Below are 68025 nucleotides of genomic sequence, written 5' to 3' on the forward strand. Positions count from 1 at the left end.
GCTGCGGGTGAGGCTTAGGTTTCAGGATCATTGTTGGAGCTAGTGTTAGGGTTAGGCTCCCGGTGAGGCTTCGGGTTGAGATTGGGGTACCAATACGTGTTAGGGGGCGTGTGAGTTGCAGGGCGTGGTTTACAGTTAGGGTAGGCCTCAGGGTTCAGGTTGCGGGTGAGGCTTAGGGTTCAGAATAATGGTTGAAGCTAGGGTTATGGTTAGGCTCCCGGTGAGGCTTAGGGTCGCGATTGGGGTACGGATACCTGTTAGTGTGCGTGTGCGTTGCGTGGCGCAGGTTATTGTTATGGTAGGCCTCAGGTTTCAGGCTGCGGTGAGGCTTAGGGTTCAGGGTCATGGTTGGAGCTAGGGTTAGATTTAGGCTCCCGGTGAGGCTTACGGTCGAGATTGGGGTATGGATACGTGTTAGGGGGCGTGTGCATTGCAGGGCGCGGCTTATAGATAGGGTAGGCCTCAGGGATCAGTCTTCCTGTTAGGCTTAGGATTCAGGGTCAGGGTTGGAGCTAGGGTTAGGGTTAGGCTCCCGGTGAGGCCTAGGTTCGAGATTGGGGTACTGATACCTGTACCGGGTCGTGTGAGTTGCATGGCGTGGCTTATCGTGAGAGTAGGCCTTAGGGTTCAGGCTGAGGATGAGGCTTAGTTTTCAGGGTCAGCGTTGGAGCTCGGGTTACGGTTAGCCTCCTGGTGATACCTAGGGTCGAGATTGGGGTATGCATACGGGTTAGGGGGTGTATTCCTTGCAGAGCCCAGCTTATCATTAGGGTAGGCCTCAGGGTACAGACGGCGGGTGAGGCTTAGGTTTCAGGGTGAGGGTTGGAGCTAGGGTTAAGGTTCGGCTCCCGCTGAGGCCTAGGTTCGAGATTGGGGTACGGAAACGTGTTAGGGGGCGTGTGCGTTGCAGGGCGCGGCGTATCGTTACAATACACCTCAGGGTTTAGGCTTCGGGTGAGGCTTTGTGTTCAGGGTCAGGGTTGGAGGTAGGGTTAGGATTAGGCTCCCAGTGAGGCCTAGGGTCGATATTAGGGTATGGCGACGTGTTAGGGTGCGTGTGCATTGCACGGCGCTGCGTATCGTTAGGGTAGGCCTCAGGGCTCACGCTGCGGGTGAGGCTTATGGGTCAGGGTCAGCGTTGGAGTTAGGGTTAGGGTTAGGCTCCCGGTGAGGCTTTGGTTCGAGTTTGGGGTACGGATACGTGTTACGGGGCGTGTGCGTTGAAGGGCGTGGCTTATCGTTAGGGTAGGCCTCAGGGTTGAGTCTGTGGGTGAGGCTTAGTTTAAACGGTCAGGGTTTTAGGTAAGATTAGGGTTAGGCTCCCAGTGAGGTTTAGAGTCAAGATTGGGGAACGGATACGTGTTACGGGGCGTGTGTGTTGCAGTGTGCGGCTGACCGTTAGGGTAGACCGCAGCGTTCAGGCTGCGGGTGAGGCTTAGGGTTCAGGGTCATGGTTGAAGCTAGTGTTAGGGTTAGGCTCCCGGTGAGGCTTCGGATCGACATTGGGGTACGGATACGTGTTAGGGGGCGTGTGCGTTGCAGGGCGTGACTTATCTTTAGGGTAGGCCTCAGGGTTCAGGCTGCCGGTGAGGCTTAGTGTTCAGGGTCCGGGTTGGACCTAGGGTTCCGGTTAGGCTCCCGGTGAGTCCTAGGTTCGAGATTGGGGTATGGATACGTGTTAGGGGACGTGTACATTGCAGGGCGTTGCTTATCGTTAGAGTAGGACTCAGGGTTCAGGTTGCGGATCAGGCTTAGTTTTCAGGGTCAGGGTTGGAGCTCGGGTTAGGGTTAGGCTCCCGGTTAGGCCTAGGGTCCAATTTGGGGTACGGATACGTGTTAGGGGTCGTATTCCTTGCATATCGCGGTTTATCATTAGGGTAGGCCTCAGGATTCAGACGGAGGGTGAGGCTTAGGATTCAGGGTCAGGGTTGGAGCTAGTGTTACGGTTAGGCTCCCGGTGAGGCTTCGGATCGAGATTGGGGTACGGATACGTGTTATGGGCCGTGTGCGTTGCAGGGCGCAGCTTATCGTTAGGGTACGCCTCAAGGTTCACACTGCAGGTGAGGCTTAGTGTTTAGGGTCAGGGTTGGAGCTAGGGTTAGGGTTAGGCTCCCGGTTAGGGGTAGGGTCGAGATTGGGGTAAGTATACGTGTTAGTGGGCATGTGCGTTGCAGGGCGCGGCTTATCGTTAGGGTAGGCCTCAAGGTTCAGGCTGCAGTTGAGGCTTAGGTTTCAGGGTCAGGGTTCGAGCTAGGGCTAGGGTTAGGGTCCCGGTGAAGCTTCGGGACGAGATTCGGGTATGGATACGTGTTAGGGTGCGTTTGCGTTGCAGGGCGCGGTTTATCGTTAGGGTAGGCCTCAGGGATCAGGCTTCGGCTGATGCTTAGTGTTCAGGGTCATGGTTGGAGGTAAGGTTAGGTTTAATCTCCCAGTGAGGCCTAGGGTTGAGATTGGGGTACGGATTCGTGTTAGGGGGCGTGTGCGTTGCACGGCGCAGCTTATCGTTAGTGTTGGCCTCAATGTTCATGCTGCGGGTGAGGCTTAGGATTCACGGTCTGAGTTGGAGCTAGGGTTAGGGTTTGGCTCTCGCACAGGCCTAGGGTCTAAATTGGGTTACGGATACGTGTTAGGGGGCATGTGCATTGCAGGGCGTGGCTTATCGTTAGGGTAGGGTTCTGGGTTCAGTCTGCAGGTGAGGCTTAGGGTTCAGGGTCAGGGTTGGAGCTAGGGTTAGGGTTCAGCTCCCGGTGACGCTTATGGTCGAGATTGGGGTACGCAGACATGTTATGGGGCCTGTGATTTGCATGGCGTGGTTTATCGTTGGGGGAGTCCTCAGGGATCAGTCTGCAGGTGAGGCTTAGGGTTCAGGATCAGGGTTGGAGCTAGGGTTATTGTTCGGCTCCCGGTGAGACCTAGGGTCGAGATTGTGGTATGGATACGTGTTAGGGGGCGTGTGCGTTGCAGGGCGTGGCTTATCGTTATAGTAGGCCTCAGGGTTCAGGCTTCGGGTGAGGCTTAGGGTTCAGGGTCAGGGTTGTAGCTACGGTTAGGATTAGGCTCCCGGTGAGGGCTGGGTCGAGATAAGGGTATGGATATGTGTTCGGGGCGTGTGCGTTGCACCGCGCTGTTTATCATTAGGGTAGGCCTCACGGTTCAGGCTGCGGGTGAGGCTTAGTGTTCACGGTCAGGGTTGGAGCTAGGGTAAGGGTTAGGCTCCCGGTGAGGCTTCGGGTCGAGATTGGGGTACGGATACGTGTTAGGGGGCGTGTGTGTTGCAGTGCGCAGCTGATCATTAGGGTAGGCCTCAGGGTTCATGCTGCGGGGTAGGCTTAGTGTTAAGGACAGGGCTGGATCTAGGGTTAGGGTTAGGCTCCCGGTGAGGCTTCGGGTCGAGATTGGGGTACGGATACGTGTTTGGGCGCGTGTGCGTTGAGGGGCGCGGGTTAACATTAGGGTAGACCTCAGGGTTCACGCTGAGGGTGAGGCTTAGTGTTCAGGGTTATCTTTGGAGCTAGGGTTAGGCTTAGACACCCGGGGAGGCCTAGGGTGGAGATTGTGTTACGGATACATGTTAGGGGGCGTTTGCTTTGCAGGGCGCGACTTATCCTTAGGGTAGGCCTCAGGGTTCAGGCTGCGGGTGAGGCTTCGGGTTCAGGGTCATGGTTGGAGGTAGGGTTAGATTTACGCTCCCGGTGAGGCTTACGGTCGAGATTGGGGTACGGATACGTGTTAGGGGGCGTGTGCATTGCAGGGCGCGGCTTATAGTTAGGGTAGGCCTCAGGGATCAGTCTTCCGGTTAGGCTAAGGGTTCAGGGTCAGGGTTGGATCTAGGGTAAGGGTTCGGCTCCCGCTGAGGCCTAGGTTCGAGATTGGGGTACGGAAACGTGTTAGGGGAGGTGTGCGTTGCAGGGCGCGGCTTATCGTTATAATACGCCTCAGGGTTCAGGCTTTGGGTGAGGCTTTGTGTTCAGGGTCAGGGTTGGAGCTAGGGTTAGGATTAGGCTCCCGGTGAGGCCTAGGGTCGAGATTAGGGTACGGGGACGTGTTAGGGGGCGTGTACGTTGCACCGCGCTGCTTATCATTAGGGTAAGCCTCAGGGCTCACGCTGCGTGCGAGGCTTATGTGTCAGGGTCAGTGTTGGAGTTAGGGTTATGGTTAGGCTCCCGGTGAGGCTTCGGTTCGAGTTTGGGGTACGGATACGTGTGAGGGGGCGTGTGCGTGGAAGGGCGTGGCTTATCGTTACGGTAAGACTCCGGGTTCAGTTTGCGGATGAGGCTTAGGTTTCAGGGTCAGGGTTGGAGCTCGGGTTAGGGTTAGGCTCCCGGTGAGGCCTAGGGTCGAGTTTGGGGTACGGATACGTGTTAGGGGGCGTGTGCATTGCAGAGCGCGGCTTATCGTTAGGCTAGGCCTCAGGGTTCAGACTGCGGGTGAGGCTTCGGGTTCAGGGTCAGGGTTGGAGCTAGGGTTAGGGTTAGGCTCCCGCTGAGGTCTAGGTTCGAGATTGGGGTACGGATACGTGTTAGGGGTCGTGTGCGTTGCAGGGCACGACTTATCGTTATTGTAGTCCTCAGGGTTGAGGCTGTGGGTGAGGCTTAGGTTAAATGGTCAGGGTTTTAGGTAGGATTGGGGTTAGGCTCCCAGTGAGGTTTAGGGTCAAGATTGAGGAACGGATACGTGTTAGGGGGCGTGGGTGTTGCAGTGTGCGGCTGATCGTTAGGGTAGACCTCAGGGTTCAGGCTGAGGGTGAGGCTTAGGTTTCAGAGTCATGGTTGGATCTCGTGTTAGGGTTAGGCTCCCGGTGAGGCTTCGGATCGACATTGGGGTACGGATATGTGTTAAGCGGCGTGTGCGTTGCAGGGCGTGACTTATCGTTAGGGTAGTCTTCAGGTTTGAAGCTGTGGGTGAGGCTTAGTTTAAAGGGTCAGGGTTTTAGCTAGGGTTAGGATAAGGCACCCAGTGAGGTTTTGGGTCGAGATTGGGGAACGGATACGTGTTAGGGGGCGTGGGGGTTGCAGTGCACGGCTGATCGTTAGGGTAGGCCTCCGTGTTCAGGCTGCGGGTGAGGCTTAGGTTTCAGGATCATTGTTGGAGCTAGTGTTAGGGTTAGGCTCCCGGTGAGGCTTCGGGTTGAGATTGGGGTACCAATACGTGTTAGGGGGCGTGTGAGTTGCAGGGCGTGGTTTACAGTTAGGGTAGGCCTCAGGGTTCAGGCTGCGGGTGAGGCTTAGGGTTCAGAATAATGGTTGAAGCTAGGGTTATGGTTAGGCTCCCGGTGAGGCTTAGGGTCGCGATTGGGGTACGGATACCTGTTAGTGTGCGTGTGCGTTGCGTGGCGCAGGTTATTGTTATGGTAGGCCTCAGGTTTCAGGCTGCGGTGAGGCTTAGGGTTCAGGGTCATGGTTGGAGCTAGGGTTAGATTTAGGCTCCCGGTGAGGCTTACGGTCGAGATTGGGGTATGGATACGTGTTAGGGGGCGTGTGCATTGCAGGGCGCGGCTTATAGATAGGGTAGGCCTCAGGGATCAGTCTTCCTGTTAGGCTTAGGATTCAGGGTCAGGGTTGGAGCTAGGGTTAGGGTTAGGCTCCCGGTGAGGCCTAGGTTCGAGATTGGGGTACTGATACCTGTACCGGGTCGTGTGAGTTGCATGGCGTGGCTTATCGTGAGAGTAGGCCTTAGGGTTCAGGCTGAGGATGAGGCTTAGTTTTCAGGGTCAGCGTTGGAGCTCGGGTTACGGTTAGCCTCCTGGTGATACCTAGGGTCGAGATTGGGGTATGCATACGGGTTAGGGGGTGTATTCCTTGCAGAGCCCAGCTTATCATTAGGGTAGGCCTCAGGGTACAGACGGCGGGTGAGGCTTAGGTTTCAGGGTGAGGGTTGGAGCTAGGGTTAAGGTTCGGCTCCCGCTGAGGCCTAGGTTCGAGATTGGGGTACGGAAACGTGTTAGGGGGCGTGTGCGTTGCAGGGCGCGGCGTATCGTTACAATACACCTCAGGGTTTAGGCTTCGGGTGAGGCTTTGTGTTCAGGGTCAGGGTTGGAGGTAGGGTTAGGATTAGGCTCCCAGTGAGGCCTAGGGTCGATATTAGGGTATGGCGACGTGTTAGGGTGCGTGTGCATTGCACGGCGCTGCGTATCGTTAGGGTAGGCCTCAGGGCTCACGCTGCGGGTGAGGCTTATGGGTCAGGGTCAGCGTTGGAGTTAGGGTTAGGGTTAGGCTCCCGGTGAGGCTTTGGTTCGAGTTTGGGGTACGGATACGTGTTACGGGGCGTGTGCGTTGAAGGGCGTGGCTTATCGTTAGGGTAGGCCTCAGGGTTGAGTCTGTGGGTGAGGCTTAGTTTAAACGGTCAGGGTTTTAGGTAAGATTAGGGTTAGGCTCCCAGTGAGGTTTAGAGTCAAGATTGGGGAACGGATACGTGTTACGGGGCGTGTGTGTTGCAGTGTGCGGCTGACCGTTAGGGTAGACCGCAGCGTTCAGGCTGCGGGTGAGGCTTAGGGTTCAGGGTCATGGTTGAAGCTAGTGTTAGGGTTAGGCTCCCGGTGAGGCTTCGGATCGACATTGGGGTACGGATACGTGTTAGGGGGCGTGTGCGTTGCAGGGCGTGACTTATCGTTAGGGTAGGCCTCAGGGTTCAGGCTGCCGGTGAGGCTTAGTGTTCAGGGTCCGGGTTGGACCTAGGGTTCCGGTTAGGCTCCCGGTGAGTCCTAGGTTCGAGATTGGGGTATGGATACGTGTTAGGGGACGTGTACATTGCAGGGCGTTGCTTATCGTTAGAGTAGGACTCAGGGTTCAGGTTGCGGATCAGGCTTAGTTTTCAGGGTCAGGGTTGGAGCTCGGGTTAGGGTTAGGCTCCCGGTTAGGCCTAGGGTCCAATTTGGGGTACGGATACGTGTTAGGGGTCGTATTCCTTGCATATCGCGGTTTATCATTAGGGTAGGCCTCAGGATTCAGACGGAGGGTGAGGCTTAGGATTCAGGGTCAGGGTTGGAGCTAGTGTTACGGTTAGGCTCCCGGTGAGGCTTCGGATCGAGATTGGGGTACGGATACGTGTTATGGGCCGTGTGCGTTGCAGGGCGCAGCTTATCGTTAGGGTACGCCTCAAGGTTCACACTGCAGGTGAGGCTTAGTGTTTAGGGTCAGGGTTGGAGCTAGGGTTAGGGTTAGGCTCCCGGTTAGGGGTAGGGTCGAGATTGGGGTAAGTATACGTGTTAGTGGGCATGTGCGTTGCAGGGCGCGGCTTATCGTTAGGGTAGGCCTCAAGGTTCAGGCTGCAGTTGAGGCTTAGGTTTCAGGGTCAGGGTTCGAGCTAGGGCTAGGGTTAGGGTCCCGGTGAAGCTTCGGGACGAGATTCGGGTATGGATACGTGTTAGGGTGCGTTTGCGTTGCAGGGCGCGGTTTATCGTTAGGGTAGGCCTCAGGGATCAGGCTTCGGCTGATGCTTAGTGTTCAGGGTCATGGTTGGAGGTAAGGTTAGGTTTAATCTCCCAGTGAGGCCTAGGGTTGAGATTGGGGTACGGATTCGTGTTAGGGGGCGTGTGCGTTGCACGGCGCAGCTTATCGTTAGTGTTGGCCTCAATGTTCATGCTGCGGGTGAGGCTTAGGATTCACGGTCTGAGTTGGAGCTAGGGTTAGGGTTTGGCTCTCGCACAGGCCTAGGGTCTAAATTGGGTTACGGATACGTGTTAGGGGGCATGTGCATTGCAGGGCGTGGCTTATCGTTAGGGTAGGGTTCTGGGTTCAGTCTGCAGGTGAGGCTTAGGGTTCAGGGTCAGGGTTGGAGCTAGGGTTAGGGTTCAGCTCCCGGTGACGCTTATGGTCGAGATTGGGGTACGCAGACATGTTATGGGGCCTGTGATTTGCATGGCGTGGTTTATCGTTGGGGGAGTCCTCAGGGATCAGTCTGCAGGTGAGGCTTAGGGTTCAGGATCAGGGTTGGAGCTAGGGTTATTGTTCGGCTCCCGGTGAGACCTAGGGTCGAGATTGTGGTATGGATACGTGTTAGGGGGCGTGTGCGTTGCAGGGCGTGGCTTATCGTTATAGTAGGCCTCAGGGTTCAGGCTTCGGGTGAGGCTTAGGGTTCAGGGTCAGGGTTGTAGCTACGGTTAGGATTAGGCTCCCGGTGAGGGCTGGGTCGAGATAAGGGTATGGATATGTGTTCGGGGCGTGTGCGTTGCACCGCGCTGTTTATCATTAGGGTAGGCCTCACGGTTCAGGCTGCGGGTGAGGCTTAGTGTTCACGGTCAGGGTTGGAGCTAGGGTAAGGGTTAGGCTCCCGGTGAGGCTTCGGGTCGAGATTGGGGTACGGATACGTGTTAGGGGGCGTGTGTGTTGCAGTGCGCAGCTGATCATTAGGGTAGGCCTCAGGGTTCATGCTGCGGGGTAGGCTTAGTGTTAAGGACAGGGCTGGATCTAGGGTTAGGGTTAGGCTCCCGGTGAGGCTTCGGGTCGAGATTGGGGTACGGATACGTGTTTGGGCGCGTGTGCGTTGAGGGGCGCGGGTTAACATTAGGGTAGACCTCAGGGTTCACGCTGAGGGTGAGGCTTAGTGTTCAGGGTTATTTTTGGAGCTAGAGTTAGGCTTAGACACCCGGGGAGGCCTAGGGTGGAGATTGTGTTATGGATACATGTTAGGGGGCGTTTGCTTTGCAGGGCGCGACTTATCCTTAGGGTAGGCCTCAGGGTTCAGGCTGCGGGTGAGGCTTCGGGTTCAGGGTCATGGTTGGAGGTAGGGTTAGATTTACGCTCCCGGTGAGGCTTACGGTCAAGATTGGGGTACGGATACGTGTTAGGGGGTATGTGCATTGCAGGGCGCGGCTTATAGTTTGGGTAGGCCTCAGGGATCAGTCTTCCGGTTAGGCTAAGGGTTCAGGGTCAGGGTTGGATCTAGGGTAAGGGTTCGGTTCCCGCTGAGGCCTAGGTTCGAGATTGGGGTACGGAAACGTGTTAGGGGAGGTGTGCGTTGCAGGGCGCGGCTTATCGTTATAATACGCCTCAGGGTTCAGGCTTTGGGTGAGGCTTTGTGTTCAGGGTCAGGGTTGGAGCTAGGGTTAGGATTAGGCTCCCGGTGAGGCCTAGGGTCGAGATTAGGGTACGGGGACGTGTTAGGGGGCGTGTACGTTGCACCGCGCTGCTTATCATTAGGGTAAGCCTCAGGGCTCACGCTGCGTGCGAGGCTTATGTGTCAGGGTCAGTGTTGGAGTTAGGGTTATGGTTAGGCTCCCGGTGAGGCTTCGGTTCGAGTTTGGGGTACGGATACGTGTTAGGGGGCGTGTGCGTGGAAGGGCGTGGCTTATCGTTACGGTAAGACTCCGGGTTCAGTTTGCGGATGAGGCTTAGGTTTCAGGGTCAGGGTTGGAGCTCGGGTTAGGGTTAGGCTCCCGGTGAGGCCTAGGGTCGAGTTTGGGGTACGGATACGTGTTAGGGGGCGTGTGCATTGCAGAGCGCGGCTTATCGTTAGGCTAGGCCTCAGTGTTCAGACTGCGGGTGAGGCTTCGGGTTCAGGGTCATGGTTGGAGCTAGGGTTAGGGTTAGGCTCCCGCTGAGGTCTAGGTTCGAGATTGGGGTACGGATACGTGTTAGGGGTCGTGTGCGTTGCAGGGCACGACTTATCGTTATTGTAGTCCTCAGGGTTGAGGCTGTGGGTGAGGCTTAGGTTAAATGGTCAGGGTTTTAGGTAGGATTGGGGTTAGGCTCCCAGTGAGGTTTAGGGTCAAGATTGAGGAACGGATACGTGTTAGGGGGCGTGGGTGTTGCAGTGTGCGGCTGATCGTTAGGGTAGACCTCAGGGTTCAGGCTGAGGGTGAGGCTTAGGTTTCAGAGTCATGGTTGGATCTCGTGTTAGGGTTAGGCTCCCGGTGAGGCTTCGGATCGACATTGGGGTACGGATACGTGTTAAGGGGCGTGTGCGTTGCAGGGCGTGACTTATCGTTAGGGTAGTCTTCAGGTTTGAAGCTGTGGGTGAGGCTTAGTTTAAAGGGTCAGGGTTTTAGCTAGGGTTAGGATAAGGCACCCAGTGGGGTTTTGGGTCGAGATTGGGGAACGGATACGTGTTAGGGGGCGTGGGGGTTGCAGTGCACGGCTGATCGTTAGGGTAGGCCTCCGTGTTCAGGCTGCGGGTGAGGCTTAGGTTTCAGGGTCATTGTTGGAGCTAGTGTTAGGGTTAGGCTCCCGGTGAGGCTTCGGGTTGAGATTGGGGTACCAATACGTGTTAGGGGGCGTGTGAGTTGCAGGGCGTGGTTTACAGTTAGGGTAGGCCTCAGGGTTCAGGCTGCGGGTGAGGCTTAGGGTTCAGAATAATGGTTGAAGCTAGGGTTATGGTTAGGCTCCCGGTGAGGCTTAGGGTCGCGATTGGGGTACGGATACCTGTTAGTGTGCGTGTGCGTTGCGTGGCGCAGGTTATTGTTATGGTAGGCCTCAGGTTTCAGGCTGCGGTGAGGCTTAGGGTTCAGGGTCATGGTTGGAGCTAGGGTTAGATTTAGGCTCCCGGTGAGGCTTACGGTCGAGATTGGGGTATGGATACGTGTTAGGGGGCGTGTGCATTGCAGGGCGCGGCTTATAGATAGGGTAGGCCTCAGGGATCAGTCTTCCTGTTAGGCTTAGGATTCAGGGTCAGGGTTGGAGCTAGGGTTAGGGTTAGGCTCCCGGTGAGGCCTAGGTTCGAGATTGGGGTACTGATACCTGTACCGGGTCGTGTGAGTTGCATGGCGTGGCTTATCGTGAGAGTAGGCCTTAGGGTTCAGGCTGAGGATGAGGCTTAGTTTTCAGGGTCAGCGTTGGAGCTCGGGTTACGGTTAGCCTCCTGGTGATACCTAGGGTCGAGATTGGGGTATGCATACGGGTTAGGGGGTGTATTCCTTGCAGAGCCCAGCTTATCATTAGGGTAGGCCTCAGGGTACAGACGGCGGGTGAGGCTTAGGTTTCAGGGTGAGGGTTGGAGCTAGGGTTAAGGTTCGGCTCCCGCTGAGGCCTAGGTTCGAGATTGGGGTACGGAAACGTGTTAGGGGGCGTGTGCGTTGCAGGGCGCGGCGTATCGTTACAATACACCTCAGGGTTTAGGCTTTGGGTGAGGCTTTGTGTTCAGGGTCAGGGTTGGAGGTAGGGTTAGGATTAGGCTCCCAGTGAGGCCTAGGGTCGATATTAGGGTATGGCGACGTGTTAGGGTGCGTGTGCATTGCACGGCGCTGCGTATCGTTAGGGTAGGCCTCAGGGCTCACGCTGCGGGTGAGGCTTATGGGTCAGGGTCAGCGTTGGAGTTAGGGTTAGGGTTAGGCTCCCGGTGAGGCTTTGGTTCGAGTTTGGGGTACGGATACGTGTTACGGGGCGTGTGCGTTGAAGGGCGTGGCTTATCGTTAGGGTAGGCCTCAGGGTTGAGGCTGTGGGTGAGGCTTAGTTTAAACGGTCAGGGTTTTAGGTAAGATTAGGGTTAGGCTCCCAGTGAGGTTTAGAGTCAAGATTGGGGAACGGATACGTGTTACGGGGCGTGTGTGTTGCAGTGTGCGGCTGACCGTTAGGGTAGACTGCAGCGTTCAGGCTGCGGGTGAGGCTTAGGGTTCAGGGTCATGGTTGAAGCTAGTGTTAGGGTTAGGCTCCCGGTGAGGCTTCGGATCGACATTGGGGTACGGATACGTGTTAGGGGGCGTGTGCGTTGCAGGGCGTGACTTATCGTTAGGGTAGGCCTCAGGGTTCAGGCTGCCGGTGAGGCTTAGTGTTCAGGGTCCGGGTTGGACCTAGGGTTCCGGTTAGGCTCCCGGTGAGTCCTAGGTTCGAGATTGGGGTATGGATACGTGTTAGGGGACGTGTACATTGCAGGGCGTTGCTTATCGTTAGAGTAGGACTCAGGGTTCAGGTTGCGGATCAGGCTTAATTTTCAGGGTCAGGGTTGGAGCTCGGGTTAGGGTTAGGCTCCCGGTTAGGCCTAGGGTCCAATTTGGGGTACGGATACGTGTTAGGGGTCGTATTCCTTGCATATCGCGGTTTATCATTAGGGTAGGCCTCAGGATTCAGACGGAGGGTGAGGCTTAGGATTCAGGGTCAGGGTTGGAGCTAGTGTTACGGTTAGGCTCCCGGTGAGGCTTCGGATCGAGATTGGGGTACGGATACGTGTTATGGGCCGTGTGCGTTGCAGGGCGCAGCTTATCGTTAGGGTACGCCTCAAGGTTCACACTGCAGGTGAGGCTTAGTGTTTAGGGTCAGGGTTGGAGCTAGGGTTAGGGTTAGGCTCCCGGTTAGGGGTAGGGTCGAGATTGGGGTAAGTATACGTGTTAGTGGGCATGTGCGTTGCAGGGCGCGGCTTATCGTTAGGGTAGGCCTCAAGGTTCAGGCTGCAGTTGAGGCTTAGGTTTCAGGGTCAGGGTTCGAGCTAGGGCTAGGGTTAGGGTCCCGGTGAAGCTTCGGGACGAGATTCGGGTATGGATACGTGTTAGGGTGCGTTTGCGTTGCAGGGCGCGGTTTATCATTAGGGTAGGCCTCAGGGATCAGGCTTCGGCTGATGCTTAGTGTTCAGGGTCATGGTTGGAGGTAAGGTTAGGTTTAATCTCCCAGTGAGGCCTAGGGTTGAGATTGGGGTACGGATTCGTGTTAGGGGGCGTGTGCGTTGCACGGCGCAGCTTATCGTTAGTGTTGGCCTCAATGTTCATGCTGCGGGTGAGGCTTAGGATTCACGGTCTGAGTTGGAGCTAGGGTTAGGGTTTGGCTCTCGCACAGGCCTAGGGTCTAAATTGGGTTACGGATACGTGTTTAGGGGCATGTGCATTGCAGGGCGTGGCTTATCGTTAGGGTAGGGCTCTGGATTCAGTCTGCAGGTGAGGCTTAGGGTTCAGGGTCAGGGTTGGAGCTAGGGTTAGGGTTCAGCTCCCGGTGACGCTTATGGTCGAGATTGGGGTACGCAGACATGTTATGGGGCCTGTGATTTGCATGGCGTGGTTTATCGTTGGGGGAGTCCTCAGGGATCAGTCTGCAGGTGAGGCTTAGGGTTCAGGATCAGGGTTGGAGCTAGGGTTATTGTTCGGCTCCCGGTGAGACCTAGGGTCGAGATTGTGGTATGGATACGTGTTAGGGGGCGTGTGCGTTGCAGGGCGTGGCTTATCGTTATAGTAGGCCTCAGGGTTCAGGCTTCGGGTGAGGCTTAGGGTTCAGGGTCAGGGTTGTAGCTACGGTTAGGATTAGGCTCCCGGTGAGGGCTGGGTCGAGATAAGGGTATGGATATGTGTTCGGGGCGTGTGCGTTGCACCGCGCTGTTTATCATTAGGGTAGGCCTCACGGTTCAGGCTGCGGGTGAGGCTTAGTGTTCACGGTCAGGGTTGGAGCTAGGGTAAGGGTTAGGCTCCCGGTGAGGCTTCGGGTCGAGATTGGGGTATGGATACGTGTTAGGGGGCGTGTGTGTTGCAGTGCGCAGCTGATCATTAGGGTAGGCCTCAGGGTTCATGCTGCGCGGTAGGCTTAGTGTTAAGGACAGGGCTGGATCTAGGGTTAGGGTTAGGCTCCCGGTGAGGCTTCGGGTCGAGATTGGGGTACGGATACGTGTTTGGGCGCGTGTGCGTTGAGGGGCGCGGGTTAACATTAGGGTAGACCTCAGGGTTCACGCTGAGGGTGAGGCTTAGTGTTCAGGGTTATTTTTGGAGCTAGGGTTAGGCTTAGACACCCGGGGAGGCCTAGGGTGGAGATTGTGTTACGGATACATGTTAGGGGGCGTTTGCTTTGCAGGGCGCGACTTATCCTTAGGGTAGGCCTCAGGGTTCAGGCTGCGGGTGAGGCTTCGGGTTCAGGGTCATGGTTGGAGGTAGGGTTAGATTTACGCTCCCGGTGAGGCTTACGGTCGAGATTTGGGTACGGATACGTGTTAGGGGGTGTGTGCATTGCAGGGCGCGGCTTATAGTTAGGGTAGGCCTCAGGGATCAGTCTTCCGGTTAGGCTAAGGGTTCAGGGTCAGGGTTGGATCTAGGGTAAGGGTTCGGCTCCCGCTGAGGCCTAGGTTCGAGATTGGGGTACGGAAACGTGTTAGGGGAGGTGTGCGTTGCAGGGCGCGGCTTATCGTTATAATACGCCTCAGGGTTCAGGCTTTGGGTGAGGCTTTGTGTTCAGGGTCAGGGTTGGAGCTAGGGTTAGGATTAGGCTCCCGGTGAGGCCTAGGGTCGAGATTAGGGTACGGGGATGTGTTAGGGGGCGTGTACGTTGCACCGCGCTGCTTATCATTAGGGTAAGCCTCAGGGCTCACGCTGCGTGCGAGGCTTATGTGTCAGGGTCAGTGTTGGAGTTAGGGTTATGTTTAGGCTCCCGGTGAGGCTTCGGTTCGAGTTTGGGGTACGGATACGTGTGAGGGGGCGTGTGCGTGGAAGGGCGTGGCTTATCGTTACGGTAAGACTCCGGGTTCAGTTTGCGGATGAGGCTTAGGTTTCAGGGTCAGGGTTGGAGCTCGGGTTAGGGTTAGGCTCCCGGTGAGGCCTAGGGTCGAGTTTGGGGTACGGATACGTGTTAGGGGGCGTGTGCATTGCAGAGCGCGGCTTATCGTTAGGCTAGGCCTCAGGGTTCAGACTGCGGGTGAGGCTTCGGGTTCAGGGTCAGGGTTGGAGCTAGGGTTAGGGTTAGGCTCCCGCTGAGGTCTAGGTTCGAGATTGGGGTACGGATACGTGTTAGGGGTCGTGTGCGTTGCAGGGCACGACTTATCGTTATTGTAGTCCTCAGGGTTGAGGCTGTGGGTGAGGCTTAGGTTAAATGGTCAGGGTTTTAGGTAGGATTGGGGTTAGGCTCCTAGTGAGGTTTAGGGTCAAGATTGAGGAACGGATACGTGTTAGGGGGCGTGGGTGTTGCAGTGTGCGGCTGATCGTTAGGGTAGACCTCAGGGTTCAGGCTGAGGGTGAGGCTTAGGTTTCAGAGTCATGGTTGGATCTCGTGTTAGGGTTAGGCTCCCGGTGAGGCTTCGGATCGACATTGGGGTACGGATACGTGTTAAGGGGCGTGTGCGTTGCAGGGCGTGACTTATCGTTAGGGTAGTCTTCAGGTTTGAAGCTGTGGGTGAGGCTTAGTTTAAAGGGTCAGGGTTTTAGCTAGGGTTAGGATAAGGCACCCAGTGAGGTTTTGGGTCGAGATTGGGGAACGGATACGTGTTAGGGGGCGTGGGGGTTGCAGTGCACGGCTGATCGTTAGGGTAGGCCTCCGTGTTCAGGCTGCGGGTGAGGCTTAGGTTTCAGGGTCATTGTTGGAGCTAGTGTTAGGGTTAGGCTCCCGGTGAGGCTTCGGGTTGAGATTGGGGTACCAATACGTGTTAGGGGGCGTGTGAGTTGCAGGGCGTGGTTTACAGTTAGGGTAGGCCTCAGGGTTCAGGCTGCGGGTGAGGCTTAGGGTTCAGAATAATGGTTGAAGCTAGGGTTATGGTTAGGCTCCCGGTGAGGCTTAGGGTCGCGATTGGGGTACGGATACCTGTTAGTGTGCGTGTGCGTTGCGTGGCGCAGGTTATTGTTATGGTAGGCCTCAGGTTTCAGGCTGCGGTGAGGCTTAGGGTTCAGGGTCATGGTTGGAGCTAGGGTTAGATTTAGGCTCCCGGTGAGGCTTACGGTCGAGATTGGGGTATGGATACGTGTTAGGGGGCATGTGCATTGCAGGGCGCGGCTTATAGATAGGGTAGGCCTCAGGGATCAGTCTTCCTGTTAGGCTTAGGATTCAGGGTCAGGGTTGGAGCTAGGGTTAGGGTTAGGCTCCCGGTGAGGCCTAGGTTCGAGATTGGGGTACTGATACCTGTACCGGGTCGTGTGAGTTGCATGGCGTGGCTTATCGTGAGAGTAGGCCTTAGGGTTCAGGCTGAGGATGAGGCTTAGTTTTCAGGGTCAGCGTTGGAGCTCGGGTTACGGTTAGCCTCCTGGTGATACCTAGGGTCGAGATTGGGGTATGCATACGGGTTAGGGGGTGTATTCCTTGCAGAGCCCAGCTTATCATTAGGGTAGGCCTCAGGGTACAGACGGCGGGTGAGGCTTAGGTTTCAGGGTGAGGGTGGGAGCTAGGGTTAAGGTTCGGCTCCCGCTGAGGCCTAGGTTCGAGATTGGGGTACGGAAACGAGTTAGGGGGCGTGTGCGTTGCAGGGCGCGGCGTATCGTTACAATACACCTCAGGGTTTAGGCTTTGGGTGAGGCTTTGTGTTCAGGGTCAGGGTTGGAGGTAGGGTTAGGATTAGGCTCCCAGTGAGGCCTAGGGTCGATATTAGGGTATGGCGACGTGTTAGGGTGCGTGTGCATTGGACGGCGCTGCGTATCGTTAGGGTAGGCCTCAGGGCTCACGCTGCGGGTGAGGCTTATGGGTCAGGGTCAGCGTTGGAATTAGGGTTAGGGTTAGGCTCCCGGTGAGGCTTTGGTTCGAGTTTGGGGTACGGATACGTGTTACGGGGCGTGTGCGTTGAAGGGCGTGGCTTATCGTTAGGGTAGGCCTCAGGGTTGAGGCTGTGGGTGAGGCTTAGTTTAAACGGTCAGGGTTTTAGGTAAGATTAGGGTTAGGCTCCCAGTGAGGTTTAGAGTCAAGATTGGGGAACGGATACGTGTTACGGGGCGTGGGTGTTGCAGTGTGCGGCTGACCGTTAGGGTAGACCGCAGGGTTCAGGCTGCGGGTGAGGCTTAGGGTTCAGGGTCATGGTTGAAGCTAGTGTTAGGGTTAGGCTCCCGGTGAGGCTTCGGATCGACATTGGGGTACGGATACGTGTTAGGGGGAGTGTGTGTTGCAGTGCGCAGCTGATCATTAGGGTAGGCCTCAGGGTTCATGCTTCGGGGTAGGCTTAGTGTTAAGGACAGGGCTGGATCTAGGGTTAGGGTTAGGCTCCGGGTGAGGCCTAGTGTCGAGATTAGGGTACGGGGACGTGTTAGGGGGCGTGTACATTGCACCGCGCTGCTTATCATTAGGGTAAGCCTCAGGGCTCACGCTGCGTGCGAGGCTTATGTGTCAGGGTCAGTGTTGGAGTTAGGGTTATGGTTAGGCTCCCGGTGAGGCTTCGGTTCGAGTTTGGGGTACGGATACGTGTTAGGGGGCGTGTGCGTGGAAGGGCGTGGCTTACCGTTACGGTAAGACTCCGGGTTCAGTTTGCGGATGAGGCTTAGGTTTCAGGGTCAGGGTTGGAGCTCGGGTTAGGGTTAGGCTCCCGGTGAGGCCTAGGGTCGAGTTTGGGGTACGGATACGTGTTAGGGGGCGTGTGCATTGCAGAGCGCGGCTTATCGTTAGGCTAGGCCTCAGGGTTCAGACTGCGGGTGAGGCTTCGGGTTCAGGGTCAGGGTTGGAGCTAGGGTTAGGGTTAGGCTCCCGCTGAGGTCTAGGTTCGAGATTGGGGTACGGATACGTGTTAGGGGTCGTGTGCGTTGCAGGGCACGACTTATCGTTATTGTAGTCCTCAGGGTTGAGGCTGTGGGTGAGGCTTAGGTTAAATGGTCAGGGTTTTAGGTAGGATTGGGGTTAGGCTCCTAGTGAGGTTTAGGGTCAAGATTGAGGAACGGATACGTGTTAGGGGGCGTGGGTGTTGCAGTGTGCGGCTGATCGTTAGGGTAGACCTCAGGGTTCAGGCTGAGGGTGAGGCTTAGGTTTCAGAGTCATGGTTGGATCTCGTGTTAGGGTTAGGCTCCCGGTGAGGCTTCGGATCGACATTGGGGTACGGATACGTGTTAAGGGGCGTGTGCGTTGCAGGGCGTGACTTATCGTTAGGGTAGTCTTCAGGTTTGAAGCTGTGGGTGAGGCTTAGTTTAAAGGGTCAGGGTTTTAGCTAGGGTTAGGATAAGGCACCCAGTGAGGTTTTGGGTCGAGATTGGGGAACGGATACGTGTTAGGGGGCGTGGGGGTTGCAGTGCACGGCTGATCGTTAGGGTAGGCCTCCGTGTTCAGGCTGCGGGTGAGGCTTAGGTTTCAGGGTCATTGTTGGAGCTAGTGTTAGGGTTAGGCTCCCGGTGAGGCTTCGGGTTGAGATTGGGGTACCAATACGTGTTAGGGGGCGTGTGAGTTGCAGGCGTGGTTTACAGTTAGGGTAGGCCTCAGGGTTCAGGCTGCAGGTGAGGCTTAGGGTTCAGAATAATGGTTGAAGCTAGGGTTATGGTTAGGCTCCCGGTGAGGCTTAGGGTCGCGATTGGGGTACGGATACCTGTTAGTGTGCGTGTGCGTTGCGTGGCGCAGGTTATTGTTATGGTAGGCCTCAGGTTTCAGGCTGCGGTGAGGCTTAGGGTTCAGGGTCATGGTTGGAGCTAGGGTTAGATTTAGGCTCCCGGTGAGGCTTACGGTCGAGATTGGGGTATGGATACGTGTTAGGGGGCGTGTGCATTGCAGGGCGCGGCTTATAGATAGGGTAGGCCTCAGGGATCAGTCTTCCTGTTAGGCTTAGGATTCAGGGTCAGGGTTGGAGCTAGGGTTAGGGTTAGGCTCCCGGTGAGGCCTAGGTTCGAGATTGGGGTACTGATACCTGTACCGGGTCGTGTGAGTTGCATGGCGTGGCTTATCGTGAGAGTAGGCCTTAGGGTTCAGGCTGAGGATGAGGCTTAGTTTTCAGGGTCAGCGTTGGAGCTCGGGTTACGGTTAGCCTCCTGGTGATACCTAGGGTCGAGATTGGGGTATGCATACGGGTTAGGGGGTGTATTCCTTGCAGAGCCCAGCTTATCATTAGGGTAGGCCTCAGGGTACAGACGGCGGGTGAGGCTTAGGTTTCAGGGTGAGGGTTGGAGCTAGGGTTAAGGTTCGGCTCCCGCTGAGGCCTAGGTTCGAGATTGGGGTACGGAAAAGAGTTAGGGGGCGTGTGCGTTGCAGGGCGCGGCGTATCGTTACAATACACCTCAGGGTTTAGGCTTTGGGTGAGGCTTTGTGTTCAGGGTCAGGGTTGGAGGTAGGGTTAGGATTAGGCTCCCAGTGAGGCCTAGGGTCGATATTAGGGTATGGCGACGTGTTAGGGTGCGTGTGCATTGCACGGCGCTGCGTATCGTTAGGGTAGGCCTCAGGGCTCACGCTGCGGGTGAGGCTTATGGGTCAGGGTCAGCGTTGGAGTTAGGGTTAGGGTTAGGCGCCCGGTGAGGCTTTGGTTCGAGTTTGGGGTACGGATACGTGTTACGGGGCGTGTGCGTTGAAGGGCGTGGCTTATCGTTAGGGTAGGCCTCAGGGTTGAGGCTGTGGGTGAGGCTTAGTTTAAACGGTCAGGGTTTTAGGTAAGATTAGGGTTAGGCTCCCAGTGAGGTTTAGAGTCAAGATTGGGGAACGGATACGTGTTACGGGGCGTGGGTGTTGCAGTGTGCGGCTGACCGTTAGGGTAGACCGCAGGGTTCAGGCTGCGGGTGAGGCTTAGGGTTCAGGGTCATGGTTGAAGCTAGTGTTAGGGTTAGGCTCCCGGTGAGGCTTCGGATCGACATTGGGGTACGGATACGTGTTAGGGGGAGTGTGTGTTGCAGTGCGCAGCTGATCATTAGGGTAGGCCTCAGGGTTCATGCTGCGGGGTAGGCTTAGTGTTAAGGACAGGGCTGGATCTAGGGTTAGGGTTAGGCTCCGGGTGAGGCCTAGGGTCGAGATTAGGGTACGGGGACGTGTTAGGGGGCGTGTACATTGCACCGCGCTGCTTATCATTAGGGTAAGCCTCAGGGCTCACGCTGCGTGCGAGGCTTATGTGTCAGGGTCAGTGTTGGAGTTAGGGTTATGGTTAGGCTCCCGGTGAGGCTTCGGTTCGAGTTTGGGGTACGGATACGTGTTAGGGGGCGTGTGCGTGGAAGGGCGTGGCTTATCGTTACGGTAAGACTCCGGGTTCAGTTTGCGGATGAGGCTTAGGTTTCAGGGTCAGGGTTGGAGCTCGGGTTAGGGTTAGGCTCCCGGTGAGGCCTAGGGTCGAGTTTGGGGTACGGATACGTGTTAGGGGGCGTGTGCATTGCAGAGCGCGGCTTATCGTTAGGCTAGGCCTCAGGGTTCAGACTGCGGGTGAGGCTTCGGGTTCAGGGTCAGGGTTGGAGCTAGGGTTAGGGTTAGGCTCCCGCTGAGGTCTAGGTTCGAGATTGGGGTACGGATACGTGTTAGGGGTCGTGTGCGTTGCAGGGCACGACTTATCGTTATTGTAGTCCTCAGGGTTGAGGCTGTGGGTGAGGCTTAGGTTAAATGGTCAGGGTTTTAGGTAGGATTGGGGTTAGGCTCCTAGTGAGGTTTAGGGTCAAGATTGAGGAACGGATACGTGTTAGGGGGCGTGGGTGTTGCAGTGTGCGGCTGATCGTTAGGGTAGACCTCAGGGTTCAGGCTGAGGGTGAGGCTTAGGTTTCAGAGTCATGGTTGGATCTCGTGTTAGGGTTAGGCTCCCGGTGAGGCTTCGGATCGACATTGGGGTACGGATACGTGTTAAGGGGCGTGTGCGTTGCAGGGCGTGACTTATCGTTAGGGTAGTCTTCAGGTTTGAAGCTGTGGGTGAGGCTTAGTTTAAAGGGTCAGGGTTTTAGCTAGGGTTAGGATAAGGCACCCAGTGAGGTTTTGGGTCGAGATTGGGGAACGGATACGTGTTAGGGGGCGTGGGGGTTGCAGTGCACAGCTGATCGTTAGGGTAGGCCTCCGTGTTCAGGCTGCGGGTGAGGCTTAGGTTTCAGGGTCATTGTTGGAGCTAGTGTTAGGGTTAGGCTCCCGGTGAGGCTTCGGGTTGAGATTGGGGTACCAATACGTGTTAGGGGGCGTGTGAGTTGCAGGGCGTGGTTTACAGTTAGGGTAGGCCTCAGGGTTCAGGCTGCGGGTGAGGCTTAGGGTTCAGAATAATGGTTGAAGCTAGGGTTATGGTTAGGCTCCCGGTGAGGCTTAGGGTCGCGATTGGGGTACGGATACCTGTTAGTGTGCGTGTGCGTTGCGTGGCGCAGGTTATTGTTATGGTAGGCCTCAGGTTTCAGGCTGCGGTGAGGCTTAGGGTTCAGGGTCATGGTTGGAGCTAGGGTTAGATTTAGGCTCCCGGTGAGGCTTACGGTCGAGATTGGGGTATGGATACGTGTTAGGGGGCGTGTGCATTGCAGGGCGCGGCTTATAGATAGGGTAGGCCTCAGGGATCAGTCTTCCTGTTAGGCTTAGGATTCAGGGTCAGGGTTGGAGCTAGGGTTAGGGTTAGGCTCCCGGTGAGGCCTAGGTTCGAGATTGGGGTACTGATACCTGTACCGGGTCGTGTGAGTTGCATGGCGTGGCTTATCGTGAGAGTAGGCCTTAGGGTTCAGGCTGAGGATGAGGCTTAGTTTTCAGGGTCAGCGTTGGAGCTCGGGTTACGGTTAGCCTCCTGGTGATACGTAGGGTCGAGATTGGGGTATGCATACGGGTTAGGGGGTGTATTCCTTGCAGAGCCCAGCTTATCATTAGGGTAGGCCTCAGGGTACAGACGGCGGGTGAGGCTTAGGTTTCAGGGTGAGGGTTGGAGCTAGGGTTAAGGTTCGGCTCCCGCTGAGGCCTAGGTTCGAGATTGGGGTACGGAAACGTGTTAGGGGGCGTGTGCGTTGCAGGGCGTGGCGTATCGTTACAATACACCTCAGGGTTTAGGCTTTGGGTGAGGCTTTGTGTTCAGGGTCAGGGTTGGAGGTAGGGTTAGGATTAGGCTCCCAGTGAGGCCTAGGGTCGATATTAGGGTATGGCGACGTGTTAGGGTGCATGTGCATTGCACGGCGCTGCGTATCGTTAGGGTAGGCCTCAGGGCTCACGCTGCGGGTGAGGCTTATGGGTCAGGGTCAGCGTTGGAGTTAGGGTTAGGGTTCGGCGCCCGGTGAGGCTTTGGTTCGAGTTTGGGGTACGGATACGTGTTACGGGGCGTGTGCGTTGAAGGGCGTGGCTTATCGTTAGGGTAGGCCTCAGGGTTGAGGCTGTGGGTGAGGCTTAGTTTAAACGGTCAGGGTTTTAGGTAAGATTAGGGTTAGGCTCCCAGTGAGGTTTAGAGTCAAGATTGGGGAACGGATACGTGTTACGGGGCGTGGGTGTTGCAGTGTGCGGCTGACCGTTAGGGTAGACCGAAGGGTTCAGGCTGTGGGTGAGGCTTAGGGTTCAGGGTCATGGTTGAAGCTAGTGTTAGGGTTAGGCTCCCGGTGAGGCTTCGGATCGACATTGGGGTACGGATACGTGTTAGGGGGAGTGTGTGTTGCAGTGCGCAGCTGATCATTAGGGTAGGCCTCAGGGTTCATGCTGCGGGGTAGGCTTAGTGTTAAGGACAGGGCTGGATCTAGGGTTAGGGTTAGGCTCCGGGTGAGGCCTAGGGTCGAGATTAGGGTACGGGGACGTGTTAGGGGGCGTGTACGTTGCACCGCGCTGCTTATCATTAGGGTAAGCCTCAGGGCTCACGCTGCGTGCGAGGCTTATGTGTCAGGGTCAGTGTTGGAGTTAGGGTTATGGTTAGGCTCCCGGTGAGGCTTCGGTTCGAGTTTGGGGTACGGATACGTGTTAGGGGGCGTGTGCTTGGAAGGGCGTGGCTTATCGTTACGGTAAGATTCCGGGTTCAGTTTGCGGATGAGGCTTAGGTTTCAGGGTCAGGGTTGGAGCTCGGGTTAGGGTTAGGCTCCCGGTGAGGCCTAGGGTCGAGTTTGGGGTACGGATACGTGTTAGGGGGCGTGTGCATTGCAGAGCGCGGCTTATCGTTAGGCTAGGCCTCAGGGTTCAGACTGCGGGTGAGGCTTCAGGTTCAGGGTCAGGGTTGGAGCTCGGGTTAGGGTTAGGCTCCCGGTTAGGCCTAGGGTCCAATTTGGGGTACGGATACGTGTTAGGGGTCGTATTCCTTGCATATCGCGGTTTATCATTAGGGTAGGCCTCAGGATTCAGACGGAGGGTGAGGCTTAGGATTCAGGGTCAGGGTTGGAGCTAGTGTTACGGTTAGGCTCCCGGTGAGGCTTCGGATCGAGATTGGGGTACGGATACGTGTTATGGGCCGTGTGCGTTGCAGGGCGCAGCTTATCGTTAGGGTACGCCTCAAGGTTCACACTGCAGGTGAGGCTTAGGGTTTAGGGTCAGGGTTGGAGCTAGGGTTAGGGTTAGGCTTCCGGTTAGGGGTAGGGTCGAGATTGGGGTAAGTATACGTGTTAGTGGGCATGTGCGTTGCAGGGCGCGGCTTATCGTTAGGGTAGGCCTCAAGGTTCAGGCTGCAGTTGAGGCTTAGGTTTCAGGGTCAGGGTTCGAGCTAGGGCTAGGGTTAGGGTCCCGGTGAAGCTTCGGGACGAGATTCGGGTATGGATACGTGTTAGGGTGCGTTTGCGTTGCAGGGCGCGGTTTATCGTTAGGGTAAGCCTCAGGGATCAGGCTTCGGCTGATGCTTAGTGTTCAGGGTCATGGTTGGAGGTAAGGTTAGGTTTAATCTCCCAGTGAGGCCTAGGGTTGAGATTGGGGTACGGATTCGTGTTAGGGGGCGTGTGCGTTGCACGGCGCAGCTTATCGTTAGTGTTGGCCTCAATGTTCATGCTGCGGGTGAGGCTTAGGATTCACGGTCTGAGTTGGAGCTAGGGTTAGGGTTTGGCTCTCGCACAGGCCTAGGGTCTAAATTGGGTTACGGATACGTGTTAGGGGGCATGTGCATTGCAGGGCGTGGCTTATCGTTAGGGTAGGGCTCTGGGTTCAGTCTGCAGGTGAGGCTTAGGGTTCAGGGTCAGGGTTGGAGCTAGGGTTAGGGTTCAGCTCCCGGTGACGCTTATGGTCGAGATTGGGGTACGCAGACATGTTATGGGGCCTGTGATTTGCATGGCGTGGTTTATCGTTGGGGGAGGCCTCAGGGATCAGTCTGCAGGTGAGGCTTAGGGTTCAGGATCAGGGTTGGAGCTAGGGTTATTGTTCGGCTCCCGGTGAGACCTAGGGTCGAGATTGTGGTATGGATACGTGTTAGGGGGCATGTGCATTGCAGGGCGTGGCTTATCGTTATAGTAGGCCTCAGGATTCAGGCTTCGGGTGAGGCTTAGGGTTCAGGGTCAGGGTTGTAGCTACGGTTAGGATTAGGCTCCCGGTGAGGGCTGGGTCGAGATAAGGGTACGGATATGTGTTCGGGGCGTGTGCGTTGCACCGCGCTGCTTATCATTAGGGTAGGCCTCACGGTTCAGGCTGCGGGTGAGGCTTAGTGTTCACGGTCAGGGTTGCAGCTAGGGTAAGGGTTAGGCTCCCGGTGAGGCTTCGGGTCGAGATTGGGGTACGGATACATGTTAGGGGGCATGTGTGTTGCAGTGCGCAGCTGATAATTAGGGTAGGCCTCAGGGTTCATGCTGCGGGGTAGGCTTAGTGTTAAGGACAGGGCTGGATCTAGGGTTAGGGTTAGGCTCCCGGTGAGGCTTCGGGTCGAGATTGGGGTACGGATACGTGTTTGGGCGCGTGTGCATTGAGGGGCGCGTGTTAACATTAGGGTAGACCTCAGGGTTCACGCTGAGGGTGAGGCTTAGTGTTCAGGGTTATTTTTGGAGCTAGGGTTAGGCTTAGTCACCCGCTGAGGCCTAGGTTTGAGATTGGGGTACGGAAACGTGTTAGGGGAGGTGTGCGTTGCAGGGCGCAGCTTATCGTTATAATACGCCTCAGGGTTCAGGCTTTGGGTGAGGCTTTGTGTTCAGGGTCAGGGTTGGAGCTAGGGTTAGGATTAGGCTCCCGGTGAGGCGTAGGGTCGAGATTAGGCTACGGGGACGTGTTAGGGGGCGTGTATGTTGCACCGCACTGCTTATCATTAGGGTAAGCCTCAGGGCTCACGCTGCGTGCGAGGCTTATGTGTCAGGGTCAGTGTTGGAGTTAGGGTTATGTTTAGGCTCCCGGTGAGGCTTCGGTTCGAGTTTGGGGTACGGATACGTGTTAGGGGGCGTGTGCGTGGAAGGGCGTGGCTTATCGTTACGGTAAGACTCCGGGTTCAGTTTGCGGATGAGGCTTAGGTTTCAGGGTCAGGGTTGGAGCTCGGGTTAGGGTTAGGCTCCCGGTGAGGCCTAGGGTCGAGTTTGGGGTACGGATACGTGTTAGGGGGCGTGTGCATTGCAGAGCGCGGCTTATCGTTAGGCTAGGCCTCAGGGTTCAGACTGCGGGTGAGGCTTCGGGTTCAGGGTCAGGGTTGGAGCTAGGGTTAGGGTTAGGCTCCCGCTGAGGTCTAGGTTCGAGATTGGGGTACGGATACGTGTTAGGGGTCGTGTGCGTTGCAGGGCACGACTTATCGTTATTGTAGTCCTCAGGGTTGAGGCTGTGGGTGAGGCTTAGGTTAAATGGTCAGGGTTTTAGGTAGGAATGGGGTTAGGCTCCTAGTGAGGTTTAGGGTCAAGATTGAGGAACGGATACGTGTTAGGGGGCGTGGGTGTTGCAGTGTGCGGCTGATCGTTAGGGTAGACCTCAGGGTTCAGGCTGAGGGTGAGGCTTAGGTTTCAGAGTCATGGTTGGATCTCGTGTTAGGGTTAGGCTCCCGGTGAGGCTTCGGATCGACATTGGGGTACGGATACGTGTTAAGGGGCGTGTGCGTTGCAGGGCGTGACTTATCGTTAGGGTAGTCTTCAGGTTTGAAGCTGTGGGTGAGGCTTAGTTTAAAGGGTCAGGGTTTTAGCTAGGGTTAGGATAAGGCACCCAGTGAGGTTTTGGGTCGAGATTGGGGAACGGATACGTGTTAGGGGGCGTGGGGGTTGCAGTGCACGGCTGATCGTTAGGGTAGGCCTCCGTGTTCAGGCTGCGGGTGAGGCTTAGGTTTCAGGGTCATTGTTGGAGCTAGTGTTAGGGTTAGGCTCCCGGTGAGGCTTCGGGTTGAGATTGGGGTACCAATACGTGTTAGGGGGCGTGTGAGTTGCAGGGCGTGGTTTACAGTTAGGGTAGGCCTCAGGGTTCAGGCTGCGGGTGAGGCTTAGGGTTCAGAATAATGGTTGAAGCTAGGGTTATGGTTAGGCTCCCGGTGAGGCTTAGGGTCGCGATTGGGGTACGGATACCTGTTAGTGTGCGTGTGCGTTGCGTGGCGCAGGTTATTGTTATGGTAGGCCTCAGGTTTCAGGCTGCGGTGAGGCTTAGGGTTCAGGGTCATGGTTGGAGCTAGGGTTAGATTTAGGCTCCCGGTGAGGCTTACGGTCGAGATTGGGGTATGGATACGTGTTAGGGGGCGTGTGCATTGCAGGGCGCGGCTTATAGATAGGGTAGGCCTCAGGGATCAGTCTTCCTGTTAGGCTTAGGATTCAGGGTCAGGGTTGGAGCTAGGGTTAGGGTTAGGCTCCCGGTGAGGCCTAGGTTCGAGATTGGGGTACTGATACCTGTACCGGGTCGTGTGAGTTGCATGGCGTGGCTTATCGTGAGAGTAGGCCTTAGGGTTCAGGCTGAGGATGAGGCTTAGTTTTCAGGGTCAGCGTTGGAGCTCGGGTTACGGTTAGCCTCCTGGTGATACCTAGGGTCGAGATTGGGGTATGCATACGGGTTAGGGGGTGTATTCCTTGCAGAGCCCAGCTTATCATTAGGGTAGGCCTCAGGGTACAGACGGCGGGTGAGGCTTAGGTTTCAGGGTGAGGGTTGGAGCTAGGGTTAAGGTTCGGCTCCCGCTGAGGCCTAGGTTCGAGATTGGGGTACGGAAACGTGTTAGGGGGCGTGTGCGTTGCAGGGCGCGGCGTATCGTTACAGTACACCTCAGGGTTTAGGCTTTGGGTGAGGCTTTGTGTTCAGGGTCAGGGTTGGAGGTAGGGTTAGGATTAGGCTCCCAGTGAGGCCTAGGGTCGATATTAGGGTATGGCGACGTGTGAGGGTGCGTGTGCATTGCACGGCGCTGCGTATCGTTAGGGTAGGCCTCAGGGCTCACGCTGCGGGTGAGGCTTATGGGTCAGGGTCAGCGTTGGAGTTAGGGTTAGGGTTAGGCGCCCGGTGAGGCTTTGGTTCGAGTTTGGGGTACGGATACGTGTTACGGGGCGTGTGCGTTGAAGGGCGTGGCTTATCGTTAGGGTAGGCCTCAGGGTTGAGGCTGTGGGTGAGGCTTAGTTTAAACGGTCAGGGTTTTAGGTAAGATTAGGGTTAGGCTCCCAGTGAGGTTTAGAGTCAAGATTGGGGAACGGATACGTGTTACGGGGCGTGGGTGTTGCAGTGTGCGGCTGACCGTTAGGGTAGACCGCAGGGTTCAGGCTCCGGGTGAGGCTTAGGGTTCAGGGTCATGGTTGAAGCTAGTGTTAGGGTTAGGCTCCCGGTGAGGCTTCGGATCGACATTGGGGTACGGATACGTGTTAGGGGGAGTGTGTGTTGCAGTGCGCAGCTGATCATTAGGGTAGGCCTCAGGGTTCATGCTGCGGGGTAGGCTTAGTGTTAAGGACAGGGCTGGATCTAGGGTTAGGGTTAGGCTCCGGGTGAGGCCTAGGGTCGAGATTAGGGTACGGGGACGTGTTAGGGGGCGTGTACGTTGCACCGCGCTGCTTATCATTAGGGTAAGCCTCAGGGCTCACGCTGCGTGCGAGGCTTATGTGTCAGGGTCAGTGTTGGAGTTAGGGTTATGGTTAGGCTCCCGGTGAGGCTTCGGTTCGAGTTTGGGGTACGGATACGTGTTAGGGGGCGTGTGCGTGGAAGGGCGTGGCTTATCGTTACGGTAAGACTCCGGGTTCAGTTTGCGGATGAGGCTTAGGTTTCAGGGTCAGGGTTGGAGCTCGGGTTAGGGTTAGGCTCCCGGTGAGGCCTAGGGTCGAGTTTGGGGTACGGATACGTGTTAGGGGGCGTGTGCATTGCAGAGCGTGGCTTATCGTTAGGCTAGGCCTCAGGGTTCAGACTGCGGGTGAGGCTTCGGGTTCAGGGTCAGGGTTGGAGCTAGGGTTAGGGTTAGGCTCCCGCTGAGGTCTAGGTTCGAGATTGGGGTACGGATACGTGTTAGGGGTCGTGTGCGTTGCAGGGCACGACTTATCGTTATTGTAGTCCTCAGGGTTGAGGCTGTGGGTGAGGCTTAGGTTAAATGGTCAGGGTTTTAGGTAGGATTGTGGTTAGGCTCCTAGTGAGGTTTAGGGTCAAGATTGAGGAACGGATACGTGTTAGGGGGCGTGGGTGTTGCAGTGTGCGGCTGATCGTTAGGGTAGACCTCAGGGTTCAGGCTGAGGGTGAGGCTTAGGTTTCAGAGTCATGGTTGGATCTCGTGTTAGGGTTAGGCTCCCGGTGAGGCTTCGGATCGACATTGGGGTACGGATACGTGTTAAGGGGCGTGTGCGTTGCAGGGCGTGACTTATCGTTAGGGTAGTCTTCAGGTTTGAAGCTGTGGGTGAGGCTTAGTTTAAAGGGTCAGGGTTTTAGCTAGGGTTAGGATAAGGCACCCAGTGAGGTTTTGGGTCGAGATTGGGGAACGGATACGTGTTAGGGGGCGTGGGGGTTGCAGTGCACGGCTGATCGTTAGGGTAGGCCTCCGTGTTCAGGCTGCGGGTGAGGCTTAGGTTTCAGGGTCATTGTTGGAGCTAGTGTTAGGGTTAGGCTCCCGGTGAGGCTTCGGGTTGAGATTGGGGTACCAATACGTGTTAGGGGGCGTGTGAGTTGCAGGGCGTGGTTTACAGTTAGGGTAGGCCTCAGGGTTCAGGCTGCGGGTGAGGCTTAGGGTTCAGAATAATGGTTGAAGCTAGGGTTATGGTTAGGCTCCCGGTGAGGCTTAGGGTCGCGATTGGGGTACGGATACCTGTTAGTGTGCGTGTGCGTTGCGTGGCGCAGGTTATTGTTATGGTAGGCCTCAGGTTTCAGGCTGCGGTGAGGCTTAGGGTTCAGGGTCATGGTTGGAGCTAGGGTTAGATTTAGGCTCCCGGTGAGGCTTACGGTCGAGATTGGGGTATGGATACGTGTTAGGGGGCGTGTGCATTGCAGGGCGCGGCTTATAGATAGGGTAGGCCTCAGGGATCAGTCTTCCTGTTAGGCTTAGGATTCAGGGTCAGGGTTGGAGCTAGGGTTAGGGTTAGGCTCCCGGTGAGACCTAGGTTCGAGATTGGGGTACTGATACCTGTACCGGGTCGTGTGAGTTGCATGGCGTGGCTTATCGTGAGAGTAGGCCTTAGGGTTCAGGCTGAGGATGAGGCTTAGTTTTCAGGGTCAGCGTTGGAGCTCGGGTTACGGTTAGCCTCCTGGTGATACCTAGGGTCGAGATTGGGGTATGCATACGGGTTAGGGGGTGTATTCCTTGCAGAGCCCAGCTTATCATTAGGGTAGGCCTCAGGGTACAGACGGCGGGTGAGGCTTAGGTTTCAGGGTGAGGGTTGGAGCTAGGGTTAAGGTTCGGCTCCCGCTGAGGCCTAGGTTCGAGATTGGGGTACGGAAACGTGTTAGGGGGCGTGTGCGTTGCAGGGCGCGGCATATCGTTACAATACACCTCAGGGTTTAGGCTTTGGGTGAGGCTTTGTGTTCAGGGTCAGGGTTGGAGGTAGGGTTAGGATTAGGCTCCCAGTGAGGCCTAGGGTCGATATTAGGGTATGGCGACGTGTTAGGGTGCGTGTGCATTGCACGGCGCTGCGTATCGTTAGGGTAGGCCTCAGGGCTCACGCTGCGGGTGAGGCTTATGGGTCAGGGTCAGCGTTGGAGTTAGGGTTAGGGTTAGGCGCCCGGTGAGGCTTTGGTTCGAGTTTGGGGTACGGATACGTGTTACGGGGCGTGTGCGTTGAAGGGCGTGGCTTATCGTTAGGGTAGGCCTCAGGGTTGAGGCTGTGGGTGAGGCTTAGTTTAAACAGTCAGGGTTTTAGGTAAGATTAGGGTTAGGCTCCCAGTGAGGTTTAGAGTCAAGATTGGGGAACGGATACGTGATACGGGGCGTGGGTGTTGCAGTGTGCGGCTGACCGTTAGGGTAGACCGCAGGGTTCAGGCTGCGGGTGAGGCTTAGGGTTCAGGGTCATGGTTGAAGCTAGTGTTAGGGTTAGGCTCCCGGTGAGGCTTCGGATCGACATTGGGGTACGGATACGTGTTAGGGGGCGTGTGTGTTGCAGTGCGCAGCTGATCATTAGGGTAGGCCTCAGGGTTCATGCTGCGGGGTAGGCTTAGTGTTAAGGACAGGGCTGGATCCAGGGTTAGGGTTAGGCTCCCGGTGAGGCTTCGGGTCGAGATTGGGGTACGGATACGTGTTTGGGCGCGTGTGCGTTGAGGGGCGCGGGTTAACATTAGGGTAGACCTCAGGGTTCACGCTGAGGGTGAGGCTTAGTGTTCAGGGTTATTTTTGGAGCTAGGGTTAGGCTTAGACACCCGGGGACGCCTAGGGTGGAGATTGTGTTACGGATACGTGTTAGGGGGCGTTTTCTTTGCAGGGCGTGACTTATCCTTAGGGTAGGCCTCAGGGTTCAGGCTGCGGGTGAGGCTTCGGGTTCAGGGTCATGGTTGGAGGTAGGGTTAGATTTACGCTCCCGGTGAGGCTTACGGTCGAGATTGGGGTACGGATACGTGTTAGGGGGCGTGTGCATTGCAGGGCGCGGCTTACAGTTAGGGTAGGCCTCAGGGATCAGTCTTCCGGTTAGGCTAAGGGTTCAGGGTCAGGGTTGGATCTAGGGTAAGGGTTCGGCTCCCGCTGAGGCCTAGGTTCGAGATTGGGGTACGGAAACGTGTTAGGGGAGGTGTGCGTTGCAGGGCGTGGCTTATCGTTATAATACGCCTCAGGGTTCAGGCTTTGGGCGAGGCTTTGTGTTCAGGGTCAGGGTTGGAGCTAGGGTTAGGATTAGGCTCCCGGTGAGGCCTAGGGTCGAGATTAGGGTACGGGGACGTGTTAGGGGGCGTGTACGTTGCACCGCGCTGCTTATCATTAGGGTAAGCCTCAGGGCTCACGCTGCGTGCGAGGCTTATGTGTCAGGGTCAGTGTTGGAGTTAGGGTTATGGTTAGGCTCCCGGTGAGGCTTCGGTTCGAGTTTGGGGTACGGATACGTGTTAGGGGGCTTGTGCGTTGAAGGGCGTGGCTTATCGTTACGGTAGGACTCCGTGTTCAGTTTGCGGATGAGGCTCCGGATTCAGGGTCAGGGTTGGAGCTAGGGTTAGGGTTAGGCTCCCGCTGAAGCCTAGGTTCGAGATTGGGGTACGGATACGTGTTAGGGGTCGTGTGCGTTGCAGGGCGCGACCTAACGTTATTGTAGTCCTCAGGGTTGAGGCTGTGGGTGAGGCTTAGTTTAAACGGTCAGGGTTTTAGGTAGGATTAGGGTTAGGCTCCCAGTGAGGTTTAGGGTCAAGATTGAGGAACGGATACCTTTTAAGGGGCCTGGGTGTTGCAGTGTGCGGGTGATCGTTAGGGTAGACCTCAGGGTTCAGGCTGCAGGTGAGGCTTAGGTTTCAGGGTCATGGTTGGAGCTCGTGTTAGGGTTAGACTCCCGGTGAGGCTTTGGATCGAAATTGGGGTACGGATACGTGTTAGGGGGCGTGTGCGTTGCAGGGCGTGACTTATCGTTAGGGTAGTCCTCAGGTTTGAACCTGTGGGTTAGGCTTAGTTTAAAGGATCAGGGTTTTAGCTAGGGTGAGCATAAGGCACCCAGTGAGGTTTTGGGTCGAGATTGGGGAACGGATACGTGTTAGGGGGGGTGGGCGTTGCAGTGCGCGGCTGATCGTTAGGGTAGGCCTCCGTGTTCAGGCTGCGGGTGAGGCTTCGGGTTCAGGTTGATGGTTGGAGCTAGTGTTAGGGTTAGGCTCCCGGTGAGGCTTCGGGTTGAGATTGGGGTACCAATACGTGTTAGGGGGCGTGTGAGTTGCAGGGCGTGGTTTACAGTTAGGGTAGGCCTCAGGGTTCAGGCTGCGGGTGAGGCTTAGGGTTCAGAATCATGGTTGAAGCTAGGGTTATGGTTAGGCTCCCGGTGAGGCTTAGGGTCGCGATTGGTGTACGGATACTTGTTAGTATGCGTGTGCGTTGCGTGGCGCAGGTTATTGTTATGGTAGGCCTCAGGTTTCAGGCTGTGGTGAGGCTTAGGGTTCAGGGTCATGGTTGGAGCTAGGGTTAGATTTAGGCTCCCGGTGAGGCTTACGGTCGAGATTGGGGTACGGATACGAGTTAGGGGGTGTGTGCATTGCAGGGCGTGGCTTATAGTTAGGGTAGGCCTCAGGGATCAGTCTTCCGGTTAGGCTTAGGTTTCAGGGTCAGGGTTGGAGCTAGGGTTAGGGTTAGGCTCCCGGTGAGGCCTAGGGTCGAGATTGGGGTATGGATACCTGTAACGGGTCGTGTGAGTTGCATAGCGTGGCTTATCGTGAGAGTAAGCCTTAGGGTTCAGGCTGCGGATGAGGCTTAGTTTTCAGGGTCAGGGTTGGAGCTCGTGTTACGGTTAGGCTCCTGGTGATACTTGCAGAGCCCAGCTTATCATTAGGGTAGGCCTCAGGGTTCAGCCGGCGGGTGAGGCTTAGGTTTCAGGGTGAGGGTTGGAGCTAGGGTTAGGGTTCGGCTCCCGCTGAGCCCTAGGTTCAAGATTGGGGTACGGAAACGTGTTAGGGGGCATGTGCGTTGCAGGGCGTGGCGTATCGTTACAATACGCCTCAGGGTTTAGGCTTTGTGTGAGGCTTTCTGTTCAGGGTCACGGTTGGAGTTTGGGTTAGGTTTAGGCTCCCGGTGAGGCCTAGGGTCGAGATTAGGGTACGGGGACGTGTTAGGGTGCGTGTGCGTTGCACGGCGCTGCTTATTGTTAGGGTAGGCCTCAGGGCTCACGCTGCGGGTGAGGCTTATGTTTCAGGGTCAGTGTTGGAGTTAGGGTTATGGTTAGGCTCCCGGTGAGGCTTCGGTTCGAGTTTGGGGTACGGATACGTGTTAGGGGGCGTGTGCGTGGAAGGGCGTGGCTTATCGTTACGGTAAGACTCCGGGTTCAGTTTGCGGATGAGGCTTAGGTTTCAGGGTCAGGGTTGGAGCTCGGGTTAGGGTTAGGCTCCCAGTGAGGCCTAGGGTCGAGTTTGGGGTACGGATACGTGTTAGGGGGCGTATTACTTGCAGAGCGCGGCTTATCGTTAGGCTAGGCCTCAGGGTTCAGACTGCGGGTGAGGCTTAGGGTTCAGAATAATGGTTGAAGCTAGGGTTATGGTTAGGCTCCCGGTGAGGCTTAGGGTCGCGATTGGGGTACGGATACCTGTTAGTGTGCGTGTGCGTTGCGTGGCGCAGGTTATTGTTATGGTAGGCCTCAGGTTTCAGGCTGTGGTGAGGCTTAGGGTTCAGGGTCATGGTTGGAGCTAGGGTTAGATTTAGGCTCCCGGTGAGGCTTACGGTCGAGATTGGGGTATGGATACGTGTTAGGGGGCGTGTGCATTGCAGGGCGTGGCTTATAGTTAGGGTAGGCCTCAGGGATCAGTCTTCCTGTTAGGCTTAGGATTCAGGGTCAGGGTTGGAGCTAGGGTTAGGGTTAGGCTCCCGGTGAGGCCTAGGTTCGAGATTGGGGTACTGATACCTGTACCGGGTCGTGTGAGTTGCATGGCGTGTTTTATCATGAGAGTAGGCCTTAGGGTTCAGGCTGAGGATGAGGCTTAGTTTTCAGGGTCAGCGTTGGAGCTCGGGTTACGGTTAGCCTCCTGGTGATACCTAGGGTCGAGATTGGGGTATGCATACGGGTTAGGGGGTGTATTCCTTGCAGAGCCCAGCTTATCATTAGGGTAGGCCTCAGGGTACAGACGGCGGGTGAGGCTTAGGTTTCAGGGTGAGGGTTGGAGCTCGGGTTAAGGTTCGGCTCCCGCTGAGGCCTAGGTTCGAGATTGGGGTACGGAAAAGTGTTAGGGGGCGTGTGCGTTGCAGGGCGCGGCGTATCGTTACAATACACCTCAGGGTTTAGGCTTTGGGTGAGGCTTTGTGTTCAGGGTCAGGGTTGGAGGTAGGGTTAGGATTAGGCTCCCAGTGAGGCCTAGGGTCGATATTAGGGTATGGCGACGTGTGAGGGTGCGTGTGCATTGCACGGCGCTGCGTATCGGTAGGGTAGGCCTCAGGGCTCACGCTGCGGGTGAGGCTTATGGGTCAGGGTCAGCGTTGGAGTTAGGGTTAGGGTTAGGCGCCCGGTGAGGCTTTGGTTCGAGTTTGGGGTACGGATACATGTTACGGGGCGTGTGCGTTGAAGGGCGTGGCTTATCGTTAGGGTAGGCCTCAGGGTTGAGGCTGTGGGTGAGGCTTAGTTTAAACAGTCGGGGTTTTAGGTAAGATTAGGGTTAGGCTCCCAGTGAGGTTTAGAGTCAAGATTGGGGAACGGATACGTGATACGGGGCGTGGGTGTTGCAGTGTGCGGCTGACCGTTAGGGTAGACCGCAGGGTTCAGGCTGCGGGTGAGGCTTAGGGTTCAGGGTCATGGTTGAAGCTAGTGTTAGGGTTAGGCTCCCGGTGAGGCTTCGGATCGACATTGGGGTATGGATACGTGTTAGGGGGCGTGTGCGTTGCAGGGCGTGACTTATCGTTAGGGTAGGCCTCAGGGTTCAGGCTGCCGGTGAGGCTTAGTGTTCAGGGTCCGGGTTGGACCTAGGGTTCCGGTTAGGCTCCCGGTGAGTCCTAGGTTCGAGATTGGGGTATGGATACGTGTTTGGGGACGTGTGCATTGCAGGGCGTTGCTTATCGTTAGAGTAGGACTCAGGGTTCAGGTTGCGGATCAGGCTTAGTTTTCAGGGTCAGGGTTGGAGCTCGGGTTAGGGTTAGGCTCCCAGTTAGGCCTAGGGTCCAGTTTGGGGTACGGATACGTGTTAGGGGTCGTATTCCTTGCATATCGCGGTTTATCATTAGGGTAGGCCTCAGGATTCAGACGGAGGGTGAGGCTTAGGATTCAGGGTCAGGGTTGGAGCTAGTGTTACGGTTAGGCTCCCGGTGAGGCTTCGGATCGAGATTGGGGTACGGATACGTGTTATGGGCCGTGTGCGTTGCAGGGCGCAGCTTATCGTTAGGGTACGCCTCAAGGTTCACACTGCAGGTGAGGCTTAGTGTTTAGGGTCAGGGTTGGAGCTAGGGTTAGGGTTAGGCTCCCGGTTAGGGGTAGGGTCGAGATTGGGGTAAGTATACGTGTTAGTTTGGATGTGCGTTGCAGGGCGCGGCTTATCGTTAGGGTAGGCCTCAAGGTTCAGCCTGCGGTTGAGGCTTAGGTTTCAGGGTCAGGGTTCGAGCTAGGGCTAGGGTTAGGGTCCCGGTGAAGCTTCGGGACGAGATTCGGGTATGGATACGTGTTAGGGTGCGTTTGCGTTGCAGGGCGCGGTTTATCGTTAGGGTAGGCCTCAGGGATCAGGCTTCGGCTGATGCTTAGTGTTCAGGGTCATGGTTGGAGGTAAGGTTAGGTTTAATCTCCCAGTGAGGCCTAGGGTTGAGATTGGGGTACGGATTCGTGTTAGGGGGCGTGTGCGTTGCACGGCGCAGCTTATCGTTAGTGTTGGCCTCAATGTTCATGCTGCGGGTGAGGCTTAGGATTCACGGTCTGAGTTGGAGCTAGGGTTAGGGTTTGGCTCTCGCACAGGCCTAGGGTCTAAATTGGGTTACGGATACGTGTTAGGGGGCATGTGCATTGCAGGGCGTGGCTTATCGTTAGGGTAGGGCTCTGGGTTCAGTCTGCAGGTGAGGCTTAGGGTTCAGGGTCAGGGTTGGAGCTAGGGTTAGGGTTCAGCTCCCGGTGACGCTTATGGGCGAGATTGGGGTACGCAGACTTGTTATGGGGCCTGTGATTTGCATGGCGTGGTTTATCGTTGGGGGAGGCCTCAGGGATCAGTCTGCAGGTGAGGCTTAGGGTTCAGGATCAGGGTTGGAGCTAGGGTTATTGTTCGGCTCCCGGTGAGACCTAGGGTCGAGATTGTGGTATGGATACGTGTTAGGGGGCGTGTGCGTTGCAGGGCGTGGCTTATCGTTATAGTAGGCCTCAGGGTTCAGGCTTCGGGTGAGGCTTAGGGTTCAGGGTCAGGGTTGTAGCTACGGTTAGGATTAGGCTCCCGGTGAGGGCTGGGTCGAGATAAGGGTATGGATATGTGTTCGGGGCGTGTGCGTTGCACCGCGCTGTTTATCATTAGGGTAGGCCTCACGGTTCAGGCTGCGGGTGAGGCTTAGTGTTCACGGTCAGGGTTGGAGCTAGGGTAAGGGTTAGGCTCCGGTGAGGCTTCGGGTCGAGATTGGGGTACGGATACGTATTAGGGGGCGTGTGTGTTGCAGTGCGCAGCTGATCATTAGGGTAGGCCTCAGGGTTCATGCTGCGGGGTAGGCTTAGTGTTAAGGACAAGGCTGGATCTAGGGTTAGGGTTAGGCTCCCGGTGAGGCTTCGGGTCGAGATTGGGGTACGGATACGTGTTTGGGCGCGTGTGCATTGAGGGGCGCGGGTTAACATTAGGGTAGACCTCAGGGTTCACGCTGAGGGTGAGGCTTAGTGTTCACGGTTATTTTTGGAGCTAGGGTTAGGCTTAGTCACCCGGGGAGGCCTAGGGTGGAGATTGTGTTATGGATACGTGTTAGGGGGCGTTTGCTTTGCAGGGCGCGACTTATCCTTAGGGTAGGCCTCAGGGTTCAGGCTGCGGGTGAGGTTTAGTGTTTAGGGTCTGGGTTGGAGCTAGGGTTAGGTGTAGTCTCCTGGTGAGGCCTATGATGGAGATTGGGGTACGGATACGTGTTTGGGTGCGTGTGCATTGCAGGGCGTTCCTGATGGTTAGGGTAGGCCTCAGGGCTCATGCTGCGGGTGAAGCTTAGTGTTCATGGTCAGGGTGGGAGCTAGGGTTATGGTTAGTCTCCCGGTGAGGCCTATGGTCGGGATTGTGTTACGGGTACATGTTAGGGCGCGTGTGCGTTTCAGGGCGCGGTTTATCGTTAGGGTAGGCATCAGGGTTCAGGCTGCGGGTGAGACTTAGTGTTCAGTGTCAGGGTTGGAGCTAAGGTTAGGTTTCGTCTCGCGGTGAGGCCTATGGTGGAGATTGGGGTACGGACACGTGTTAGGGAGCTTGTGCGTTGCAGGGCGCGGCTTAGCGTTATGGTAGGCTACAGGGTTCAGCCTGTGGGTGAGGCTTAGGTTTCAGGGTAAGGGTTGGACTTAGGGTTAGGGTTAGGTTTCCAGTGAGGCCTAGGGTCGCGATTGGGGTACGAATATGTGTAAGGGGGCGTTTTCGTTGCTGGGCACGTCTTATCGTTAGGGTAGGCCCCAGTTCAGGCTGTCGGTAAGCCTTCGAGTTCCGGGCCAGGGTTGGAGCGAGAGTTCGGTTAGGCTCTCGCTGAGTCTTAGGGTCGACATTGGGTTACGGATACGTGTTAGGGGGCGTGTGCATTGAAGGGCACGGCTGATCGTTAGGGTAGGCCTCATGGTTCAGGCTGCGGGAGAGACTTAAGGTTCAGGGTCAGGCTTGGAGCGAGGGTTAGGTTTAGTCTACCTGTGAGTCCTTCGGTGGAGATTGGGGTACAGATACTTTTAAGGGGGCGTATGCGTTGCAGGGCGCGGCTTATGGTTAGGGTAGGTCTCAGGGTTCAGGCTGCGGGTGAGGTTTAGGGTTCAGAGTCTGGGTTGGAGCTAGGGTTAGGGTTAGGCTCCCGGTGAGGCCTATGGAGGAGATTGCGGTAGGGATAAGTGTTAGGGTTCGTGTGCGTTCCAGGGTGCGGCTTATCACAAGGTTAGGCCTCAGGTTCAGTCTGCGGGTGAGGCTTAGGTTTCAGGGTAATGTTTGGATGTAGGTTTAGGGTTAGGCTCCCGGTGCCGCCTACGGTGGAGATTGGGGTACGGATACGTGTTAGGGGGCGTGTGCATTGCAGGGCGCTGCTTATCGTTAGGGTAGGCCTCAGGGTTCAGGCTTTGGGTGAGGCTTAGGGGTTATGGTCTGGGTTGGAGCTAGGGTTAGGGTAAGGCTCCCGGTGAGGCCTAGGGTACAGATTGTGGTACGGATACGTGTTAGGGGGCGTTTGCGTTGCAGGGAGTGGCTTATCGTTAGGGTAGGCCTCAGGGTTCAGGCTGCGGGTGAGGCTTAAGGTTCAGAGTCAAGGTTGGATCTAGGGTTAGGTTTCGTCTCGCGGTGAGGCCTATGGTGGAGATTGGGGTACAGACACGTGTTGGGGGAATGCGCGTTTCAGGGCACGGCTTAGCGTTATGGTAAGCCTCAGGGTTCAGCCTGTGGGTGAGGCTTAGGTTTCAGGGTTAGGGTTGGACTTAGGGTTAGGGTTAGGTTTCCAGTGAGGCCTAGGGTCGCGATTGGGATACGGATATGTGTTAGGGGGCGTGTGCATTGAAGGGCACGGCTGATCGTTAGGGTAGGCCTCATGGTTCAGGCTGCGGGAGAGGCTTAGGGTTCAGGGTCAGGATTGGAGCGAGGGTTAGGTTTAGTCTACCTGTGAGTCCTTCGTTGGAGATTGAGGAACAGATACGTTTTAGGGGGCGTGTTTGTTTCAGGGCGCGGCTTATGGTTAGGGTAGGCCTCAGGGTTCAGGCTGCGGGCGAGACTTAGTGTTCAGGGTCAGGGTTGGAGCTAGGGTTAGGTTTAGGCTCCCGGTGAGGCCTTCGGTAGAGATTCGTGTACGGATACCTGTTAGGGGGCTTGTGCATTGCAGGGCGTGGCTTATCCTAGGATAGGCCTCCCGTTCAGGGTGCGGGTGAGGCTTAGGTTTCAGGGTAAGGGTTGGACTTAGGGTTAGGGTTATGCTCCCAGTGAGGCCTATGGTCGATATTGGGGTATGGATATCTGTTAGGGGTCGTTTTCGTGGCAGGGCGCGGCTTATTGTTAGGGTAGGCCTCAGGGTTCAGACTGCGGGTGAGGCTTAGGGTTCAGGGTCTGGGTTGGATTTAGGGCTTTGGTCAGGCTCCCGGTGAGGCTTAGGGTCGAGATTGGTGTATGGGTACGTGTTAGGGGGTGTGTGCGTTGCAGGGCGCGGCTTATATTTAGGGTAGGCCTCAGGGTTCCGTCTTCTGGGTAGGCTTAGGGTTCAGGGTCAGGGTTGGAGCTAGGGTTAGCGTTAGGGTCCCAGTGAGGCCTAGGGTCGAGACTGGGGTACGGATACGTGTAAGGGAGCGTGTGAGTTGCATGGCGTGGCTTTTCGTTAGAGTAGGCCTCAGGGTTCAGGCTGAAGATGAGGCTTAGAGTTCAGGTTCAGGGTTGGAGCTAGGGTTAATTTTATGCTCTCTCTGAGGCCTAGGGTCGAGTTTGGAGTACGGATACGTGTTAGGGGGCGTGTGCATTTCAGGACACGGCTAATCGTTAGGGTAGCCCTCAGGGTTCAGGCTGTGGGTGAGGCTTAGAGTTCATGGTCAGGGTTGGAGCTAGTGTTAGGGGTAGGCTCCTGGTGAGGCCAGGGTCGAGATTGTGGTACGGATTCGTGTCAGGCGGCATGTGCATTGAAGGGCGCTGCTGATCGTTAGGGTAGGCTTCAGGGTTCAGGCTGCGGGTGAGGCTTAGTGGTCATGGTCAGGGTTGGAGCTAGGGTTTGGTTTAGTCTCCCAGTGAGGACTTCGGTGGAGATTCGGGTACGGAAACGTGTTAGGGGGCGTGTGCGTTGCATGGCGCGGCTTATCCTTAGGGTGGGCCTCTGGGTTCCGGCTGCGGGTGAGGCATAGGGTTCAGGGTAAGGGTTTGACTTCGGGTTAGGGTAAGGCTCCCGGTGAGGACTAGGTTCGCGATTGGGGTACGGATATGTGTTAACGGGGGTTTTCGTTGCAGGGCGCGGCTTATCGTGAGCGTAGGCCTCAGGGTTCAGGCTGTGGGTGAGGCTTAGGGTTCAGGGTCAGGGTTGGAGCTAGGGTTAGGGTTAGGCTCTCGCTGAGGCCTAGGGTCGAGTTTGGAGTACGGATACGTGTTAGCGAGCGTGTGCATTGCAGGGCACGGCTGATCGTTTGGGTAGCCCTCGGGGTTCAGGCTGCGGGTGAGACTTAGGGTTCATGGTCAGGGTTGGAGCTAGGGTTAGGGTTCGGCTCCTGGTGAGGCCTGGGTCGAGATTGTGGAACGGATACGTGTTAGGGGGCATGTGCATTGCAGGGCGCTGCTGATCGTTAGGGTAGGCCTCAGGGTTCAGGCTGCGCGTGAGGCTTAGGGTTCAGGGTCAGGATTGGAGCGAGGGTTAGGTTTAGTCTACCTGTGAGTCCTTCGGTGGAGATTGGGGTACAGATACGTGTTAGGGGGCGTGTGCGTTGCAGGGCGCGGCTTATGGTTAGGGTAGGTCTCAGGGTTCAGGCTGAGGGTGAGGTTTAGGGTTCTGAGTCTGGGTTGGAGCTAGGGTTAGGGTTAGGCTCCCGGTGAGGCCAATGGAGGAGATTGCAGTAGGGATAAGTGTTAGGGTTCGTGTGGGTTTCAGGGCGCGGCTTATCACTAGGTTAGGCCTCAGGTTCAGGCTGCGGGTGAGGCTTAGGGTTTAGGGTAATGTTTGGATGTAGGGTTAGGGTTAGGCTCCCGGTGCGGCCTACGGTGGAGATTGGGGTACGGATACGTGTTAGGGGGCGTGTGGGTTTCAGGGCGCGGCTTATGGTTAGGGTAGGCCTCAGGGTTCAGGCTGCGGGCGAGACTTAGTGTTCAGGATCAGGGTTGGAGCTAGGGTTAGGGTTATGCTCCCAGTGAGGCCTATGGTCGAGATTGGGGTATGGATATCTGTTAGGGGTCGTTTTCGTGGCAGGGCGCGGCTTATTGTTAGGGTAGACCTCAGGGTTCAGGCTGCGAGTGAGGCGTAGGGTTCAGGACCAGGGTTGGAGCTAGAGTTAAGGTTCCACTCATGCTGAGGCCTACGTTCGAGATTGGGGTACGGATACGTGTTAGGGGGCGTGTGCGTTGCATGGCGTGGCGTATCGTTAGGGTAGGCCTCTGGGTTCAGGGGGCGGCTGAGGCTTAGGTTTCAGGGTAAGGGTTGGATTTAGGGTTAGGGTTAGGATCCCGGTGAGGCCTAGGTTCGCGATTCGGGTACGGATATGTGTTAGGGGGCGTTTTCTTTGCAGGGCGTGGCTTATCGTTAGGGTAGGCCTCAGGGTTCCGGCTGCGGGTGAGGCTTAGGGTTCAGGGTCAGTGTCGGAGCTAGGATTAGGGTTAGGCTCTCACTGAATCCTACGGTCGAGATTGGGTTACGGATACGTGTTAGGGGGCGTGTGCATTGCAGGGCATGGCTGATCGTTAGGGTATGCCTCAGGGTACAGGGTGCGGGTGAGGCTTAGGGGTCATGGTCAGGGTTGGAGCTAGGGTTAGGGTGAGGCTCCCGGTGAGGCCTAGGGTGGAGATTAGGGTATGGATACGTGTTTGGGGTCATGTGCATTGCAGGGCGTGGCTTATCATTAGGGTAGTCCTCAGCGTTCAGGCTGCGGGTGAGGCTTTGTGTTCAGGGTCAGGGATGGAGCTAGGGATAGGGTTAGAATTCCGGTTAGGCCTAGGGTCAAGATTGGGGTACGGATACGTGTTAGGGGGCGGGAGCGTTGAATGGCGCGGCTTATCGTTAGGGTGGGCTTCTGGGTTCCGGCTGCAGGTGAGGCATAGGGTTCAGGGTAAGGTTTGGACTTCGGGTTAGGGTTAGGCTCCCGGTGAGGCCTAGGGTCGCGATTGCGGTACGGATATGTGTTAACGGGCGTTTTCGTTGCAGGGCGCGTCTTATCGTTAGCTTAGGCCTCAGGGTTCAGGCTGTGGGTGAGGCTTAGGGTTCAGGGTCAGAGTTGGAGCTGGGGTTTGGGTTAGGCTCTCGCTGAGGCCTAGGGTCGAGTTTGGCGTACGGATACGTGTTAGGGGGTGTGTGCATTGCAGGACACGGCTGATCGTTAGGTTAGCCCTCAGGGTTCAGGCTGCGGGTGAGGCTTAGGTTTCATGGTCAGGGTTGGAGCTAGGGTTAGGGTTAGGCTCCTGGTGAGGCCAGGGTCGAGATTGTGGTATGGATACGTGTTAGGGGGCATGTGCATTGCAGGGCGCTGCTGATCGTTAGGGTAGGCCTCAGGGTTCAGGCTGCGCGTGAGGCTTAGAGGTCAAGTTCAGGGTTGGAGCTAGGGTTAGGGTTAGGCTCCCGGTGAGGCCTGGGGTGGAGATTGTGGTACGGATACATGTTAGGGGTTGGTGCGTTTCAGGGCCCGGCTTATCCTTAGGGTAGGCCTCAGGGATCATGCTGTGGATGAGGCTTAGGGTTCAGGGTCAGGGTTGGAGCTAGGGTTAGGTTTAGTCTCCCGGTGAGGCCTTCGGTGGAGATTGGGGTACTGATACTTGTTAGGGGGCGTGTGCGTTTCAGGGCGCGGCTTATTGTTAGGGTAGGCCTCAGGGTTCAGGCTGCGGGTGAGGTTTAGGGTTTAGGGTCTGGGTTGGAGCTAGGGTTAGGTGTAGTCTCCCGGTGAGGCCTATGGTGGAGATTGGGTTACGGATACGTGTTAGGGGGCATGTGCATTGCAGGGCATGGCTGATCGTTAGGGTATGCCTCAGGGTACAGGGTGCGTGTGAGGCTTAGTGGTCATGGTCAGGGTTGGAGCTAGGGTTAGTGTGAGGCTCCCGGTGAGCCCTAGGGTGGAGATTGGGGTACGGATACGTGTTTGGGGTCATGTGCATTGCAGGGCGCGGCTTATCATTAGGGTAGTCCTCAGCGTTCAGGCTGCGGGTGAGGCTTTGTGTTCAGGGTCAGGGATGGAGCTAGGGTTAGGGTTTGAATTCCGGTTAGGCCTTGGGTCAAGATTGTGGTGTGGATATGTGTTAGGATGCGTGTGTGTTGCAGGGCTCAGCTTATCGTTAGGGTAGGCCTCACGTTCAGGCTGCGGGCGAGGCTTAGGTTTAGGTGTCAGTGTTGGAGCTAGGGTTAGGTTTAGGCTCCCGGTGAGGCCTTCGGTCGAGATTGGGGTACGAATACGTGTTAGGGGCCATTTGGGTTGCAGGGCGCAGCTTATCGTTAGGGTAGGCCTCAGGGTTCCGGCTGCGGGTGAGGCTTAGTGTTCTGGGTCAGGGTTGGAGCTAGGGTTAGGGTTACGCTATCGCTGAGGCCTAGGGTCGAGATTTGGGTACGGATACGTGATAGGGGGCGTGTGCATTGCAGGGCACGGCTGATCATTAGGGTTCAGGCTGCGTGTGAGGCTTCGGGTTCAGGGTAAGGGTTGCACTTAGCTTTAAGGTTAGGCTCCCGGTGAGGCCTAGGTTCGTGATTGGGGTACGGATATGTGTTAGGGGGCGTTTTTGTTGCAGGGCGTGGCTTATCGTTAGGGTTGGTCTCAGGGTTCAGGCTGCGGTTGACGCTTACGGTTCAGGGCCAGAGTTGGAGCTACAGTTAAGGTAACGCTCTCGCTGAGGCCTAGGGTCGAGATTGGGGTACGTATACGTTTTAGGGGGCGTGTGCATTGCAGGGCATGGCTGATCGTTAGGGTCGGCCTCAGGGTTCAGGCTGTGGGTGAGGCTTAGGGTTCAGGGTCAGGGTTGGATCTAGGGTTAGGGTTAGGCTCCCGTTGAGGCCTAGGGTCGCGATTGGGGTACGGATATGTGTTAGTGGGAGTTTGTGTTGCAGGGCACGGCTTATCGTTAGGGTAAGCCTCAGGGTTCAGGTTGCAGGTGAGGCTTAGGGTTCAGGTTAATGGTTGGAGATAGGGTTAGGGTGAGGCTTCCGCTGAGGCCTAGGTTCGAGATTGGTGTACGGATACTTGTTAGGGGGCGTGTGCGTTGCAGGGCGCCGCTTATCGTTAGGTTAGGCCTCAGGGTTTAGGCTGCGGTTTAGGCTTAGCGTTCAGGGTGAGAGTTGGAGCTAGGGTTAGGGTTAGGCTCCCGGTGAGGCTTTGGGTCGAGATTGTGTTACGGAAACGAGTTAAGGGGCGTGTGCATTGCAGGGCGCGGCTGATCGTTAGGGTAGGCCTCAAGTATCGGGTTGCTGGTGAGGCTTATTGTTCAGGGTCAGGGTTGGAGCTAGAGTTAGGGTTAGGATCCCGGAGAGGCTTTGGGTCGAGATTGGGGTACGGATACGTGTTAAGGGGCGTGTGCCTTGCAGGGCGCGGCTAAACGTTAGGGTAGGCCTCAGGTTTCAGCCTGCGGATGAGGCTTAGGTTTCAGGGTCAGGGTTGGAGCTCGGGTTAGGGTTAGACTCCTGGTGAGGCCTGGTTTGAGATTGGTGTACGGAAACGTGTTTGGGGGCGTGTGCATTGCAGGGTGCCGCTTATCGTTAGTTTAGGCCTCAGGGTTCAGGCTGCGGGTGAGGCTTTTGGTTAAGGGTCATGGTTGGAGCTAGGGTTAGGGTTAGACTCCCAGTGAGGTTTAGGGTAGAAATTTGGGTACGGATACGTGTAAGGGCGTGTGTGTGTTTCTGGGCGTGGCTTATCATTTGGGTAGGCCTCAGGGTTCAGACTGCGGGTGAGGCTTAGTGTTCAGGGTAAGGGTTGGACTTAGGGTTAGGTTTAGGCTCCCGGTGAGGCCTAGGGTCGAGATTGGGCTATGGATATGTGTAAGGGGGCATGTGAGTGGTACGGCGCGGTTTATCGTTAGAGTAAGCCTCAGGGTTCAGACTGCAGATGAGGCTTAGGTTTCAGGGACATGGTTGGAGCTCGGGTTAGGGTTAGGCTCCCGGTGAGGCCTAGGGTTGTGATTGTGGTACGGATACTTGTTAGGGGGCGTGTGGGTTGCAGGGCGCCACTTTTCGTTAATGTAGGCCTCAGGGTTCAGGCTGCAGGTGAGGCTTAGCGTTCAGGTTCAGTGTTGGAGCTAGGGTTAGTGTTAGGCTCCCGGTGAGGCCTAGGGTCGAGATTGGGGTACGAATACGTGTAAGGGGCATGTGAGTTGCCCGGCGTGGCTAATCGTTAGCTTAGGCCTCAGGGTTCTGACTGTGGGTGAGGCTTAGGGTTCAGGGTGAGAGTTGGAGCTAGGGTTAGTGTTCAAGTTCTTGTGAGGCTTTGGGTCGAGATTGGGGTACGCATACGTGTTAGGAGGCGTGTTTGTTGCAGGGCGTGGGTTATCGTTAGGGTAGGCCTAAGGGTTCAGGCTGCGGGTGAGGCTAAGGGTTCAGGGTCAGAGTTGAAGCTAGGGTTAGGTTTAGGCTCCAGGTGAGGATTCGGGTCCAGATTGGGGTACGGATACGTGTTAGGGGGCGTGTGCGTTGCAGGGCGTGGCTTATCGTTAGTGTAGGACTCAGGGTTCAGTCTTCCTGTGAGTCTTAAGGGTCAGGGTCAGGGTTTGAGCTAGCGTTAGCGTTTGGCTCCCGGTGAGGCTTAGGGTCGAGATTGGCGTACGGATACGTGTTAGGGGGAGTGTGCATTGCAGGGCGCAGCTTAACGTTACGGTAGGCCTCAGGGTTCAGGTTGCGTGTGAGGCTTAGGCTTCAGGGTGAGGTTTGGAGATAGGATTAGGGTTAGGCTCCAACTGAGGCCTGGTCCGAGATTGGGGTATGGATACGTGTTATGGGGAGTGTGCTTTGCAAGGCGTGGCTCATCGTTAGGGTAGGGCTCAGGGTTGTGGCAGTGGGTGAGGCTTAGGGTTCAGGATAAGTGTTGGAATTAGGGTTAGGTTTAGGTTCCTGGTCACGCCTAGGGTCGAGATTGGGCTACGGATATGTGTTAGGGGGCGTTGTTTTTGCAGGGCGCGGCTTATCGTTAGGGTAGCCCTCAGGGTTCAGGCTGCAGGTGAGGCTTAGGGTTCAGGGTCAGGGTTTGAGCTAGGGTTAGGTTTAGGCTCCCGGTGAGGCCTTCGTTGGAGATTGGGGTACGGATACGTGTTAGAGGCTTTGTGCATTGCAGGGCACGGCTTATCGTTAGGGTAGGACTCACGTTCAGGCTGCGGGTGCGGGTGATGATTAGGGTTCAGGGTCAGGGTTTGAGCTAGGATTAGGGTTAGGCTCTTGCTGAATCCTACTGTCGAGATTGGGTTACGGATACGTGTTAGGGGGCGTGTTCATTGCGGGGCATGGCTGATCGTTAGGGTAGGCCTCAGCGTACAGGGAGCGGGTGAGGCATAGTTGTCACGGTCAGGGTTGGAGCTAGGTTTAGTGTTAGGCTCCCGATGAGGCCTAGGGTGGAGATTGTGGTAAGGATACGTGTTAGGGGGCGTGTGTGTTGCAGGGTGCGGCTTATCGTTAGGGTAAGCCTCCGGGTTCAGGCTGCGGGTGAGGCTTAGTGTTCAGAGTCAGGTTTGGAGCTAGGGTTAGGGTTATGCTCCCGGTGAGGCGTAGGGTCGAGATTGGGGTACGGATACGTGTCAGGGGGCGTGTGTGCTGCAGGGCGCGGCTTATCGGTAGGGTAAGCCTCATGTATCGGGCTGGGGGTGAGGCTTATTGTTCAGGGTCAGGGTTGGAGCTAGGGTTAGGGTTATGCTCCCGGTGAGGCTTTGGGTCGAGATTGGGGTACGGATATATGTTAGGGGGCGTGTGAGTTTCAGGGCGCGGCTTATCTTTAGGGTAGGCCTCAGGTTTCAGGATGCAGGTGAGGCTTAGGGTTCAGTGTATCGGTTGGACTTAGGGTTAGGGTTAGGCTCGCGGTGAGGCCTAGGTTCGAGAGTGGGGTACGGATATGTGTTAGGGGGCGTTTTCGTTGCAGGGAGCGGCTTATCCTTAGCGTAGGCCTCAGGTTTCAGGCTGCAGGTGAGGCTTACGGTTCAGTCAGGGTTGGAACTAGGGTTAGGTTTAGGCTTCTGGTGAGGCTTAGGGTCGAGATTGGGGTACGGATACGTGGTAGGGGTCGTTTTTGTTGCAGGGTGCGGCTTATCCTTAGCGTAGGCCTCAGGGTTCAGGCTGCGGGTGATGCATAGGGTTCAGGGTCAGGGTTGGAACTAGGGTTAGGTTTAGGCTTCTGGTGAAGCTTAGGGTCGAGATTGTGGTACTGATACGTGGTAGGGGGCGTGTGCGTTGCAGGGCGCGGCTTATCTGTAGTGTAGGCCTCAGGGTTCAGTCTTCCTGTGAGGCTTAGGGTTCAGGGTCAGTGTTGGAGCTTGCGTTAGCGTTCCGCTCGCTGTGAGGCCTAAGGTCGAGATTGGGATAGGGATATGTGTTAGGGGGCGTGTGCGTTGCAGGGCGTGGCTTATCGTTACAGTAGGCCTTAGGGTTCAGGCTGCGGGTGAGGCTTAGTTTTCAGGGTCAGGTTTGGAGCTAAGGTTAGGTTTAAGCTCCCAGTGAGGCCAAGGGTCGAGATTGGGGTACGGATACGTGTTAGTGGGCGTGTGCGTTGCATAGCGCCGCTTATCTTTAGGTTAGGCCTCAGGATTCAGGCTGCAGTTGAGGATTACTGTTCAGGGTGAGAGTTGGAGCTAGGGTTAGGGTTAGGCTTCCGGTGAGGCTTAGGGCCGAGATTGGGGTATTGATACGTGTTAGGGGGCGTGTGCGTTGCAGGGCGCGGCTTATCGTTAGTGTAGGCCTCAGGGTTCAGTCTTCCTGTGAGGGTTAGGGTTCAGGGTCAGGGTTTGAGCTAGAGTTAGCGTTCGGCTCGCGGTGAGTCCTAGGGTCGAGATTCGGGTACGGATACGTGTTAGGGGCGTTTGCATTGCAGGGCATGGCTTATCAATAGGGTAGGCCTCATGGTTCAGGCTGCGGGTGAGGCTTAGGTTTCAGGGTCAGGCTGGGAGCTAGGGTTAGGGTTAGGCTCCCTCTGAGGCCTAGGTTCGAGATTGGGGTACGGATACGTGTTAGGGGGCGTTTGCGTTGCAGGGCGCGACTTAACATTAGGGTAGGCCTCAGGGTTCAGGCTGCGGGTGAGACTTAGTGTTCAGGGTCAGGTTTGGAGCTAGGGATAGGTTTAGGCTCCCCGTGAGGCTTTGCGTCGAGATTCGTGTAAGGATACGTGTTAGGGGGCGTGTTCATTGCAGGGCGTGGCTGATCGTTAGGGTAGGCCGCAGGTATTGGGCTGTTGGTCAGGCTTGGATTTCAGGGTCAGGGTTGGAGCTACGTTTAGGGTTAGACTCCCGGTGAGGCTTACGGTCGAGATTGGGGTACGGATACGTGTTAGGGGGCGTGTGCGTTGGAGGGCGTGGCTTATCGTTAGGGTAGGCCTCAGGGTTCAGGCTGCTGGTGAGGCTTAGTGTTCAGGGTAATGGTTGGACTTAGGCTTAGGTTTAGGATCCCAGTGCGGCCAAGGGTCGAGATTGGCGTACAGATATGTGTTACAGGGCGTTTTCTTTGCAGGGCGAGGCTTCTCGTTAGACTAGGCCTCAGGGTTCAGACTGCGGGTGAGGCTTAGGGTTCAGGGTCTGGGTTGGATTTAGGGCTTTGGTCAGGCTCCTGGTGAGGCTTAGGTTCGAGATTGGTGTATGGATACGTGTTAGGGGGCGTGTGCGTTGCAGGGCGCGGCTTATAGTTAGGGTAGGCCTCAGGGTTCAGTCTTCCGGTTAGGCTTAGTGTTCAGGGTCAGGGTTGGACCTAGGGTTAGCGTTAGGGTCCCAGTGGGGCCTAGGGTCGAGATTGGGGTACGGATACGTGTAAGGGAGCGTGTGAGTTGCATGGCGGGGCTTATCGTTAGAGTAGACCTCAGGGTTCAGGCTGCGGATGAGGCTTAGGTTTCAGGGTCAGGGTTGGAGCTCAGGTTAGGGTTAGGCTCCCGGTGAGGCCTAGGGTTGAGATTGGGGTACGGATTCTTGTTTGGGGGCGTGTGGGTTGCAGGGCGCCACTTATCGTTAGCGTAGGCCTCAGGGTTCAGGCTGCAGGTTAGGCTTAGCGTTCAGGGTCAGAGTTGGAGCTACGCTTAGTGTTCGGTTCCCGGTTAGGCCTAGGGTCGAGATTGGGGTACGGATACGTGTAAGGGGCGTCTGAGTTGCCCGGGGCGGCTTATCGTTAGAGTAGGCCTCAGGGTTCAGGCTGAGGATTAGGCTTAGGTTTCAGGGTCAGGGTAGGAGCTCCGGTTAGGATTAGGCTACCGGTGAGGCCTAGGGTCGAGATTGGGGTACGGATACATTTTAAGTCGCCTGTGCATTGCAGGGCGTTGCTTATCATTAGCTTAGGCCTCACGGTTCAGACTGCGGGTGAGGCTTAGTGTTCAGGGTGTGAGTTGGAGCTAGGGTTAGGATTAGGCTTCTGGTGAGGCCTAGGGTCGAGATTGGGGTACAGAAACGTGTTAGGTGGCGTGTGCATTGCAGGGCGCGGTTTATCGTTAGGGTAGGCCTAAGGGTTCATGCTGCGGGTGAGGCTTAGGGTTCAGGGTCAGAGTTGAAGCTAGGGTTAGGTTTATGATCCCGGTGAGGATTTGGTTCGAGATTGGGATACGGATACGTGTTAGGGGGCGTGTGCATTGCAGGGCGTGGCTTATCGTTAGTGTAGGCCTCAGGGTTCAGTCTTCCTGTCAGGCTTAAGGTTCAGGGGCAGGGTTCGAGGTAGCATTAGCGTTCGGCTCCCGGTGAGGCGTAGGGTCGAGATTGGGGTACGGATACGTGTCAGGGGGCGTGTGTGCTGCAGGGCGCGGCTTATCGGTAGGGTAAGCCTCATGTATCGGGCTGGGAGTGAGGCTTACTGTTCAGGGTCAGGGTTGGAGCTAGGGTTAGGGTTATGCTCCCGGTGAGGCTTTGGGTCGAGATTGGGGTACGGATACATGTTAGGGGGCGTGTGAGTTTCAGGGCGCGGCTTATCGTTAGGGTAGGCCTCAGGTTTCAGGATGCAGGTGAGGCTTAGGGTTCAGTGTATCGGTTGGACTTAGGGTTAGGGTTAGGCTCGCGGTGAGGCCTAGGTTCTAGAGTGGGGTACGGATATGTGTTAGGGGGCGTTTTCGTTGCCGGGTGCGGCTTATCCTTAGCGTAGGCCTCAGGTTTCAGGCTGCAGGTGAGGCTTACGGTTCAGTCAGGGTTGGAACTAGGGTTAGGTTTAGGCTTCTGGTGAGGCTTAGGGTCGAGATTGGGGTACGGATACGTGGTAGGGGGCGTTTTTGTTGCAGGGTGCGGCTTATCCTTAGCGTAGGCCTCAGGGTTCAGCTGCGGGTGATGCATAGGGTTCAGGGTCAGGGTTGGAACTAGGGTTAGGTTTAGGCCTCTGGTGAGGCTTAGGGTCGAGATTGTGGTACTGATACGTGGTAGGGGGTGTGGGCGTTGCAGGGCGCGGCTTATCGGTAGTGTAGGCCTCAGGGTTCAGTCTTCCTGTGAGGCTTAGGGTTCAGGGTCAGTGTTGGAGCTTGCGTTAGCGTTCGGCTCGCTGTGAGGCCTAAGGTCGAGATTGGGATAGGGATACGTGTTAGGGGGCGTGTGCATTGCAGGGCGTGGCTTATCGTTACAGTAGGCCTTAGGGTTCAGGCTGCGGGTGAGGCTTAGTTTTCAGGGTCAGGTTTGGAGCTAAGGTTAGGTTTAAGCTCCCGGTGAGGCCAAGGGTCGAGATTGGGGTACGGATACGTGTTAGTGGGCGTGTGTGTTGCATAGCGCCGCTTATCTTTAGGTTAGGCCTCAGGATTCAGGCTGCAGTTGAGGATTACTGTTCAGGGTGAGAGTTGGAGCTAGGGTTAGGGTTAGGCTTCCGGTGAGGCTTAGGGCCGAGATTGGGGTATTGATACGTGTTAGGGGGCGTGTGCGTGGCAGGGCGCGGCTTATCGTTAGTGTAGGCCTCAGAGTTCAGTCTTCCTGTGAGGGTTATGGTTCAGGGTCAGGGTTTGAGCTAGAGTTAGCGTTCAGCTCGCGGTGAGGCCTAGGGTCGAGATTCGGGTACAGATAAGTGTTAGGGGGCGTTTGCGTTGCAGGGAGTGGCTTATCGATAGGGTAGGCCTCAGGGTTCAGGCTGGGGATGAGGCTTAGGTTTCAGGGTCAGGCTGGGAGCTAGGGTTAGGGTTAGGCTCCCTCTGAGGCCTAGGTTCGAGATTGGGGTACGGATACGTGTTAGGGGGCGTTTGCGTTGCAGGGCGCGACTTAACATTAGGGTAGGCCTCAGGGTTCAGGCTGCAGGTGAGACTTAGTGTTCAGGGTCACGTTTGGAGCTAGGGATAGGTTTAGGCTCGCCGTGAGGCTTTGGGTCGAGATTGGGGTACGGATACGTGTTAGGGGGCGTGTTCATTGCAGGGCGTGGCTGATCGTTAGGGTAGGCCGCAGGTATTGGGCTGTTGGTCAGGCTTAGATTTCAGGGTCAGGGTTGGAGCTACGGTTAGTGTTAGACTCCCGGTGAGGCTTACGGTTGAAATTGGGGTACGGATACGTGTTAGGGGGTGTGTGCGTTGGAGGGCGTGTCTTATCGTTAGGGTAGGCCTCAGGGTTCAGGATGCTGGTGCGGCTTAGTGTTCAGGGTAACGGTTGGACTTAGGGCTAGGTTTAGGATCCCAGTGCGGCCAAGGGTCGAGATTGGCGTACGTATATGTGTTACAGGGCGTTTTTTTGCAGGGCGAGGCTTCTCGTTAGGGTAGGCCTCAGGGTTCAGACTGCGGGTGAGGCTTAGGGTTCAGGGTCTGGGTTGGATTTAGGGCTTTGGTCAGGCTCCCGGTGAGGCTTAGGGTCGAGATTGGTGTATGGGTACGTGTTAGGGGGTGTGTGCGTTGCAGGGCGCGGCTTATATTTAGGGTAGGCCTCAGGGTTCCGTCTTCCGGTTAGGCTTCGGGTTCAGGGTCAGGGTTGGAGCTAGGGTTAGCGTTAGGGTCCCAGTGAGGCCTAGGGTCGGGATTGGGGTACGGATACGTGTAAGGGAGCGTGTGAGTTGCATGGCGTGGCTTATCGTTAGAGTAGGCCTCAGGGTTCAGGCTGAAGATGAGGCTTAGAGTTCAGGGTCAGGGTTGGAGCTAGGGTTAGGTTTATGCTCTCTCTGAGGCCTAGGGTCGAGTTTGGAGTACGGATACGTGTTAGGGGGCGTGTGCATTTCAGGGCACGGCTAATCGTTAGGGTAGCCCTCAGGGTTCAGGCTGTGGGTGAGGCTTAGAGTTCATGGTCAGGGTTGGAGCTAGTGTTAGGGGTAGGCTCCTGGTGAGGCCAGGGTCGAGATTGTGGTACGGATACGTGTTAGGCGGCATGTGCATTGAAGGGCGCTGCTGATCGTTAGGGTAGGCCTCAGGGTTCAGGCTGCGGGTGAGGCTTAGGGTTCATGGTCAGGGCTGGAGCTAGGGTTAGGGTTAGGCTCCTGGTGATGCCTAGGGTCGAGATTGTGGTACGGATACGTGTTAGGGGGCGTGTGCATTGCAGGGCACGGCTGATCTTTAGGGTAGGCCTCAGGGTTCAGGTTGCGGGTGAGGCTTAGTGGTCATGGTCAGGTTTGGAGCTAGGGTTAGGTTTAGTCTCCCGGTGAGGACTTCGGTGGAGATTCGCGTACGGAAACGTGTTAGGGGGCGTGTGCGTTGCATGGCGTGGTTTATCCTTAGGGTGGGCCTCTGGGTTCCGGCTGCGGGTGAGGCATAGGGTTCAGGGTAAGGGTTGGACTTCGGGTTAGGTTTAGGCTTCCGGTGAGGCCTAGGTTCGCGATTGGGGTACGGATATGTGTTAACGGGGGTTTTCGTTGCAGGGCGCGGCTTATCGTGAGCGTAGGTCTCAGGGTTCAGGCTGTGGGTGAGGCTTAGGGTTCAGGGTCAGGATTGGAGCTAGGGTTAGGGTTAGGCTCTCGCTGAGGCCTAGGGTCGAGTTTGGAGTACGGATACGTGTTAGGGAGCGTGTGCATTGCAGGGCACGGCTGATCGTTTGGGTAGCCCTCGGGGTTCAGGCTGCGGGTGAGACTTAGGGTTCATGGTCAGGGTTGGAGCTAGGGTTAGGGTTAGGCTGCTGGTGAGGCCAGGGTCGAGATTGTGGAACGGATACGTGTTAGGGGGCATGTGCATTGCAGGGCGCTGCTGATCGTTAGGGTAGGCCTCAGGGTTCAGGCTGCGCGTGAGGCTTAGGGGTCAAGGTCAGGGTTGGAGCTAGGGTTAGGGTTAGGCTCCCGGTGAGGCCTGGGGTGGAGATTGTGGTACGGATACGTGTTAGGGGTTGGTGCGTTTCAGGGCCCGGCTTATCCTTAGGGTAGGCCTTAGGGATCAGGCTGTGGTTGAGGCTTAGGGTTCAGGGTCAGTGTTGGAGCTAGGGTTAGGTTTAGTCTCCCGGTGAGGCCTTCATTGGAGATTGGGGTACTGATACTTGTTAGGGGGCGTGTGCGTTTCAGGGCACGGCTTATTGTTAAGGTAGGCCTCAGGGTTCAGGCTGCGGGTGAGGTTTAGGGTTTAGGGTCTGGGTTGGAGCTAGGGTTAGGTGTAGTCTCCCGGTGAGGCCTATGGTGGAGATTGGGGTACGGATACGTGTTAGGGTGTGTGTGGGTTGCAGGGCGTGCCTGATGGTTCGGGTAGGCCTCAGGGTTCATGCTGCGGGTGAGGCTTAGTGTTCATGGTCAGGGTTGGAGCTAGGGTTATGGTTAGTCTCCCAGTCAGGCCTGTGGTCGGGATTGTGGTACGGGTACCTGTTAGGGCACGTGTGCGTTTCAGGGCGCGGTTTATCGTTAGGGTAGGCATCAGGGTTCAGGCTGCGGGTGAGGCTTAGTGTTCAGTGTCAGGGTTGGAGCTAGGGTTAGGTTTTGTCTCGCGGTGAGGCCTATGGTGGAGATTGGGGTACGGACACGTGTTAGGGGGCATGTGCGTTGCGGGGCACGGCTTAGCGTTAGGGTAGGCCTCAGGGTTCAGCCTGTGGGTGAGGCTTAGGTTTCAGGGTAAGGGTTGGACTTAGGGTTAGGGTTAGGTTCCCAGTGAGGCCTAGGGTCGCGATTGCTGTACGGATATGTGTTAGGGGGCGTTTTCGTTGCAGGGCACGGCTTATCGTTAGGGTAGGCCCCAGTTCAGGCTGTCGGTAAGGCTTCGAGTTCCGGGTCAGGGTTGGAGCGAGAGTTAGCGTTAGGCTCTCGCTGAGTCCTATGGTCGAGATTGGGTTACGGATACGTGTTACGGGGCGTGTGCATTGAAGGGCACGGCTGATCGTTAGGGTAGGCCTCATGGTTCAGGCTGCGGGAGAGGCTTAGGGTTCAGGGTCAGGATTGGAGCGAGGGTTAGGTTTAGTCTACCGGTGAGTCCTTCGGTGGAGATTGGGGTACCGATACGTGTTAGGGGGTGTGTGCATTGCAGGGCGTGGCTTATGGTTAGGGTAGGCCTCAGGGTTCAGGCTGCGGGTGAGGTTTAGGGTTCAGAGTCTGGGTTGGAGCTAGGGTTAGGGTTAGGCTCCCGGTGAGGCCTATGGAGGAGATTGTGGTAGGGATAAGGGTTAGGGTTCGTGTTCGTTCCAGGGCGCTGCTTATCACTAGGTTAGGCCTCAGGTTCAGGCTGCTGGTGAGGCTTAGGGTTCAGGGTAATGTTTGGATGTAGGGTTAGGGTTAGGTTCCCGCTGTGGCCTACGGTGGAGATTGGGGTACGGATACGTGTTAGGGGGTGTGTGGGTTTCAGGGCGCGGCTTATCGTTAGGGTAGGCCTCAGGGTTCAGGCTGCGGGCGAGGCTTAGTGTTCAGGGTAAGGGTTGGACTTAGGGTTAGGTTTAGGCTCCCGGTGAGGCCTAGGGTCGAGATTGGGCTACGGATATGTGTAAGGGGGCGTGTGAGTGGCACGGCGCGGTTTATCGTTAGAGTAAGCCTCAGGGTTCAGACTGCAGATGAGGCTTAGGTTTCAGGGACATGGTTGGAGCTCGGGTTAGGGTTAGGCTCCCGGTGAGGCCTAGGGTTGTGATTGTGGTACGGATACTTGTTAGGGGGCGTGTGGGTTGCAGGGCGCCACTTTTCGTTAACGTAGGCCTCAGGGTTCAGGCTGCAGGTGAGGCTTAGCGTTCAGGTTCAGTGTTGGAGCTAGGGTTAGTGTTAGGCTCCCGGTGAGGCCTAGGGTCGAGATTGGGGTACGAATACGTGTAAGGGGCATGTGAGTTGCCCGGCGTGGCTAATCGTTAGCTTAGGCCTCAGGGTTCTGACTGTGGGTGAGGCTTAGGGTTCAGGGTGAGAGTTGGAGCTAGGGTTAGTGTTCAAGTTCTTGTGAGGCTTTGGGTCGAGATTGGGGTACGCATACGTGTTAGGAGGCGTGTTCGTTGCAGGGCGTGGGTTATCGTTAGGGTAGGCCTAAGGGTTCAGGCTGCGGGTGAGGCTAAGGGTTCAGGGTCAGAGTTGAAGCTAGGGTTAGGTTTAGGCTCCAGGTGAGGATTCGGGTCCAGATTGGGGTACGGATACGTGTTAGGGGGCGTGTGCGTTGCAGGGCGTGGCTTATCGTTAGTGTAGGACTCAGGGTTCAGTCTTCCTGTGAGTCTTAAGGGTCAGGATCAGGGTTCGAGCTAGCGTTAGCGTTCGGCTCCCGGTGAGGCTTAGGGTCAAGATTGGCGTACGGATACGTGTTAGGGGGAGTGTGCATTGCAGGGCGCAGCTTAACGTTACGGTAGGCCTCAGGGTTCAGGTTGCGTGTGAGGCTTAGGCTTCAGGGTGAGGTTTGGAGATAGGATTAGGGTTAGGCTCCAACTGAGGCCTGGTCCGAGATTGGGGTATGGAAACGTGTTATGGGGAGTGTGCTTTGCAAGGCGTGGCTCATCGTTAGGGTAGGGCTCAGGGTTGTGGCAGTGGGTGAGGCTTAGGGTTCAGGATAAGTGTTGGAATTAGGGTTAGGTTTAGGTTCCCGGTCACGCCTAGGGTCGAGATTGGGCTACGGATATGTGTTAGGGGGCGTTGTTTTTGCAGGGCGCGGCTTATCGTTAGGGTAGCCCTCAGGCTTCAGGCTGCAGGTGAGGCTAGGGGTTCAGGGTCAGGGTTTGAGCTAGGGTTAGGTTTAGGCTCCCGGTGAGGCCTTCGGTGGAGATTGGGGTACGGATACGTTTTAGAGGCTTTGTGCATTGCAGGGCACGGCTTATCGTTAGGGTAGGACTCACGTTCAGGCTGCGGGTGCGGGTGATGATTAGGGTTCAGGGTCAGGGTTTGAGCTAGGATTAGGGTTAGGCTCTTGCTGAATCCTACTGTCGAGATTGGGTTACGGATACGTGTTAGGGGGCGTGTTCATTGCGGGGCACGGCTGATCATTAGGGTAGGCCTCAGCGTACAGGGAGCGGGTGAGGCATAGTTGTCATGGTCAGGGTTGGAGCTAGGTTTAGGGTTAGGCTCCCGATGAGGCCTAGGGGGGAGATTGTGGTAAGGATACGTGTTAGGGGGCGTGTGTGTTGCAGGGTGCGGCTTATCGTTAGGGTAAGCCTCCGGGTTCAGGCTGCGGGTGAGGCTTAGTGTTCAGAGTCAGGTTTGGAGCTAGGGTTAGGGTTATGCTCCCGGTGAGGCGTAGGGTCGAGATTGGGGTACGGATACGTGTCAGGGGGCGTGTGTGCTGCAGGGCGCGGCTTATCGGTAGGGTAAGCCTCATGTATCGGGCTGGGGGTGAGGCTTATTGTTCAGGGTCAGGGTTGGAGCTAGGGTTAGGGTTATGCTCCCGGTGAGGCTTTGGGTCGAGATTGGGGTACGGATATATGTTAGGGGGCGTGTGAGTTTCAGGGCGCGGCTTATCGTTAGGGTAGGCCTCAGGTTTCAGGATGCAGGTGAGGCTTAGGGTTCAGTGTATCGGTTGGACTTAGGGTTAGGGTTAGGCTCGCGGTGAGGCCTAGGTTCGAGAGTGGGGTACGGATATGTGTTAGGGGGCGTTTTCGTTGCAGGGCGCGGCTTATCCTTAGCGTAGGCCTCAGGTTTCAGGCTGCAGGTGAGGCTTACGGTTCAGTCAGGGTTGGAACTAGGGTTAGGTTTAGGCTTCTGGTGAGGCTTAGGGTCGAGATTGGGGTACGGATACGTGGTAGGGGGCATTTTTGTTGCAGGGTGCGGCTTATCCTTAGCGTAGGCCTCAGGGTTCAGGCTGCGGGTGATGCATAGGGTTCAGGGTCAGGGTTGGAACTAGGGTTAGGTTTAGGCTTCTGGTGAGGCTTAGGGTCGAGATTGTGGTACTGATACGTGGTAGGGGGCGTGTGCGTTGCAGGGCGCGGCTTATTTGTAGTGTAGGCCTCAGGGTTCAGTCTTCCTGTGAGGCTTAGGGTTCAGGGTCAGTGTTGGAGCTTGCGTTAGCGTTCGGCTCGCTGTGAGGCCTAAGGTCGAGATTGGGATAGGGATACGTGTTAGGGGGCGTGTGCGTTGCAGGGCGTGGCTTATCGTTACAGTAGGCCTTAGGGTTCAGGCTGCGGGTGAGGCTTAGTTTTCAGGGTCAGGTTTGGAGCTAAGGTTAGGTTTAAGCTCCCGGTGAGGCCAAGGGTCGAGATTGGGGTACGGATACGTGTTAGTGGGCGTGTGTGTTGCATAGCGCCGCTTATCTTTAGGTTAGGCCTCAGGATTCAGGCTGCAGTTGAGGATTACTGTTCAGGGTGAGAGTTGGAGCTAGGGTTAGGGTTAGGCTTCCGGTGAGGCTTAGGGCCGAGATTGGGGTATTGATACGTGTTAGAGGGCGTGTGCGTGGCAGGGCGCGGCTTATCGTTAGTGTAGGCCTCAGAGTTCAGTCTTCCTGTGAGGGTTATGGTTCAGGGTCAGGGTTTGAGCTAGAGTTAGCGTTCAGCTCGCGGTGAGGCCTAGGGTCGAGATTCGGGTACAGATAAGTGTTAGGGGGCGTTTGCGTTGCAGGGAGTGGCTTATCGATAGGGTAGGCCTCAGGGTTCAGGCTGGGGATGAGGCTTAGGTTTCAGGGTCAGGCTGGGAGCTAGGGTTAGGGTTAGGCTCCCTCTGAGGCCTAGGTTCGAGATTGGGGTACGGATACGTGTTAGGGGGCGTTTGCGTTGCAGGGCGCGACTTAACATTAGGGTAGGCCTCAGGGTTCAGGCTGCAGGTGAGACTTAGTGTTCAGGGTCACGTTTGGAGCTAGGGATAGGTTTAGGCTCGCCGTGAGGCTTTGGGTCGAGATTGGGGTACGGATACGTGTTATGGGGCGTGTTCATTGCAGGGCGTGGCTGATCGTTAGGGTAGGCCGCAGGTATTGGGCTGTTGGTCAGGCTTAGATTTCAGGGTCAGGGTTGGAGCTACGGTTAGTGTTAGACTCCCGGTGAGGCTTACGGTTGAAATTGGGGTACGGATACGTGTTAGGGGGTGTGTGCGTTGGAGGGCGTGTCTTATCGTTAGGGTAGGCCTCAGGGTTCAGGATGCTGGTGCGGCTTAGTGTTCAGGGTAACGGTTGGACTTAGGGCTAGGTTTAGGATCCCAGTGCGGCCAAGGGTCGAGATTGGCGTACGTATATGTGTTACAGGGCGTTTTTTTGCAGGGCGAGGCTTCTCGTTAGGGTAGGCCTCAGGGTTCAGACTGCGGGTGAGGCTTAGGGTTCAGGGTCTGGGTTGGATTTAGGGCTTTGGTCAGGCTCCCGGTGAGGCTTAGGGTCGAGATTGGTGTATGGGTACGTGTTAGGGGGTGTGTGCGTTGCAGGGCGCGGCTTATATTTAGGGTAGGCCTCAGGGTTCCGTCTTCCGGGTAGGCTTCGGGTTCAGGGTCAGGGTTGGAGCTAGGGTTAGCGTTAGGGTCCCAGTGAGGCCTAGGGTCGGGATTGGGGTACGGATACGTGTAAGGGAGCGTGTGAGTTGCATGGCGTGGCTTATCGTTAGAGTAGGCCTCAGGGTTCAGGCTGAAGATGAGGCTTAGAGTTCAGGGTCAGGGTTGGAGCTAGGGTTAGGTTTATGCTCTCTCTGAGGCCTAGGGTCGAGTTTGGAGTACGGATACGTGTTAGGGGGCGTGTGCATTTCAGGGCACGGCTAATCGTTAGGGTAGCCCTCAGGGTTCAGGCTGTGGGTGAGGCTTAGAGTTCATGGTCAGGGTTGGAGCTAGTGTTAGGGGTAGGCTCCTGGTGAGGCCAGGGTCGAGATTGTGGTACGGATACGTGTTAGGCGGCATGTGCATTGAAGGGCGCTGCTGATCGTTAGGGTAGGCCTCAGGGTTCAGGCTGCGGGTGAGGCTTAGGGTTCATGGTCAGGGCTGGAGCTAGGGTTAGGGTTAGGCTCCTGGTGATGCCTAGGGTCGAGATTGTGGTACGGATACGTGTTAGGGGGCGTGTGCATTGCAGGACACGGCTGATCTTTAGGGTAGGCCTCAGGGTTCAGGTTGCGGGTGAGGCTTAGTGGTCATGGTCAGGTTTGGAGCTAGGGTTAGGTTTAGTCTCCCGGTGAGGACTTCGGTGGAGATTCGGGTACGGAAACGTGTTAGGGGGCGTGTGCGTTGCATGGCGTGGTTTATCCTTAGGGTGGGCCTCTGGGTTCCGGCTGCGGGTGAGGCATAGGGTTCAGGGTAAGGGTTGGACTTCGGGTTAGGTTTAGGCTTCCGGTGAGGCCTAGGTTCGCGATTGGGGTACGGATATGTGTTAACGGGGGTTTTCGTTGCAGGGCGCGGCTTATCGTGAGCGTAGGTCTCAGGGTTCAGGCTGTGGGTGAGGCTTAGGGTTCAGGGTCAGGATTGGAGCTAGGGTTAGGGTTAGGCTCTCGCTGAGGCCTAGGGTCGAGTTTGGAGTACGGATACGTGTTAGGGAGCGTGTGCATTGCAGGGCACGGCTGATCGTTTGGGTAGCCCTCGGGGTTCAGGCTGCGGGTGAGACTTAGGGTTCATGGTCAGGGTTGGAGCTAGGGTTAGGGTTAGGCTGCTGGTGAGGCCAGGGTCGAGATTGTGGAACGGATACGTGTTAGGGGGCATGTGCATTGCAGGGCGCTGCTGATCGTTAGGGTAGGCCTCAGGGTTCAGGCTGCGCGTGAGGCTTAGGGGTCAAGGTCAGGGTTGGAGCTAGGGTTAGGGTTAGGCTCCCGGTGAGGCCTGGGGTGGAGATTGTGGTACGGATACGTGTTAGGGGTTGGTGCGTTTCAGGGCCCGGCTTATCCTTAGGGTAGGCCTTAGGGATCAGGCTGTGGTTGAGGCTTAGGGTTCAGGGTCAGTGTTGGAGCTAGGGTTAGGTTTAGTCTCCCGGTGAGGCCTTCATTGGAGATTGGGGTACTGATACTTGTTAGGGGGCGTGTGCGTTTCAGGGCACGGCTTATTGTTAAGGTAGGCCTCAGGGTTCAGGCTGCGGGTGAGGTTTAGGGTTTAGGGTCTGGGTTGGAGCTAGGGTTAGGTGTAGTCTCCCGGTGAGGCCTATGGTGGAGATTGGGGTACGGATACGTGTTAGGGTGTGTGTGGGTTGCAGGGCGTGCCTGATGGTTAGGGTAGGCCTCAGGGTTCATGCTGCGGGTGAGGCTTAGTGTTCATGGTCAGGGTTGGAGCTAGGGTTATGGTTAGTCTCCCAGTCAGGCCTGTGGTCGGGATTGTGGTACGGGTACCTGTTAGGGCACGTGTGCGTTTCAGGGCGCGGTTTATCGTTAGGGTAGGCATCAGGGTTCAGGCTGCGGGTGAGGCTTAGTGTTCAGTGTCAGGGTTGGAGCTAGGGTTAGGTTTTGTCTCGCGGTGAGGCCTATGGTGGAGATTGGGGTACGGACACGTGTTAGGGGGCATGTGCGTTGCGGGGCACGGCTTAGCGTTAGGGTAGGCCTCAGGGTTCAGCCTGTGGGTGAGGCTTAGGTTTCAGGGTAAGGGTTGGACTTAGGGTTAGGGTTAGGTTCCCAGTGAGGCCTAGGGTCGCGATTGCTGTACGGATATGTGTTAGGGGGCGTTTTCGTTGCAGGGCACGGCTTATCATTAGGGTAGGCCCCAGTTCAGGCTGTCGGTAAGGCTTCGAGTTCCGGGTCAGGGTTGGAGCGAGAGTTAGCGTTAGGCTCTCGCTGAGTCCTATGGTCGAGATTGGGTTACGGATACGTGTTAGGGGGCGTGTGCATTGAAGGGCACGGCTGATCGTTAGGGTAGGCCTCATGGTTCAGGCTGCGGGAGAGGCTTAGGGTTCAGGGTCAGGATTGGAGCGAGGGTTAGGTTTAGTCTACCGGTGAGTCCTTTGGTGGAGATTGGGGTACCGATACGTGTTAGGGGGCGTGTGCATTGCAGGGCGTGGCTTATGGTTAGGGTAGGCCTCAGGGTTCAGGCTGCGGGTGAGGTTTAGGGTTCAGAGTCTGGGTTGGAGCTAGGGTTAGGGTTAGGCTCCCGGTGAGGCCTATGGAGGAGATTGTGGTAGGGATAAGGGTTAGGGTTCGTGTTCGTTCCAGGGCGCTGCTTATAACTAGGTTAGGCCTCAGGTTCAGGCTGCTGGTGAGGCTTAGGGTTCAGGGTAATGTTTGGATGTAGGGTTAGGGTTAGGTTCCCGCTGTGGCCTACGGTGGAGATTGGGGTACGGATACGTGTTAGGGGGTGTGTGGGTTTCAGGGCGCGGCTTATCGTTAGGGTAGGCCTCAGGGTTCAGTCTGCGGGCGAGGCTTAGTGTTCAGGGTAAGGGTTGGACTTAGGGTTAGGTTTAGGCTCCCGGTGAGGCCTAGGGTCGAGATTGGGCTACGGATATGTGTAAGGGGGCGTGTGAGTGGCACGGCGCGGTTTATCGTTAGAGTAAGCCTCAGGGTTCAGACTGCAGATGAGGCTTAGGTTTCAGGGACATGGTTGGAGCTCGGGTTAGGGTTAGGCTCCCGGTGAGGCCTAGGGTTGTGATTGTGGTACGGATACTTGTTAGGGGGCGTGTGGGTTGCAGGGCGCCACTTTTCGTTAACGTAGGCCTCAGGGTTCAGGCTGCAGGTGAGGCTTAGCGTTCAGGTTCAGTGTTGGAGCTAGGGTTAGTGTTAGGCTCCCGGTGAGGCCTAGGGTCGAGATTGGGGTACGAATACGTGTAAGGGGCATGTGAGTTGCCCGGCGTGGCTAATCGTTAGCTTAGGCCTCAGGGTTCTGACTGTGGGTGAGGCTTAGGGTTCAGGGTGAGAGTTGGAGCTAGGGTTAGTGTTCAAGTTCTTGTGAGGCTTTGGGTCGAGATTGGGGTACGCATACGTGTTAGGAGGCGTGTTTGTTGCAGGGCGTGGGTTATCGTTAGGGTAGGCCTAAGGGTTCAGGCTGCGGGTGAGGCTAAGGGTTCAGGGTCAGAGTTGAAGCTAGGGTTAGGTTTAGGCTCCAGGTGAGGATTCGGGTCCAGATTGGGGTACGGATACGTGTTAGGGGGCGTGTGCGTTGCAGGGCGTGGCTTATCGTTAGTGTAGGACTCAGGGTTCAGTCTTCCTGTGAGTCTTAAGGGTCAGGATCAGGGTTCGAGCTAGCGTTAGCGTTCGGCTCCCGGTGAGGCTTAGGGTCAAGATTGGCGTACGGATACGTGTTAGGGGGAGTGTGCATTGCAGGGCGCAGCTTAACGTTACGGTAGGCCTCAGGGTTCAGGTTGCGTGTGAGGCTTAGGCTTCAGGGTGAGGTTTGGAGATAGGATTAGGGTTAGGCTCCAACTGAGGCCTGGTCCGAGATTGGGGTATGGAAACGTGTTATGGGGAGTGTGCTTTGCAAGGCGTGGCTCATCGTTAGGGTAGGGCTCAGGGTTGTGGCAGTGGGTGAGGCTTAGGGTTCAGGATAAGTGTTGGAATTAGGGTTAGGTTTAGGTTCCCGGTCACGCCTAGGGTCGAGATTGGGCTACGGATATGTGTTAGGGGGCGTTGTTTTTGCAGGGCGCGGCTTATCGTTAGGGTAGCCCTCAGGGTTCAGGCTGCAGGTGAGGCTAGGGGTTCAGGGTCAGGGTTTGAGCTAGGGTTAGGTTTAGGCTCCCGGTGAGGCCTTCGGTGGAGATTGGGGTACGGATACGTGTTAGAGGCTTTGTGCATTGCAGGGCACGGCTTATCGTTAGGGTAGGACTCACGTTCAGGCTGCGGGTGCGGGTGATGATTAGGGTTCAGGGTCAGGGTTTGAGCTAGGATTAGGGTTAGGCTCTTGCTGAATCCTACTGTCGAGATTGGGTTACGGATACGTGTTAGGGGGCGTGTTCATTGCGGGGCACGGCTGATCATTAGGGTAGGCCTCAGCGTACAGGGAGCGGGTGAGGCATAGTTGTCATGGTCAGGGTTGGAGCTAGGTTTAGGGTTAGGCTCCCGATGAGGCCTAGGGGGGAGATTGTGGTAAGGATACGTGTTAGGGGGCGTGTGTGTTGCAGGGTGCGGCTTATCGTTAGGGTAAGCCTCCGGGTTCAGGCTGCGGGTGAGGCTTAGTGTTCAGAGTCAGGTTTGGAGCTAGGGTTAGGGTTATGCTCCCGGTGAGGCGTAGGGTCGAGATTGGGGTACGGATACGTGTCAGGGGGCGTGTGTGCTGCAGGGCGCGGCTTATCGGTAGGGTAAGCCTCATGTATCGGGCTGGGGGTGAGGCTTATTGTTCAGGGTCAGGGTTGGAGCTAGGGTTAGGGTTATGCTCCCGGTGAGGCTTTGGGTCGAGATTGGGGTACGGATATATGTTAGGGGGCGTGTGAGTTTCAGGGCGCGGCTTATCGTTAGGGTAGGCCTCAGGTTTCAGGATGCAGGTGAGGCTTAGGGTTCAGTGTATCGGTTGGACTTAGGGTTAGGGTTAGGCTCGCGGTGAGGCCTAGGTTCGAGAGTGGGGTACGGATATGTGTTAGGGGGCGTTTTCGTTGCAGGGCGCGGCTTATCCTTAGCGTAGGCCTCAGGTTTCAGGCTGCAGGTGAGGCTTACGGTTCAGTCAGGGTTGGAACTAGGGTTAGGTTTAGGCTTCTGGTGAGGCTTAGGGTCGAGATTGGGGTACGGATACGTGGTAGGGGGCATTTTTGTTGCAGGGTGCGGCTTATCCTTAGCGTAGGCCTCAGGGTTCAGGCTGCGGGTGATGCATAGGGTTCAGGGTCAGGGTTGGAACTAGGGTTAGGTTTAGGCTTCTGGTGAGGCTTAGGGTCGAGATTGTGGTACTGATACGTGGTAGGGGGCGTGTGCGTTGCAGGGCGCGGCTTATCTGTAGTGTAGGCCTCAGGGTTCAGTCTTCCTGTGAGGCTTAGGGTTCAGGGTCAGTGTTGGAGCTTGCGTTAGCGTTCGGCTCGCTGTGAGGCCTAAGGTCGAGATTGGGATAGGGATACGTGTTAGGGGGCGTGTGCGTTGCAGGGCGTGGCTTATCGTTACAGTAGGCCTTAGGGTTCAGGCTGCGGGTGAGGCTTAGTTTTCAGGGTCAGGTTTGGAGCTAAGGTTAGGTTTAAGCTCCCGGTGAGGCCAAGGGTCGAGATTGGGGTACGGATACGTGTTAGTGGGCGTGTGCGTTGCATAGCGCCGCTTATCTTTAGGTTAGGCCTCAGGATTCAGGCTGCAGTTGAGGATTACTGTTCAGGGTGAGAGTTGGAGCTAGGGTTAGGGTTAGGCTTCCGGTGAGGCTTAGGGCCGAGATTGGGGTATTGATACGTGTTAGGGGGCGTGTGCGTTGCAGGGCGCGGCTTATCGTTAGTGTAGGCCTCAGGGTTCAGTCTTCCTGTGAGGGTTAGGGTTCAGGGTCAGGGTTTGAGCTAGAGTTAGCGTTCGGCTCGCGGTGAGGCCTAGGGTCGAGATTCGGGTACGGATACGTGTTAAGGGCGTTTGCATTGCAGGGCATGGCTTATCAATAGGGTAGGCCTCATGGTTCAGGCTGCGGGTGAGGCTTAGGTTTCAGGGTCAGGCTGGGAGCTAGGGTTAGGGTTAGGCTCCCTCTGAGGCCTAGGTTCGAGATTGGGGTACGGATACGTGTTAGGGGGCGTTTGCGTTGCAGGGCGCGACTTAACATTAGGGTAGGCCTCAGGGTTCAGGCTGCGGGTGAGACTTAGTGTTCAGGGTCAGGTTTGGAGCTAGGGATAGGTTTAGGCTCCCCGTGAGGCTTTGCGTCGAGATTTGTGTATGGATACGTGTTAGGGGGCGTGTTCATTGCAGGGCGTGGCTGATCGTTAGGGTAGGCCGCAGGTATTGGGCTGTTGGTCAGGCTTGGATTTCAGGGTCAGGGTTGGAGCTACGTTTAGGGTTAGACTCCCGGTGAGGCTTACGGTCGAGATTGCGGTACGGATACGTGTTAGGGGGCGTGTGCGTTGGAGGGCGTGGCTTATCGTTAGGGTAGGCCTCAGGGTTCAGGCTGCTGGTGAGGCTTAGTGTTCAGGGTAATGGTTGGACTTAGGCTTAGGTTTAGGATCCCAGTGCGGCCAAGGGTCGAGATTGGCGTACAGATATGTGTTACAGGGCGTTTTCTTTGCAGGGCGAGGCTTCTCGTTAGGCTAGGCCTCAGGGTTCAGACTGCGGGTGAGGCTTAGGGTTCAGGGTCTGGGTTGGATTTAGGGCTTTGGTCAGGCTCCCGGTGAGGCTTAGGTTCGAGATTGGTGTATGGATACGTGTTAGGGGGCGTGTGCGTTGCAGGGCGCGGCTTATAGTTAGGGTAGGCCTCAGGGTTCTGTCTTCCGGTTAGGCTTAGTGTTCAGGGTCAGGGTTGGACCTAGGGTTAGCGTTAGGGTCCCAGTGGGGCCTAGGGTCGAGATTGGGGTACGGATACGTGTAAGGGAGCGTGTGAGTTGCATGGCGGGGCTTATCGTTAGAGTAGACCTCAGGGTTCAGGCTGCGGATGAGGCTTAGGTTTCAGGGTCAGGGTTGGAGCTCAGGTTAGGGTTAGGCCTCCGGTGAGGCCTAGGGTTGAGATTGGGGTACGGATTCTTGTTTGGGGGCGTGTGGGTTGCAGGGCGCCAGTTATCGTTAGCGTAGGCCTCAGGGTTCAGGCTGCAGGTTAGGCTTAGCGTTCAGGGTCAGAGTTGGAGCTACGCTTAGTGTTCGGTTCCCGGTTAGGCCTAGGGTCGAGATTGGGGTACGGATACGTGTAAGGGGCGTCTGAGTTGCCCGGCGCGGCTTATCGTTAGAGTAGGCCTCAGGGTTCAGGCTGAGGATTAGGCTTAGGTTTCAGGGTCAGGGTAGGAGCTCCGGTTAGGATTAGGCTCCCGGTGAGGCCTAGGGTCGAGATTGGGGTACGGATACATTTTAAGTCGCCTGTGCATTGCAGGGCGTTGCTTATCATTAGCTTAGGCCTCACGGTTCAGACTGCGGGTGAGGCTTAGTGTTCAGGGTGTGAGTTGGAGCTAGGGTTAGGATTAGGCTTCTGGTGAGGCCTAGGGTCGAGATTGGGGTACAGAAACGTGTTAGGTGGCGTGGGCATTGCAGGGCGCAGTTTATCGTTAGGGTAGGCCTAAGGGTTCATGCTGCGGGTGAGGCTTAGGGTTCAGGGTCAGAGTTGAAGCTAGGGTTAGGTTTATGATCCCGGTGAGGATTTGGTTCGAGATTGGGATACGGATACGTGTTAGGGGGCGTGTGCATTGCAGGGCGTGGCTTATCGTTAGTGTAGGCCTCAGGGTTCAGTCTTCCTGTCAGGCTTAAGGTTCAGGGGCAGGGTTCGAGGTAGCATTAGCGTTCGGCTCCCGGTGAGGCGTAGGGTCGAGATTGGGGTACGGATACGTGTCAGGGGGCGTGTGTGCTGCAGGGCGCGGCTTATCGGTAGGGTAAGCCTCATGTATCGGGCTGGGAGTGAGGCTTACTGTTCAGGGTCAGGGTTGGAGCTAGGGTTAGGGTTATGCTCCCGGTGAGGCTTTGGGTCGAGATTGGGGTACGGATACATGTTAGGGGGTGTGTGAGTTTCAGGGCGCGGCTTATCGTTAGGGTAGGCCTCAGATTTCAGGATGCAGGTGAGGCTTAGGGTTCAGTGTATCGGTTGGACTTAGGGTTAGGGTTAGGCTCGCGGTGAGGCCTAGGTTCGAGAGTGGGGTACGGATATGTGTTAGGGGGCGTTTTCGTTGCCGGGTGCGGCTTATCCTTAGCGTAGGCCTCAGGTTTCAGGCTGCAGGTGAGGCTTACGGTTCAGTCAGGGTTGGAACTAGGGTTAGGTTTAGGCTTCTGGTGAGGCTTAGGGTCGAGATTGGGGTACGGATACGTGGTAGGGGGCGTTTTTGTTGCAGGGTGCGGCTTATCCTTAGCGTAGGCCTCAGGGTTCAGGCTGCGGGTGATGCATAGGGTTCAGGGTCAGGGTTGGAACTAGGGTTAGGTTTAGGCCTCTGGTGAGGCTTAGGGTCGAGATTGTGGTACTGATACGTGGTAGGGGGCGTGTGCGTTGCAGGGTGCGGCTTATCGGTAGTGTAGGCCTCAGGGTTCAGTCTTCCTGTGAGGCTTAGGGTTCAGGGTCAGTGTTGGAGCTTGCGTTAGCGTTCGGCTCGCTGTGAGGCCTAAGGTCGAGATTGGGATACGGATACGTGTTAGGGGGCGTGTGCGTTGCAGGGCGTGGCTTATCGTTACAGTAGGCCTTAGGGTTCAGGCTGCGGGTGAGGCTTAGTTTTCAGGGTCAGGTTTGGAGCTAAGGTTAGGTTTAAGCTCCCGGTGAGGCCAAGGGTCGAGATTGGGGTACGGATACGTGTTAGTGGGCGTGTGTGTTGCATAGCGCCGCTTATCTTTAGGTTAGGCCTCAGGATTCAGGCTGCAGTTGAGGATTACTGTTCAGGGTGAGAGTTGGAGCTAGGGTTAGGGTTAGGCTTCCGGTGAGGCTTAGGGCCGAGATTGGGGTATTGATACGTGTTAGGGGGCGTGTGCGTGGCAGGGCGCGGCTTATCGTTAGTGTAGGCCTCAGAGTTCAGTCTTCCTGTGAGGGTTATGGTTCAGGGTCAGGGTTTGAGCTAGAGTTAGCGTTCAGCTCGCGGTGAGGCCTAGGGTCGAGATTCGGGTACAGATAAGTGTTAGGGGGCGTTTGCGTTGCAGGGAGTGGCTTATCGATAGGGTAGGCCTCAGGGTTCAGGCTGGGGATGAGGCTTAGGTTTCAGGGTCAGGCTGGGAGCTAGGGTTAGGGTTAGGCTCCCTCTGAGGCCTAGGTTCGAGATTGGGGTACGGATACGTGTTAGGGGGCGTTTGCGTTGCAGGGCGCGACTTAACATTAGGGTAGGCCTCAGGGTTCAGGCTGCAGGTGAGACTTAGTGTTCAGGGTCACGTTTGGAGCTAGGGATAGGTTTAGGCTCGCCGTGAGGCTTTGGGTCGAGATTGGGGTACGGATACGTGTTAGGGGGCGTGTTCATTGCAGGGCGTGGCTGATCGTTAGGGTAGGCCGCAGGTATTGGGCTGTTGGTCAGGCTTAGATTTCAGGGTCAGGGTTGGAGCTACGGTTAGTGTTAGACTCCCGGTGAGGCTTACGGTTGAAATTGGGGTACGGATACGTGTTAGGGGGTGTGTGCGTTGGAGGGCGTGTCTTATCGTTAGGGTAGGCCTCAGGGTTCAGGATGCTGGTGCGGCTTAGTGTTCAGGGTAACGGTTGGACTTAGGGTTAGGTTTAGGATCCCAGTGCGGCCAAGGGTCGACATTGGCGTAAGTATATGTGTTACAGGGCGTTTTTTTGCAGGGCGAGGCTTCTCGTTAGGGTAGGCCTCAGGGTTCAGACTGCGGGTGAGGCTTAGGGTTCAGGGTCTGGGTTGGATTTAGGGCTTTGGTCAGGCTCCCGGTGAGGCTTAGGGTCGAGATTGGTGTATGGGTACGTGTTAGGGGGTGTGTGCGTTGCAGGGCGCGGCTTATATTTAGGGTAGGCCTCAGGGTTCCGTCTTCCGGTTAGGCTTAGGGTTCAGGGTCAGGGTTGGAGCTAGGGTTAGCGTTAGGGTCCCAGTGAGGCCTAGGGTCGAGATTGGGGTACGGATACGTGTAAGGGAGCGTGTGAGTTGCATGGCGTGGCTTTTCGTTAGAGTAGGCCTCAGGGTTCAGGCTGAAGATGAGGCTTAGAGTTCAGGGTCAGGGTTGGAGCTAGGGTTAGGTT

This window comes from Kogia breviceps, chromosome 7 (assembly GCF_026419965.1).
Source record: "Kogia breviceps isolate mKogBre1 chromosome 7, mKogBre1 haplotype 1, whole genome shotgun sequence".
In the NCBI taxonomy this organism is placed as follows: Eukaryota; Metazoa; Chordata; class Mammalia; order Artiodactyla; family Physeteridae; genus Kogia; species Kogia breviceps.